The sequence below is a fragment of the Oxyura jamaicensis genome, chromosome 9 (assembly GCF_011077185.1).
Source record: "Oxyura jamaicensis isolate SHBP4307 breed ruddy duck chromosome 9, BPBGC_Ojam_1.0, whole genome shotgun sequence".
Lineage (NCBI taxonomy): Eukaryota > Metazoa > Chordata > Aves > Anseriformes > Anatidae > Oxyura > Oxyura jamaicensis.
This window is the reverse complement of record NC_048901.1, coordinates 22,424,275-22,496,363: the sequence shown is the minus strand read 5'-3', so window position 1 is coordinate 22,496,363 and position 72,089 is coordinate 22,424,275. Positions and strand designations below refer to the sequence as shown.

Genomic DNA, 72,089 nt, shown 5'->3' with positions numbered 1-72,089 from the left:
CCGATCGTTATTACATGCGTCTTTCCAAACATTTTTTTTTTAATTTATTTTTTTATTATCCTTTCCCTTGAGCACCTCCTGGCAGTGCAACGCCGAGGCAGTGCCACATATGCAGCAAGGCAAGGGTGATGCAAACAACATAAACTGACGAGAAGGGGCATGATAATTAATTCTTACTTCTTTACAGCCACTTGTACCTTACAGAGGGCTCCAATTTGTCCTCGCAATTACTGGCCTTCGCTGATGAACACAACCGTATGAGTAGTCCTTCACAGACGCATTTCTTCCGTCCTGCGTGCGACATGAAGGTCAGCTAAACACCGCTCTGATTACGTCCGTGCTCCCCTCACCTGGCACATGCCCCCGTTTGTTCCCGCAGAACCAAGGCTCAGGCAAGCCTTCAGCACCAAGCGGATTTCCCAGGTACACAGGTGACTGCTAAATTGCCCTAATGTTAGGATAGAAAGGGAGAGTGGAGTGAGGAGAGCAGCCAGTTCTCCAGGTTAGGATGACAGACAGGTTAAGATGACAGACATTGTTCCCACTCCTACTTAGTCAGCCATATTTATTTTTTCAGTGGATTTTCTCCTTTTCAGAGTCTCGCTGTAACCTGTGATGTCAGGGAAATGTGTTAAGCTCTGCTATACAGGGAAGGTCACAGTCCTTGTGCACAAGGAGGAAGACAGATAAGAATATTTGGAGTTTATAGACAGCTGGATACTAACATAGATGGATTTGAAGGAGGGTTAGAGAGAGAAACTCGACTGTCTGACAGCTGTATGTCATGCCAGGATGGAGAATGGTCCCACTTCACATTTGCAGCACCGGTGTTCCTGGCAGCAAGAGCAACACATCCTGACACTTTGGGGGTAGTAATGGTTTCAGGTTGCTCATATGTTCCCAGGAAAGCCTGTTTGTGGCTATTTTAGTCCGACACAGCTTCATAACTTCATCTTGTGTTATCGCATTTTGTAGAAGCGCCAAGACATCACATTGCAAAAAAATTGCCTTGCAACCAACAGTGTCAAAATGATTGTCCTGATGATGGAAGGAAGGCATGAGATATGTGTATTTCCATCCTGTCGAAGGCATTAGATATGTATATTTTCATCCTGTCTTCAGCAAATTATAGCAGGATTTAAAGTTACTGTGATACATGCAGGAATAGAAAATAAAAGATTTCCGGCCTCCCCAGCTCCTCTTGTGTAACCCTAGGGACAGAATCAGAGCACTTGCTGCTTGTGGTTTAAGGGTTGTTTTAGTGGAAGGCTTCTCCTAGAAGTCCTTTTGCTAAAACATTCATTTATTCTTTCTTTTCTTCTTCCACTAAGGTAACCTGGCTCTAAGAGAAAGCTGTCTCCCGAAGAATCCTTGGATAATTTTAGAAATTCAGGGCTAATTTGCCCCACTTATTCTGGGTGTAAGGAGTGAAAGAGCCTTTCTGCACCAAAGACTTTTTTCTGTATTTGTACCAGTACAAGGAAGGAACAGGTATGATTTTAACAGAAGAGACAAAAATAAAACCAGCAATGGAGAAAGCCAATTATGTTCCCCACTGCCTAGGGATGGGCAGCCTAATTTGTAGCTGACAGTGACTTGATGGACTGAGCCATACTTTTTCTGATCCAGCATTTGGAGTAATTTTTATTGTAAACCAATCATTACAATGTAGGACTCTCAGTACCATCAGTGTCACCATGACAAATTCCCACGGCAGAGTTAGTGTTGCTGCTGGGGTTTTTCCTCCCATGCTTCACAGCCTGACACTTTCTGGGAGGTGCTGGACATGGTGCACCGTGCCCTGTCCTCAGCACGCGCCCTGGCAGAACAACTAGTGGGTTGTGTGAGTGTGACGGTACCAAAAGCGATGGTACCATCACTGGGGGGACATATTCCCAGTCTCTTTGCTATAATTTTGGCAGGAATGCTAAAATCAGTCCTCTAGTTCTGAATATGCAGACAACACACTGAGCTGGGGGTTTAGCAGTGCATATTTTCTCCAGCATCTTCATCTAAGTGTCTAATTTTGCTCCTTTGTGTGGTTTATAGGTCATAAAATGATTTTTTCCCCCTAAGGATATTGCACTAGTTTGTGTCTGACGTCTGTGCACCCTCGTAATTGCTAAGACTTAGTGTGGTATCCTTATCTTCCCTGAACTAGAACAGAAGCGAGGCTTCTGCCCAGCCCATTTTGGACGGAACCCTACTTCATTAGAACCAGCTAGAATTTATTTTCAACAGAACTTGAGCAATTTCTTTTCTTAAGACGCCAAATCCCTCATTTTTCAGAGGTGTGGGACTTCACTAGTCTGCACTGGAAAAACCTCACGCTGGGTTATGTAAGCTGTGGTTTGCAGAGATAAGAAGAAATTTGGAGAAAGTGACCTGAGAGGCTACATGCAGGTCTAAGATCCGTGGCTCTTGCAGACGATGTGCCCTACATTCCCCTCCCAGGTCTGTGAGAGCACACTGTGTTCCCAGGAGGCTTCATCTACACTTGCTTCCCCACATTTCTGCTTAGCTGTGAAATCTGTGATTTCTTTCCTTCCACTCTAGTATCCAGCAAAGACTGATTAACGAATGATAGACAGACACCTACTATTGCTAACAGGACAGATAAAAGCCTATAATTTTCATAAGTCAGATCACTGAGACTGTTCTAATATTGCATAGTCTTATCAATACCTCTACTCTGCCAAAGTAGTGCCTTAAAAGAATGTGTTTAAGGCTGTAATGTCAAGCACATGGATGGTAAGACAGGCCGGGGTTGTGTTAACTGCTGCAGCTTTGCTTCTGTTTCTTTCACGCATCATCCTCAGCCACACAGTCACACATGTGTAAAAGTGGCCACACATTGAAGTGTTATAAGGTGCAAACCATGCATTTTCTGTGCTCAAATATTATTATTTATGATAACCTAACACATATATTGAATTTATCAGGGCAAAAATCAAAGCGAAATTGGAGGTACATTTATTCATTGTGGTAGAATTGGAAAGTACCTAGAGGGATGTTTCAGGAGAAAATCTAAGCATCAGTTAAATGAAATTGTCTTAAATGAGTTTGTCCCAAGGAAATGAATGCAATTTTTTGCAGGTGGGCTCCCAGGAACCTCCTGAGCAGGATGGGCGTGTGGCTGCAGGTTCCCATGTGTGCAGGAGGAGAGGCTGGGCAGCTTGCTGGGATGTGCAGGAGTGTGTCTGGGATGGGGCCGTGGTGGCTGTCAGCATTTCTGAGATCTCTGCATGGATCTGGGGTGAGAACTGTGCCTCTGTCACTGCGGTGCCAATGGGAAGTGTTGAGGAACGGTCCTTGTGGGCCTGCTTCAAGAGCAGTCCTGTGAATGGAAACAGATTGCCTAAGGCTAGACATTTAGATGACCTTACACTTCTCTTTACACTTCTAAAGTGTATGTTCTTGCTCTCAGGGAAATATCCCCTTCCAAAATGGACTTGGACAGGGAGATGGCACGTGGACTGAGCTGTAAATGTGTGTTTAGGTCATCCTCGTGCAGAGAAATACATACCAATGGTAAGGTCACCATACATTCCCCAATTCCTTTCTGGGTCAGATTAAAGATTCTCTGTACTCAACAGCTGCATTTCTCAAGGTTGGATGATGCCTCTTTTTGATCGGTGCTGCCTACTCAGACATGCCTGAGGAACTCGCAGAGAACCAGCGTGGAGCTGCAAATCCAAGCCCTAGGTGTGAGTTAGCCCAGCTGGCCATGTCTGGAATTTGGCTTTACCATGGGGTTGATGTGGGGGCCCTCTGCCTTGCTTTGGTTTGAATTTCCTCCAAAATTAAAATGGAAGAGCATGGTACTGCATTAAGTTAATGCCAAGTTCACCAAAATTTTCTTTAGGAAATAAAAAAAAAAAAAAAAAAAAAAGGGAAAAAGGAAAAGGAAAAAAGGGTCTCAGAATATGAAAATTTTTTTGTTTCTTTTTTTTTTTTTTATCATTTAAGTTTTTAAACAACTTTCAGTTTGACCTGCTAACATTTTGGGGTTGTGTTATCCATGTTAGGATGACATTAAAAATGAAAGAAGGACTAATGAAAACATTTTAAGCCATGGAAAATGGCTTTTCCAACTTTATCCATATGTGCTTATGAGGGAAGTTGAAATTTTATTGCAGTTTAAAATGGAACTTTTTTAAAATTATGTTCATTTTCAATGAATTTAGATTCTGGTCAAAAATTACAAAAATTGAGGATATAAGATTTTTAAATGCTTGAAGGCTTAGGGTACTGAGCAGTCACATTTCTCATTGATTTCAATAGGCCTGTCCCTCACATCCATTAAAAATAAGCTTCAGGACTATTCAGCTTCTGGCAGTCTATGTATAGACAGTTACTTTTGAAGATTTTGATTTTATTTTTAATGTAATCCTTCTTTTTGAAAACTACAAGGATGTTTTCTAGAAAAATCTTTTTTCTCTCTCTCTTTCTTTCTCTCTCTCTCTCTTTCTTTCTTTCTTTCTTTCTCTTTCTTTCTTTCTTCCTTTCTTTTGTTTGTTCGTTCATTCGTTTGTTCATTCGTTCATTCGTTCATTCATTCGTTATAAATTATTGTCTATTAACTGTTCATACATATTTCTCATTCTTTTGTACATTCTCTGAGTCATAGATCACAGTGCAATGACCACAGTGGTGATCAGCCTTCCCACACAGCAAGGGGCATAGAGCAAGACAAAGTAATTTTTCAATTAGATTATGTTTTCAATTTCAATTTCCAGTTTAAACCCTAAATTCTCTTTCAGTAAGATATTCGGTTGTGATAACTGGCAGAAGTCTAGTGGCAGCAAATAGGTTCCTCCAAATAGTTAGCCTCTCTAGATCACTCCTGTCATGAGGATAATTTCTTCAGAGTAATCTTCAGTGAGTTAGATCTGATTGTGATTAGTGCAAAAATTGGTGAGTAAATTTTACTACGTGATCAATTTTCCTCAAAGCCAATCTTCTGGACAGACTTTAATATATCTGTGTACATTAATATTGTTTTCTTAAAGGGGAAAAACATTGTAACTCATCCTGGGGATTATAAAAGGAGTAATTTTCTTGAAACTGGCCCTTAATATAGCTAATAGCTCTTGGCTTCACCTCAGGATGGTTAACAAGCCCATCATTAACTGTGGTTAATGAAAAATTAATTAAACTTTTTAAAATCTAATCCTAGATGACAAATCATTATAAATCATGCCCTGGGTTATTCATGTCACTAAAGTGAATAAATGGGTTTTAAAGTCCATATATGTATAAAACAGAATTGTAAGAAAACATAGCTTGAATCTTGCTTGTTGCCAAGAGCCATTTTTGTTTGTTTGTTTGTTTTTCAACAGCTTTTAAAGTTTCTTAAAATTTCCAGAGTTCTCACTACTATATGACCCTGGTTATATATATATATTTAAGATTTAATAAGAAACCTTAACATTTTATATGATCAGAGAATCCCAGCATCTGCAGTAGGATTATCCACACCGACCTGGGAGGTAATAGCTAAACTGTGGAGATTTGAAAGAGGGAGGGCAGGCTTATTACAAAGTCTAGCAGGACACAATTCAGCAAAGCTACCTAACTGGATTTTGAACTCTTATAAGCTGTCAATAGAAAGAGGAGATTTTTTCCCCTGTTTTGAATGTACCTAAGATAACTCAATGAAGAAATAGAAGTAGGATCAATAAATTTTGTCTGAAAACAAGTTTTAAAAGAGCCACAGGTCTTAGATGTGAAGCAATAACAGGAGAAAATACTAAGTAGTCAAACAGCCTTTCGCAAAACAGGTTAGAAACCATTTGGTAAATCCTATGGTTATTTCAGAGATATTGGGATTAGCTCATAAATCCCCAAATATTTCCCATATGCAACCAATATTATTTATGGCTTTTAGATCAATGTAGTGTCAGGCCAACAACTGTTGGGCCTGTTATTACTGGAGAAATATTTCCAATGCTGAATTAGAGCATCACCCTTAGGAAGCTTGGTGAGGTGTGGGCACAGGGCACAGACCTTTCTCCTGTGCCCACAGAGGAGCATGGCAGGAGAGGCAGGGCCAGAGCAGAGGCATGCCGTGGGAGCTGTGCCATGGGATCTGTGCCCTGGGCAGCTCACCCAGTGCTGGAGGCTGCTCCTGGAAGCCACCTCCTGTTCCCGTTCATCAGCTCCCATAGCTTCCCTGTGGATATCTGGGCTGGCTGCACACACAAAACCTTTTAATTGACGAGAAGAGAGGATTTCCTTTTAAAGTTACTCCTGTTCTGTGCACAACAAGTTCCCTTTCCTTTCTTTAGGTGTTCTTTCAGTACTGCCCAGCCTATAGCTAGTCCTCCTCTGGGACCAGAGAACTTGACCTCTGTTTCTGCTTTCTCCTTTCTTATCTTTTCTTCCATTCCTGTAAGACTGCAATGTGCTCACTCAATGTGCTCACAAGTTGCCTTCAAGGCTGAGCATCCCATTCCCTGGCTCACTTTGTGATACCTCAGACAACATCCCTTAGAAAAGCTCCAGCTATATTTCAGAGATATATATCTCCATCGCCCTGCAGGATTGCCCTCTTTGTGTGTTACATTTGTCCCCTTGCAGGGGGTGCAACTGAGCTTTAAGATAAAAGCCATTCCCAGTTAACTTTTTAAAGATGTAGAAGTTACTTATGTACAAAAGTTTTTACTGTTATCAAATGCAAACATGTTTTCTGTCTATCACTATTACTCAAAGAAGCCCATTTATTTTATTTTATTTTATTTTATTTTTATTTTCAGGTTCAGGAATCAGTTTGCCAAGTTTAAGAATACGTAATACAGTAATTATGGGCATTCCCCAAAAGCTGTATTTAGATATTTATGAAAAAGCTCCCATGGGTCCTATATTTATGAAAAAGCTCCCATCATATAAAATATTTGACTTCAAAATGTTTTTATTTTCATAAATTCTTTACAGTTTTCTATTTTGAGAACTGATGCAATATTTTTCATAACATGTAATATTTCTTTAAAAGGTCATGTTATGTAGCCAGCCACTGCTGCAGCTTGTAATGCAAGACATTTAAGCAGTGAACAAACGCTCTTGATGACAAGCACAGCTTTGTAAAAAAAAAATAATAATAAACCCATTTTGCAAATAAGAGCACAGCATCACATCTATTCTTTCTCTCAAAAACACATTTAAACTGGTTTTTGTTTTTGTTTGTTTTGTTTAGTTGTAATTCAGACATCCCCTAAATTGTAATTAATTTTGATCACCACATTTGTGTGGTTCAAATGATGGATAACAAATAGGTTATGCTTATCTCTAATGCAACCGTATTATATCAAACACTCAGTTTATTGCATTACAGATGATATCAAATAATGGTAGTCATTCACGTGAATAGTTCTGACGTCTGATTGAATTTGATTCCTTATTAGAGAGAGTTCCACACTGCAGAATATTGTACCAATAATATAATACTGAAATTGCTTCTAGCAAGTGAAATGTGCAATTAAAATAAGCAAATATTTAACTCATACTGAGCTCTTGGGATCACAATGTCAATAAGAGACTTAAAAAAAAATTAATTGTTTCATCAGCCTGGAGCGTATAAGGGTCTGTAGCCAAGGTGGGCTGCCAGGGATGCCCAGTGTGTGGAGCTGGGTTTACGAGAAGGTGATGATTAGAGCTATTACAAATGGAGGCTGGGATTCATTTTATGATCAAAGTATTGAACATAAAATTAATAAGCATCCAGTTATGACAGTAATAAATGACGATGGCACACCGTTGATGGGAATGTCAGAAGAAGAAAATATGACTGTCAGGTGTGTGCATGGTGTTGCTGCTTACACACTGACATTTGTATGCACACACACACGCATACACACAGAGACACACATAAACACATGTATACACACAGCTTCCTCACCCCAGCCCAGCCCTTGCAGGCAGGTTTGAATTTCACCAGGGGCTCTCACCTTTGGAGCTTTGCTTTGGGGATATAAAAGAGGGGCTGTCCCTGCACTTAACCAGCCACAAAAGATATCGTTGTTGTCTGGCTGTTGCTCTGGGGATGAAAAAAAAAAAAAAAAAAAAAAAAAAAGATTTCTTAGATTTCTTTGTGACTTCCCCCTTAATATTCCTTCAAGGGCTTGGGACAATCTAGACCTTAGGAAGCCCCTGACACAAAATTAAAATAAGAATTGAATTTCTGTTCCTTCAGAGCCTTCTGCCTTTCAGAGCGAGTTGGAATTGCTCTTTGCTTCTTACTGACTAGTGCTGCGACATGCCATTATTCATGAGCATTTTCAGCAGGAGACAGATGTATGAACTCTCATTTTCTATGGAAGATTTCTTATGGAGCCGGTATTGCCAAGCGGTGATTAGATAAGATGACACCATGGGAAATTCAAGATGGAAAAAAAGCCAGAACGGGTACGCTGCAAAACTGCAATGCTATCAGTCCTTATTGAAGGGGCCTTCATCTAGGACATTCAGATGGACTCTTTTAAAGGCACCAGCTCTCTAATGAAGAGATAATAATTTTGTATTGACAATACCTAGCAGCAGAAACTGCATAGATACTTAATAAATAATAGTGTAATCATTTTCTGTCAGCCATTTGGTATGAAGCAGAATACAGATGCCTGCATTATTCCATTAAGGCAGATGTATTTACATTTATTGAAATTACATACTTTTACATTATATATCTCTACATTTATCATAATATTCCTTGTTTAGAAGGCAAGTTTGCATGGATTTAGATTGACTAACACAATGGGAAATTTCAGATGAAGCAGAGCCAATGTGCCAGTTCAAAGTAGAGCTGAGAATTCATCTGCTTCGGTTCCAATGCTCTTTTATGAAAACCAGCTATCTCATCAGGAATCATTTATAGGCACTTTGTAAGAGTTTGTGTGTCAGGATAAATTGTGTCATTAATTGCAAATACACCAGTGGGATCCTGGAATATGTATGTGATGCATATGTATGCAAGTGAAAAATACTGACGGAAGAAGAAAAGATCATGTGAGGGCCTGTAGCTATGATGAAACATTGAATATGAAAAGCAAGCACAGAGGAAGCGAAATAATAAATAAATCAATAAATCAATAACTTGTGATTTTAAAGAAAATCACAACTCCAACCACAGTGCTGTGGTGGTGGAATTGCAGGATAAGGGCTATTAAGAAGAGGTGCTTCAGAAGGGGGTTCAGGTGCTGCTTCAGACCTCCAGATTGTACTTATCCATTTGGATTTATTTCATGTTTTTGACTGGATTGTTTGAAAGTAATATAAATAAAAGGAATATATGAAAATATGTTGCATAAATAATGAGATATTCAGCAGAGTGCTAAGGAAAAATAACTGTTGGATCTTGTGCTACTCTACCAGCAAGTTTGACGGTGATGTAATCTTACAGAAAGCACTGAATCATGCTGTCAATTAACCTGAGTAGCAATGTATATATATAGGAAGTGTTGCATAAAAAGGGAATTTAAATATGTTATAAAAAATTGGTAAAGTGATTGCAAGAAATCTGGTAATTAGCTTGTCTGCCATATATCTTTTTGAACATTCACCTAAAGAGAGCTGAGGACGGTGTTAGCAACAATGTGATACAAAATAATTAGCTTGTTTTCAGGGCTTAAATAGTCATTACTTTCTTGTGAAGTCCCTAATTAAGCTAATCCTAGTTTATAATACATTAGCAACCACTCTTTATGTGGAAGCTCCTTCTCAGAGGATAAAAATAACTTCAAATTTTCAAATGCTCAAAATTATATGCAAAAATTGTAGAGCTTGGGACAGGAACAATACAGAAGAAAAAATTTATGTAAGTACTTGATTTATTCCTTGCTGCCCACATGCAATTTGTTCACCTGAAGTCTGCAGATACAACAGTTTAAAGACACTAGTGAAACAATTTTCCCTTTCTGCTTTGAAAGACTATGACAGCCTGTTACCATGATTTTCTTAGGAGGTCCTGCTATAGCATTACCCAATTATTTCCTAAGAACTGTAAAGTGTAGTGATGTGTTGTTTTTTTTTTCCTTTTTTTTTTTTTTTTACTGACTCACGCTATGATAGATGAAGTAGTGATTTTCAGTTTGATATTTGACTTCAGTCAAAGGAAAAGAGCCGATAACATGAAGTTGACAAAAAACAAAGCACAAAGCCTGGGCTGCAGGGTACAGTAGGCTCTGTCCCTTGTCCATAAAATAAGAAACACCAAAGAGGTAGTAAAAAGCTAAATTTTGGAAGTGGGAGGCCTGTATGTAACTGTTGCTGGTTTTTCATGGTGGGCAGAATTAGTACCTTCTCCAGCTTTGGGCTTTGCTTGGTAATTTACTGATGGTCAGATGGAGGCAATGTTGAGTTACAAAGCCCTGAAAAAAAATCAGGAATAAGTTAATTTTATGCAAGACAATGAGATTAGCTGATGTCACAAAATTCAGAGTGATGTGGAAAAAAAAGGCACCCCTCCTGGTGAAAGGGATGATCGATTGAAAACAACAACAAAAAAAAAAATGCTGAAAACTCAGCCAGTGCATCCTGCAAAGAGAGATCAAAGTGAAGCAGGGCAGGATGGCTCTCCCTGTCCCTTGGATTTACAACAGGCAAGGAATTACATTTCCTATTTAAAGACAGAGCTGAACTTCTCACTTAAATAATTTGTAGAAGCTTTGCTATCAGCTTATGCTCAAAAACTAAAAACTGGAAAAGATAACCACAGTGAGCAAGAAGGCACCTGAGACTGACTTAATATGCAGCAAGCAGCAAACCACAGGATTTCTTACAGAGCTATTTATCCATGCATCTAACTGAACTGTGTGGTTGCTTTACCATGTCATGCAATATTCTGTCTGTTCCCCCTACACTTTCATTCCTGGTACAGTATCAATATTTCATGTACTTTTCTTACATGGGCTATTTAATATGTTGTAAGAGGCAAAATATACACAGTATATATAAGGGAAAGAGATTTCCTGCCAAAGCTATTTAACAGACCTATGAAACCTAGCCAGAAGCATAAGGCAAAACACAAGGACATGTACTATACAGGCATGGTAGGCAATTCCCTTTCTTGTCTGTATTTATATTTTTTTACATGAGAGGTGAAAAAACTGCTGCTACAAACAATCTACTGAGAGAAATATCAGAGTCTTCCCAAATTTAACCTATACAAAATAGAGAAGAAATAAATGCAACATAACATTGGAATAATGTGAGACTGTGTTCAAAGGTGTGGGTGCAAGTATGCAGAGTACCTCTCTTTTATTTTATTTTTTAATATCTATTTTGATTTGGCCTCTGTTCTGTGATTCAAAGTCAGAGACTCACTCTTGAAGTAGGATGTGGCTAGCACCACACCAGCCCCATCGTCTCCCCACTTAAACTGCCCTTAGTACACACGTGGATGTGTTCACGGGCTCGCACTTATTTTTCAAAGAGTAGAGCACATTTAAGTTAGAAGAGATTAAGCAGAATTAAACATGGATGCCTTTTTACAGAGCCATTCCTCAGAAGGCACATTTTTTTTTTCCAGAATTGACTCCCGAAGTCTCCTCTAGCATTGTTAGATTTGACTGCAAATGACAAGCTGTACACAGGAACCAGGCATTTATATCCCTATCATCACTTATTAACTGTTGTTGTTGTCGCTGACAATGTAGTGATAATAATAGGGATTCTTTCAACACCTGGCTTAAAGATGTAGGAGCTTATGACATTCAAAATATTGCAACAGAACTGACAGGTGAAGGCATGTTCAGAGACAATTTATACCAGGAACAGTATATAAATACCATGCAGTAGCTGACTGGGACATTGAAGAGTCTTTGCTAGCCCTTAGGAGCTGACTTCGGCATTCTAAAGCAAGGTCATTTTCTCTTAATAAGGTATCACTGTCTCCATCCGTAAATCACTCTAAAGTGTCAGCATGTTGCAGTTTATATAGTAAAATGACTAATAGGGAATAATAGTGTTGCAATAAGCAGTGTAAGGAGAGCTGTGAGTGAGTGGAAAAAAAAAAAAACACTGGAAAAACAGATGTTGCCACTTTCTTGATTAATTCAAGGCATGGAGTGAATGCACTGACATGTTGATTTCCTTCAACTTTTGTAAGATATGTGAGTCTTCTAGAGGTGATTGGTCTCTGAAAGGTTCAGGCCTGAAGAATGGAAAATACCTTCAGCTTCCGAGATCGTTGTTTTTATGGATAACTGGATGCGTGCATTTCAGCCAGTACATCATCCACAATGCAAAGAATTGGATCCTGTCTCTGCATCTGCATGCTCTTCTGGTGTGCAGTGGCCATATCCATGCACTGATCCACCACAGCCATCTACAGGTCAATGCATAGAGGATCCCTCAGCAGATACTGAAAGTTCTTGATGTAGTCTAAAGCCATCCTGATCTTTCCAGTAAATTCCCATCCACAGGACTTGAATAGAAGGATTTACAACAACAGCTCCACGCTCTGACGGAAGACCATCCTTGTCCCCAGGGTCTTGGGAAGGTAGTGTAGAACTGAGCAGCCCAGATTTGTGCCCTTGTCCTGGTGGGCCGGGAAAGACCTGGGCAAGACACACAACACCAAGATGTGGCCAAAGGAGAAACCGTGTCAGGGTGCTTTGCAACTATTTATGTGTCCTTTGTTAAGACTGGAGAAAGCAGGCTGTGAAGTTGAGGCACTGAATGCCTACAACAGGTACGAAAGTGGCCTCCAAGATCACCCAGCCTTGCAGCACCAAAGGGGACCACTGCCCACAGCAGATGGCTCTGCTCTGCCTCGCCAGGTCCTGCACACCTTGAAGGATGGAGGTTTCCCTGCTCCACTGAGTCCTGCACGCTGCACTATGCTGTTGCTGAGAAAATTGTACCTAATGCCCAAGGAAATAAATCTTTACACCTTTGCCAGGAATAAACTAATGATTCAGAGTGATGGCAGTAAGATTATTTAACCAACATGTTGTTTGAAGTAGAATGAGGCACATTTCAGTTGCAGTAGAACAAACTAGACAAAGGCAGAGGGGATATTATTAGCTAGGCACCATCCCACAGGATTAGAGGTATGAAATATAATATATATAGGGACCCAAGGGTGAGATTATGTCAGGATAATACACCCTTTAGGTTTTTAAATCAACTCCAAAGCAATCAAACCTGTTACCATAGCATTCATTTTAATGCACAGATAAATTTGTAGCTCTTGTTTATATAGCTTATCCTCTGGAGGCACTAATATGATTCCCTTTAAAACTCAAGTTAATGAGAAAATAATGGAGCATTGTAGATATAAGCAAAATTTTTTTTTCACTGTCACTGTCATCATCTTTTATACAGCCAGAGGGCTCTTTGAAAGTATAAGTTGGATTTATTTTACGTTCCACAAAACCTTTAAAAATCTTTCTTTACACCAAGCTTTCTGATTCCAGCCTAAAGCCAAAAATACTTACTGTCTAAACATATCTATAAATCAGTATATCATCCATAAATCTTACCTTATCCCTAATAGGAAATTTAAAGTTGTAACTCTTAAAACTTCACTTTGGCAACATACATTCTTATTTTATTGGCATTTCTGGACAGAACTCACTGATGAGATACAGTATGTGGCCAGGGAATAGGGACTGCATATCAGTTGCTGAGTGTACTGAGCTGTGTAATGAAGCCATGTTTGTTTACTTTCCTTTGTATACAGCATGGCAGTAAATCTCTGGACATTTTCAGCTTTTGGGAAATTTCTTATTACTCCATCAGCTCCCTTAATCCTTTTGGAGCAGCTCAGGAGCTCTGTTCTCTTGGAACGTCCTCCAGTACAAGGACAGAACCCTGCCAAGGTTGATGTAAGCAAGTCTGATACTTGCTAGTACCAAGTTGCAATAATTCATTTTGTCTGGGAAAGATTTATGATATACATATCATTTATATTTATTATTCAAAAATATAAACACATGTCTATGTAGATTGGGTCTTCAGGCATTCCAAACTTCGAGAGTTAATATTAATAGGAGTAACGTAATTTACCAGGACTGAAGGATTGCCCCTGGCCTCACTTGAAGACTGTGGGAGTTTTGATTTGAAAAGGAAAAGCTTAAAGGTTTCTGCACCTCCTTTTCAGGAATAATACTGTTGCTTAGTATTTTGTTGTGCATTTCTCTACTGCCTTTAATTTCTCTTAACCTTAGCTGAATTTTGAACTATTCACAATGAGTCTGCCTATAGGTCAAAGCACTGCCCTCTTCCCTCCAGCGGTGTGTTCTTATCCCTGGGGATCCTATGTACTTGGTTTGTCTGGAGAGTTAGGCATCTTCTCTGGCAGATGACCAAGTTAAACTTTCATCTCCTCAGGGCACCAGATGCTGTTGAGGCAACCAGGCTGTTATAGGGGTTGGTGCATGGTTCACGAAGAAGTATTGGAGGTATTTTCCTCCTGCCTTCTGGACAAAGAGCTTGGGGTGCTGAGACTGCCACCCTCATTGCCCCAAGAAAACTTTGCCTGGCCACAGCACCATATAGAGACTTGCAAGCTAGCTATTAGAGTGGAAATATAATCATTGACTTCACTAAGAAAGATGCTGCAGTGGAAAGTCACTAATTAAGTCAGCCTTAAATGAATGAATGAGAGAATTCTCTTTCATTGTTAGAACCACTAAGAAACATTTTCTAAGTGGTTTGCAGTGACAGGAGGAACAAGACTGCACAGCTTCAGCTGTGTTGCAATTTTTGTATTAGCACAGAAATACAATGCGACTAGACTAACCAAGATTTAGATAATTGAGGAAACAGGTTGATCACATTCAAAGGCCAGTACTGGGGATTTAATAAAGGCCAGACTTAATTCCAGTATTCTTTAGTCTCTGAATATCTTGGAAGAGCCTGAGACACTTCCCCCAGGCTGCTGACCCCCGCAATGCTACACCGCCTGTTTTGCAGCCCCTTTTTACCAATACAGAGCTGGCACCGCTGGAGCTGGTTTCCAGAGCTGGCACCACTGGAGCTGACCCAGTCTGTCCTGCTGGGCTCCGATCGGGAACACCATTCCTCCTGACAGACTCGCTTTGAATGAGTTTATATTTCAGATTGCCTTGGGATGGGAAATATGTATGAAAATCTCTCAAGGGATCAGATTAAGTAGTTTTAATTATAATGCTGGCCTCTGTGGAAAAGCATTTCTTTGAGAAATTTTAAACAAATATACTTTTATTTATTTATTTATGTATTTATTTTAACATCACTTGGTATGGAGGAATTTTCCCCATTTAAAAGAAGAGAGAATATAAATTTAATTATAATGTTTCATTAAATCTATGTACCCATTATGATCTACTGTGTGTATGTGTAGAGAATGCAATGCTATATCGTGGGGACCTTGACTGCACTACCTGCAAATGCACACATGCAGTTATAGAAAAGTTAGGAATTGCATACAGTTTTTTTAGGATGTCCTCTCCACCTCTCAACAGACATAAAATTGTTCTCCATGGTATGTTTCTAATGGTTTGCCAAATCTAGCATCAAATATGTTAAATAGCACCACTTCTATTACTTCTGTTGGGAGACTATTTCAGCCTAGCCCATCTTGCTGCTGGGAATAATTTATTCTTAATATTCATCTCCATTTCCCCTCCAAGCCCGTTCACCCTGGTTGGAGCCCTGCATACCTGCCCAAGTGGTCCTTCCCCTCCTCAGGGCATTTGCCTCAAGTACTCTTGATGTCATCTTATTATTTTAGCTCAGCTGAGTTACATGTATTCTACATGTATGAGCAAACAAGGAAAGCACCATGAATGATTCCATTCATTTTTGGGCCATTTTACAGAGCTTTCACCAGCTCATCACCATTTTGCTCTATTCGGTGTATTTGGTTTGCAAAACAGACCCCCTTCCCTTTACAGTCAAATTAAAACCCTCCAATCTGTGACTGTAATTCTAAAGTCTATAATGCAGTTGTGTGTGTTTCAGAAGGTTGCGGGTGTGACCTTGGGGGATTATAGTATAAGTGGAATGAGGGAGCAGGATTTAGACTTTTATTTTAGGCCGTAATAAGTTTTTAAGTGCCTTGTGTCTTCTAGTTACTTTTCATGAGTGTTTTGCAAGGAATTTGCAAGGACTCGCCATTCTTTTCAATCAACAAGTCTCTTAAAGCAATCTCAAAAAAAAAAAAAAAAAATATCTAATGCCATTGCTATAATGCCAAATTCAAATACATTTAGGGATGAAATAAATGTTGTGTTTGTTTGTTTGTTTGTTTGTTTGTTTCCCTTTTCTTTCCTTTTCGACTATGTTTAATGAGCTTTAGTTTTTTATTTTTTATTTCCCCCCCATCCCCCTAATTTCTCCCCCATCCCACTGGGAGGGAATGAATGAATGGCTGTGCGGTGGTTACCTGCCTGCCAGGTTAAACCACAACACACACCAGAACGTACCTTTCACAACCAACCAGACACACGTTATATATACCCACAGTTTCCGTGAAGGAGACACAGAAAGCAAAGTTTTTCAGAGGAAGAATTGCAAATAATGAGGAAGTATACAGCTGACTTATATAAATACACAAGCAAATACATGTTGATTGCTACTCCATGCTGATAAATGCATTCTATTGAAAGCCGGGAGAAGGAAAAATGTCTGCTAAATGTTATAGTGCTGCTGAATACTAACCAGGAAAGAGATTTTAACTTTATTGTTGGGAAATCCCCAAAGCCTTTGCTGTGCTGCTTCAATATGCAGCTGTGGAACACATAGGACAAACAGAATGCTGTGTAAAAACCCAGATCTCTAGGAAAGGAGCTGGTGATGCAGACCAACATCTCACTGAGCCAACGGTAGTCCCGGTGTAAACATAATGATACGACTGGTTCTGCACTGATGATGAAATTGCTGACTTAATCATTAAAAAAAAAAAAAAAAAAAAAAAAAAAAGCAAATAAGAGATTGTAGGGAAGTTGTTAATCTTTTGGAAACAAATCTCATGCTTTAAACATGTATTTGAAAACATCTAGCAAAAGCCTGAATGAACAGCTAGCGACCTCTGAGCTTATATTAGATAACTAGCAGTCAAGCGTGGAATAGATGCGTTCAAGTCAGATGATTTTATTTTTGGTCAAAGTGATAATATCTGGAAAAGATATCTCTGGATATCACAACCGGATACCAGAGTTGTCACTGCCCGAGTGAAAATATTGAACAGTAGGGTACCAAATGCTAATTACGCTTATTGTGAAAATGGCTGACGTTCTAAAAGGATTTCATAAGTACCCCCACAAGCTTTCCAATATTCAGTGACAGTTCATATTATGATCCCAGAAGTATGTCCAGAAGAAATATGTTCTGCCAATGTTAATTCAAACATTTGAAAAGCGTATTTTTTAGCTCTTCAGTCTTCTGCTGTGTTTAGGGAGAGGTAGAAAAGCTCCTATAAGAGTTTTGGTGTGCGATAAAAGGTGAATCGAACAAATCTTTTCCTCAAAGAGGAAATCCAGCATTTCAAAATGTAATACCACGGGTGAGGAAATGCTAGGACTAGACACACCAGCCCTCCTGTTTTCCTGGTAAATGTTTTAATATGACAGATAGTTTAAAAGTTTAAACCATTTAAAAGTTTCAGCTGTTGCCTGGCTTAAAAACTGGCATTAAGAGGGATTGAATTGAAGGCAATTGCGTCTGGGAGGAGAAGCACACAAAGGATGTGGCTGAGGCTGCTGGGGCTTCCCAGGCTTTGAAGATGCTGGTCCATCTCCCTGTTGTGCCACGCGTTTCCAGAACGACCCTGAGCACACTCAGCCCCTCTGAGCTTCAGTTATTTGTCCAGTAGAGATGAAAGCTCTTTCCTATCTTGAAGATTTGTTCTAAGGCAAAATGCAGTCCAGACTGTGAAGCACATCTAGGATGGCCAGGTTTAACAAGTACCTATGATAAATCGGGATTTGGTTTTGGTATATGCACTGCAAGTTCTCAAGTGTATAATAATGTCATTTTAGCAGCATGGTTTTACCATTTTTTTTGAAAATTTAAAAAATAAGCTTAAGGCAAAACAAAAATAAGTTAGGAAATCTTTTTTTAAAAAAAAAAAAAAAAAAAAAAAAAAAAAAAAAAGAGTTTTCAAGTTTTCTGGGTTGCTGGATCCCAATATGAGAATAATACCTACAAACACACTGAAAATAAGGGAGCAGCAGTGTGGAGCAGCAGTATATTCTAATGAGAAAATTATAAGAAATGCAGCTGTGCTTGCTTTCCCTGCTGATCCTCAGCCTTCAAATTCCTCTAAATTAAATTGTAAAATAATGATTTCCTATTCTGGTTTCTACTAAGCAACGTGGTTAATCCCTGATACAGAAATATATAAAGAACATATACATTTAGGAAAACAATTATTATTAAAATAAAGAGGGCCTCAGACCAAAGAGTTTCCACAATTTCCCATGCACGTTTGAACCCAGCTCTAAATTCTCTCTGGGTTTGTCTCCGCCTAATCCTTTTGTTTATAACCTGATTTTCGGGAGGAAAATCAGCCTGTGATTTTAACAGGAAAATTCAGTTGTTGTAGCAAACACACATACTGAAATAATCTGAAACAGCCTGTCTGCCTTAGCTTTTTTAAGCTCATGATTATTTTTTCCTGATGATTTCAAATGACAGCACAGTAAGAACAGCAGACAGGCCGGGAAGAGGAGCATCTCTCTTACCAACAGCCGTCTATGCCAGACTGTTGAAAGTAACAGAGCTTCTGAGCGTGTAAGGACTAAACCATAGAAGAAATTTTAATAACTTTAATTAAAGTTATTCAGTTATCCAGGATTTCTGTGACTTTTATAAGGTCATTGATGTCAGAAGAATGCATGTATTTTAAATTTCTCATTTTTCTCAGCCAAAGTGAAGATGTCATTTAAACACGCTGCCAGCCTATACGGCATTGTAATTCTTTTTGAATAGGAGGTGCTTATTTACGAAGAAGTAATTGCAACTACAGGCAAGCCTCACATGGCTCTGCACCACTTGAATGGCAGTGTTGTTGCTTTTGTTTACCAGGGGCCGGTTCTGATCTGAGTGCAAATGGCACAACGTGCCACCAAGTGGCTCCAACCTCCAGTGCTTCTGAGGCATGGAAATGGTGAGAAATACACACCCTTGGTGGAAAAAGGGACACCTCCTTTTTATAAGAAATACTAAGTGTTATATAACTACCTTTTTTTCTTTTTTTCCCAAAGGGCTTTTATTATTACTAATATTTTTTAACATGTCCTCTTTCTCTTCTGCATCCCCTGTCACCAGGTCAAAAATTAAGGGGAAAAAAAAAAAAAAAAAAAAAGACTGACAACAAAGAATTAATTTGGGACTTTTGAGAGAAGCTAGGATATTTATGGATTTATTATATTCCCTGGGATAACAAGTTTCTGAGATGTTAGTACACTGTCAAATATTTTTCAAGGTTAACAGTTTAGGGACACAATTATGTTGCAAGTTGTCTGAAAGATTAATTAAGGGTATTTCAGAGATATGGGAGAAAAATTGTTCCAGCAGCTATTAGAGTGTGAGTAATCCCAACTGAAAGAGTAGTTCCCCTTCATTTCTGTCCCTTTCAGAGAAAATCTTCCTGTGTTTAAGACATACGCAGGAGCAGTTAAATGTACGTGCTCAGGCTGAGAGAGGTGCACAGCGGTGGCGAGGCAATCCTGGGTATAGCCAAGCAGCAGCTGCCTACTGGTAGCCAGCAAACAGGCATCCCCTCTGGAAAGGTGATTGTTAAATAAATATTTCTCAGGGCCAGAAAACAGCAAAAGGCCAGAAAGCAGAGACAGTGAAGGCAAATGTGAGCACCAGGCTCGCTAGAGCTCCCCTTTGCACCCACCTGGCTGCTGGACAGGTACCAGGAACCTCATCATTCAGTTACAAGAGTGAAATCTTTGGGCTAGTCAATGACAAGTCAGGGACTGTGTGTGAAAGTAACAGCAAGATCTAGAGATTCACAAATATGAAAGGTTTTAAATAAAAAATCATTAAAAAAAAAAAAAAAATCCAGCAATCCAGCACTTTAATCACAGCACTGCAACCAATACGCGTATCTATCTATCTATAATCTGATATAATTTTTAATCCTTTTTTTAAATCCCTGTCATTAATGAGGGATAACGTTGGATTGAAGAGGGCCAAAGAGATTTATTGATACAAACTCAGAGACATGGCTGTAAATCAGGACAGTGAAGAAGTATGCCACTGCTGGCTTATGTTCTCTTCCTGCAAAAGGACAGGGATGAATGAACAAGTGTCTGAATGAATGACTGAATAGATGAATGAATGAAAGAATGAATGCATAATCAAATAAATACATTAAAATACATTGCCAGCTTGCTGGGATCACATAGTAAAGGAGCTCTTCAGGGCCTTTGTAAAAATATAGGCAAAAGTGTCAGTCTTTTTATTATAAATTAAAATCTGATTTCCTCTATTCCTCTGAACGTTTAATTTTTATTGAAGGTCAAGAGGTGCTTTGCATGTGGGGAAGTTGCAGGATTTGGCTTTCCAAACATGTATCCCTATATAACTGCAAATCCTGACCAGACCACCGTGCTCTTGCTGTTCAGTCAGGGCTGGCTGAGGACCCATGGGTGTCCCCGGGGCCACTGCAGTGATGTGGCCTGCGGCACAATCTGGATGGGAGGACAGATTTGGGGAAATCAGCCTGTTTTCCCCATCCTTGCAATGCCAAAGACCCTTTCCTCTTCTCAAGCCACAAACAGAGCCCTGCATTGGTGATATCTCTGGGATATTTAACAATAGAGCTGCAATCAATATATCAAGGTGGTGTCTTTTTCTGAGCAAGGGAAAAGGACAGCTGGTAGCAACCTTCCAGGTATGCAGTGGTGGTTGTAGGCTTTCCTTCTAAAGGTGCCAGGTATACAAAGAACACGGCAAATGCATCTGTGAGCTCCAGCCTACAGAAACCACTTCTCTGACTTCATGGGAAAGCTTTTATTCCTTTTGAATGGTGATCCAGTTTGTTGTTGTTGCTTTGAAAAGTGCCTGTTTTGAACTTTGTCATCTAATGAGCTGAAAGTCACTGGAATTTCCTTCTGCTTCCCTCTGTACTGAGACCTTGGAGGATAAAGCTCTTCTAGCTTAAGACAAAGGTCCTCCAAATGAGAATTACAGAGCTACGGCTTGCAATTTAATTATCTTTCATGCATTCACACCCAGATGGATAGATTTTTGGAAAGAAAGAATATTAATCAATGTGAATAAACTCCTTTATTTTTTAAATAACTACACCAGCAGTTTCATTTCCCACTGTTAATATTTCTGTCAGTCAGGTCAAGGATAATGAACCAAAATTCAAGGAAAGCTCACCCAAACCTTGACTTTTCTTATTAAAAATGTTCCCATTCATAAAACCTACATTTGCAAATGCAAAATCAACAGTTAAATGTTTGCCTTATCTATGTCTGTATCTCTCCAAGGAGAGAGAAATGATCTTTATCTAGTTTTCACTTATAATATCTGCGGAAGTTTTGGAAGGAAAAACAAGTTTCTAAACTTTGTTACTTGTATTATTATTACCTGTGGGTAAATATATTATTTGCTGTTAATAGAACCAGTGTTTTCATTTTGTAGTAAGAACCCTTTCCATATAACTCTACATTCATGGTTTAGATTAGTTTATGTTCCCACAATTTTTGCAAGACTCTTTTTTTTTTATTTATTTCTAATTAAAAAATAATAATAATAATAAAGCAAAGCCATAAATGTACCCTATATGGGAACATGGCCTCTGGAATAAAAGAAAATGAAGAAAGTATATATTATGGAAAGAGTTATATGACCAGAAAAGGGCAATGTGCTTTAGTAGGGCCCAGGTTACATATTTTAAGAAACTGCTTCCAGCAGACAAAATAACTGCTAAAAGCAGGTGTTTATTCCAAAAGCTGCAGTAATGTTTTTCTGTCATGTCGCATTAAGTCACTCAGACTGCATCATGTTATGTTACACCACATCATGTTAGTACATACAGGGGAGAAGCCAAAGTGGAGTAACATGATGTGACAGACAACATTTAGCAAAAATATTCACTTATTTGACTCAGATACTTGCTATCAGTTTGAATCAGGGAGCATGGTCCCAAACAAAACTGACAGCTGGAGGTGAACTCACCAAGGAACTCATCTGGTGTAAAGTTTCTTGCCGTGTACCTGGTGCTCATCCTGCTTATGGTTACTGCTATCCTCAGATCCTCTTTCTCAGCATTTCCTTCCCTGCTCTAAGTGGTTTGAGTGGCTGGTTGTCGTTTATTTCGACATAACTCAGGACTTCCCCATGAGGGACTAGTCACATCCTGGTATACTTAACAAGCCCTGTTAAATGACAGTTGATGGAATTGCCGTAAATAGTAGTTTTTATATGAGTGAAATTTTGAACTACCCAAAAAAATAGAGTGCCTGGGCACTGCGTATTTATGTATACTGAGGGACTATTTCAGGTAACAAGAAGCTTATTCTTGAAGGCACCTGTATTTTATAGTGTGGCAAAGTCTATTTGACAGACTTAAAAATATTGAGACTCCTTTATTACTCTTGGAGGAACTATTTCGTGGCAATACTTCTAAAAAAGATTTAACAAAGAAGTGCATGTTCATGTAAGTACATCAAATAATCGAGTATAATCCAGGGAGCAGTGGTGCAGGCTGTGCCATAAGCATTGATCCTGACCTAAATGACGACTTCCAACCCACAGGACACCTCTTGGACAGCTACAGAACCATGATGTGTTCTGGTACAATCTGTCCTAGCAGGAATTAGAATGAGAGAACCTTGTGCCAAGTATCAAAGAGGGCTTCAGCAGTGCTAGTGAAGGTGGCTCTATGGCATAGGGCCAGACAGCTGAAGTGTGAAAAAAATTGCATGTGGACTTGAAGACTTCCCTTTTCCTAGAGGTGGAGCCAAGGAGATAGGACAAGCTGCCGAGTGTTTTCTGCATCTCACCAATATGGACCTGCAGTGGTAAGTGCACAGATGCAACTTGAAAAGAACAAGATACCAATGCTTTGCAGTATCTTGGAAAGAAAGCAATATATGTCAAAATCTAAGTTTGTATCGTGGCAGTAATGCGCAGGATCCATGCTTCTGTGCTTTCCCCACCCTTTGCAGACAGAATTAATAACTCTAGCAATAGTGCTGGTGATAAGATGATGCACCAAAGACATATGTTGCCCATTCATGGCTGAAGTGTGATTACCCCCTGCATGTTCACCCAGCTACCAGTAGAGCTCAATAGAAGCAGAGAAAAAAAAATGCAAAAGAAGAAGCAAAAAGGAATAACAGTGACTGATAGTAGGTTTACTCTGGTCTGTGCCACCTTAGCTAATACTGTCAGGATGTGTTGTATTTGAGGGATTTGTTTGGTGTGGCTCACAGGAAATCTGGGAAGCAGGGCTGTTTTGCACGAGCCCCCACACCGCTCGGTGCCTGCCCTGCCAATGCTGGCTGTGTGAGCAGCCGGTCCTGCTGTACCATTTGCTGACATTGTTCCCTCTCCTCAGGAAACCTCGGGAGCCTTTCTGCCTCAGGCGGTCTCCTGAAGACGTGTGATGGGCTCAGACTGTGCATCAAAGACCAGCAGTTCGTGTTGCCTCGGCCCCACTCTGAGCACAAGCTGGTGTCTGCACCGGGAGCAGCACAGGAGCACTGGGGGCAAAGTGCCAGCACCTCTGGGCTCCCCAAAATGCAAGGGCAGGAGGCTTCTCCCGGCAGCAAAAGAGGACTGAGATGAATGATGCCTCATCCGAAGGGTAGGTAACTGCTCTGGGTAAAACAAAACAGAAGCTTGTACTGGGACATGAGAAGATCCCAGGAGGTTACCTGAGCCTCCGTGTCCCCCATCCAGAACACAACCCTACAGAACATGCATTAAGGCTGTGCTCTGCAGCATTTGCACGTCCCTCTTGTACTCAGCCTGGGTTTGATCCTTTACCAGCCTTTTACTGATGTGCCATAACACGTGGCAGAGCCAAAGGAAAAGGTTTCTGCCTATCTGCATCTGCAGAGGCACCATACCTTGTGCTCGCTTTGAGAGCATGGTCCTGTGTGTGAAGATGTTTTGTGAAAATGCATACATACATGGAGCAGGTGTGCTGTTCTCTTCTTACCTAGTGACAAAAAAAGAAATAAGAAAAGATTAAATAATTAATACTAGATATTGCTTAACAGTTGTTGAGAGGTTTACTTAATAATTTTTTGAAGCTTTTTTTTTTTTTTTTTTTTTTTCCTAATTTAGGAATAAGACATAAGTGAGCATGTCATTCTGAAGCAGCAAATAACACTTTGGAGAGAATTGAAGGAAACACGTTTCTTTGATTAAAATATTTTTCTCATTAACAGGATGTTCAAAATAAAGCAAAAATATTTGATGCGGAGCCTGTGGCAGTATCGAGTTAACGCTGGCGTGCTCCCGCATTTTACCTCATGTTTACTAATCAATCAGAAAAGACTCTTGCCGGCAAGAAAGGTCACGTCTTCCATCACAAAACAGAAACTTTTTGACAAGAAACAATTGGAATTTCACCATTCTGTTTAATGTGGATTCTAGCGCAGAGAGTTAAAGCCCCAGGCGGTGGGAAGGGGGGTGTGGGATTCAGTGAACATGCAGAGCTGTGCTCTCCAAATGTTCACTGCTTCATACTGTGCATACAGAGACTGCCTCACTAGCATCATGATATGATGCTGTTCTTCGAGTCCCAGAATCATTTAGGTTAGAAAAGATCCCTAAGATCAAGTCTGACCATCAACCTAGCACCGCCAAGTTGTCAAATGATTTGGAGGATTTGGAGGAGAGGCCAATCCAGGTGGTGTTTGGGTAGGTACAGGTGTGCATTTCTGACTCAGATGCTAATGGTCTGGGCTGTGATGCTGCAAGAAGAGCTGCCCTATGGACTATGAGAGCAACAGACACTCAGAGAGTGTTGGGCAGTGCTCCTCCTTCGAGTACTCTTAGTTTTATCTCAGGATAGAAACAAAAACTCTGGGTCTCTACAATGACCTTCAAGTTTCCTTGTTTTTGTTGTCGTTGTTCTTAATTTTTTTTTTTTACTGACCTATATCTTGATAAAGTGCATTTTCTTAGCCATTGGAAAAAAAAAAAGAAAAAAAAAAAGGAAAAAAAAAAAAAAAAGCTTTTTTCCCAGATAGAAGGTACGGCCTGATTGTTTCACAAGCAAAACAATGCACATATTAAAAGCTCTTGAAAGAGCTGGGGTGGAATCAGAGAGGTGATTATGAAATGTCACTGATTCTGCCATTTTCCCTTCCCCTCCGCTTGCTGCCCAGGCATCAGCCACCTCCAACGAGTCTGCTGGGTGGTGACAATAGCAGGATGCAGTCCCACACCCAGCCGGGATTTACACCCTTGGTCTCCTGGAGAAATCATCGGTATGAAAAGATGCACATGTTGCCGGCAGCTATAGCACATATTGCATGGCATGACACACACATAAGTGAGATTAATATGAGTTCTGGGCATCATTAGCTCAATTAAAATTGTGATTTTTTAGTTCAGACCTACAGGCCATTGTAGAGAAGAGTAATCATAAGGTAGAAATGAGTTCCCTAGTTAAAAATTAATTCCCTAGACCAAAAATATAATCAAACGATGTCTACAGTATTTTATGAAGAGCTGAGAGGATAATAAAATTTAAAGCAGTGCAACATTTGCATTTTGTTCATTTCTATCCATATTTTTCCATAGACTGCCTTTCTCTGTGCTTGTTAATCATATGCACTGCTACAGCCCTGGCATTTTAAGATCACTCTTCACATCAAGATTGAAAGGAAACTAATTACAATCACATTTCAGGGTGGTTGTTTAAAGCTGGTACAGCACTGACTACAGCACAGGAGCCTTGACCTTTATTTGTAAGCATGGAAATAAGGTAAAGATGAAAGATTGCTTTTCCTCCAACTCATATGCAGGGATCAGGAGGCCCTGTGGAGAATCAGAGAGGTGGGAAGTCCCCATACAATTTCTCTCCTCGCCTCCTCTCCTGTGCTGGCAGCAGAGGCCAGTAGTGCTATGCAGAAGCTGTGCTCCACTGCAGAGAGAGGTGAAGGAAAGCACCACGTATTTTGCAGCTCCCTTGGGCTGCCAAAGGAACAAGCAGAGAATTGGCAGACCTCTTCAAACGCCCCTCTCTTTCAGACCCCAGCCCTACTCTTTTTAGTCTATCGGTCAATGACAAATCCTTCCCTGGGGCTGGGCACAAGCACAAGACCATCAGCTCGGTGCTGTATGCCGTGCTTATGCGATTATCAAGGTACCAATGTGCACAGACTACCTGTGAGCAAGAGATGCAGACAGTAGTGCTATCTTTTCTGCTGCTCATGTTATGGCTTAGTAGCAATAACAGGATCTGCGTGGATGCATCAGGGGAAGAATAAGGACCCCTAACCTGAGGAAATACAGGTAATCCTAGTGTTGTCTCTAATTTCATTAAAAGCGATTGCATCTAGAGCATGCTGAATGGCAAATGCACCCAGTAGGTTTAACCTTTCTCTGTGTCTTCACATTTTCAAAACTTTAATTTTAATATATTTATATAATACTCAGAATAAACCAAGAGGTAGTTCCAAAAACAGATTCAAGCCTAGGACCTGCTGACATGGTGCTTGCTCTAAATGCTCTTTTCAGTATCATTATCCAGTGATCGAACGCTTGCCATGGTATGCAACTACCCCCAAGGGATCTTCTGGGCTCACGTCCTCCCCATGTTATCACAGCTCTTCACCACAATGTGGTCATTGAGGATAGACCAGCACTAAGCTGAAGTGATGCCATGTGTCAGCCCCTTGCTCTGCGGGCACTGATCGTACTCACGTCTTGCATGAGGTGCTGCCCTCACCCTGCACAGTCACTTCATTTTCCAGTCTCCACTGGCTGGCAGAAATCACTGCGGGAGCCCCAAGGTCCAGTGGGTTTGATGGTAACATCTGCCAGGTCATTAGCATTTGCTGGTTGGAAAAGCTCTGGCTGGGGTTTTTAGCAATGAAAGGAGGGAAACCCATTTCACACCAGCCCACTACCTCACATCCTCCACCAGGCACAGGGTGGCGGAGGACCATGCTGGCCCAGTCTGTACTGGGGATGAAGACCTGGGCGATGGAACTGCTGGGGACCTGCCTGCAGCTTCAGCCAAGAGGCGAAGATGGTTTCACAGCTCTTCTGTGGTGTGTTCTGCACCAGTCAGCGTTCTCTAAGCAGAAATATAACCATGCAAATATTTACAGAAACTGGATCAAAAAAAATAAAAACTAGTGAAAGCTGCTGCAGTGAACTTCTAATTACAAATCCACAAAGTGTTTATGAATAAATTTATCTATTATTTGTCTAGTTCTAGCACTGCATATACTTTGCCTTGTACCATTACAGGCTGAAGGAAACAATATGCAGCATGAAAATGAAAACAATTTGACTTAATTATTTACACCATTACCACCCTTTTGAATTAGACCCTCCATTTCTTTGGTATTTTGTAAAACTTAACTGGTAATTATGCTTGTTTAATTCATTTTATTTATCTACTACTACAATAAGATCAAAACAAAACAAAACCAACCAAACAAAAAACCTACCAGAATGCAAAGTGCCAGCTACGTTCCCAAACTGTAAATGATGCTTTTAAGCTATTATAACAAAAATGTAGTATTTTCTACCATTTCATTTAAAGTGTGTCTGGATATGCTCCAACACTATTTAAGTGTAAACAGGAAAAGCCTTGGAGGACAAGTAATCATACTTAAATGACACAAAGATCATTAAAATAATGTTCCAAAAACATGGCAAAATTAGACATTGCAAGACAGTTTTCTTCTTTGAAGTGTTTCACCAGATGGTGAAGAGTGCTGAAATAGTAGATCTGAGAGAGAAGAAAAAACATTTCAACAGCTTTCTCATGCTAGCACCGCGCAGCGTGCACAGCTCTCAGCTGAGCTTGTCTGAAGTGCATCTCATACCTTGGCCGAATCAAACGTTGGGGCTGGAGATAACGTCAAGGTGTTGGAGTGAAGCTTGTGCTGAATCACGGTCTGGGAAATCCCTGCTTTATTCTGTTAATGCTGTCAAGCAGATTTATTCAGAGATGAGAAAAACTGAGTATGTCAGCATAAGTCATTGTCATAATTTGTGAAACTCTTAATGAGATATTTTTGGAGCTCATAAAGAGGAAGAACTATGTCATTAAATTGCTGCAAAATAATTCTATTTCGATACAGAAAAGAGTTTTTTTGTTTGTTTGTTTGTTTGTTTTTAATCAAAAATGACACCCTACCTCAGTGGTGATGCATCAGTGAGCTATTAGTATTTAAGTACAAGGATCTAACAACTGTCTTAGAAGTCAATGTTTACTCATGTAAATGAAAAGATGTTTGTATAGGTAAAATGACCGTGAGATGACTTTGCACCTTTCTCACTATATATTTTCTCATCTGAAGAACTTTACAAAGTTGTATAGGGTTTGTAAGTCTTCTGATGTCATTAGCTTTTAGTTTGCTTTATCAATAGAAATATCAATATAATTTCTAATTACTCAAAAAAAGAAAGCATTTAATTTTGTGGCTTAAATATTTATATCTTTCTCACTTGGTGAGGAGTTTTTACTTTTAGGAATTTTGGTGATCTAACTGAACACACACACCTCCATCCATCCATGACCTCCTGAACCTTTAATCTCTGATAATATATATTCTGGAAAATCCATAAATGAACAAGATGAAGTATCTGGAGGTCCTGGAATCACCAGTGGTTTCTGCTGGCCCATTACCAACCTGGCTTTTCCTAGCTCCCAATGAAAGGCCTGTCATGTACTAGGAGATAGCCGTAACACTACTGGAGCTGCAAAGCTACAGTGGGCACAAGGCTTATTTTCTGGAGGAGAGGATTTCTCATCAGCTAAATATGACTGGCTGGGCTAAACAATTGGCAAAAGGGTGTAAATGTACTTCCAAGCTCCCCACCTTCCAGAAATGTTGGGTTTCTCAACCGTTTCCTAGCCAACACGCGTGGTAAATCCAAATCCACAGGAAAATTCATCTTTTTTAGATAAATGAGCCTGAAATGGAAGGTGACTTCATTCCCATTTGGCAGTCATTCTAGTTCCATGCTGTGCAAGGAAACAGTCTCTTACTCGCTACAGCACAAGTGTCTTTGCATTGAGTAATCATAAAGTCCTAATAACATTCTGTCAGCACATTTCCATTATATAGAGCTAGCATCAAAAAAAATAAAGTAAAATCCCACACTTTCAGTATATCCCCATTCAACGAGTGCTCAGAAGAGGGGCTTGCACGTGACTATAACTTTAGCAATCCAGTTTACTAGTTCACATACAGCTTATGTGCTTAACTAAAAAGCTTGTGCATGGATAATTTTCAATAGCCTATGTTAAATGAACTGAAAATTTTAAGCCTCTTCCTTGGGGACAGATGACCATTAGATATGCAGATACTGTAGGTGACATTAACTGTCATCCCTGTCGTCATTGTCAGGTTGTTGTACTGGCACAGGATGGAAAGTGACCCCAAATCTTAAAAATGGGTGGTGACTCCAAATGGCTGTGAGCTTGCCCTGATATTCAAAGTTATTTCCAAGCCAAATAATCTGGGCGAGCTGGGTCTCAGGGACGCTCTGTGCCTCAGTTTCCCATCTGTAAAATTGTAATAGAAGGACATTTATAAAACATTATTAGTTTTTGCCCTAAAATGGATTGTTTTCTTTTTAGAAGGGCTGTTTGAGGAAGACCAGATCTTTCTGAAAGATAATTTCCAAAGAAAACTAAACGATAGTTGGTAGCCTCTGTCTTCAGCCAGGCAAAGGCTTTGTTCTTTGAACTTAATTATATTGCCAGAACTGTGTCGTGGAGGCCATGATGAAGATACTTGCTTTGTTTTCAAAGAAGTCTCTCTGTGTTTGCATCACTTTGCCAGAAGCTGCTGCTGTCAGCACTGCAGCGCCAATATGGAGTTCTTAAAACTTGGCAAAACTCCCATAGTACATTTATTTTATATTCTACCTAAGTTCTAGGCAAAATATCATTTCTTGCACTTAAATACTAATGGTTTTGAGGGAGAATAAAAGCCTAGATTGAGCAGCAGACATATCAAAATCAAATCTTCTTTTAATGTGCTATGCTGCTAAGAGAAGAGCTCTGTCTCCACCAGCCGGCAGAGGTTGCTCTGATATTAACGCTTAATCACATAACTTATTTTCAGTGATAAAGCACATGAAGGAAATCAAACCCAAATATTTAAATGATTAAATGATCTGTGAGCCAGAACTGCAAGAGATGTGTTATGTGTGAGTAGCCTGGGAAGCAGCAGTCTCTAGTCCAAGGCCTGAGGACAACCTGCTACCCAGGGGGCTTCCAGTGCCGTATCACGTCCACGGCAGCCAGTCAGGCTCCAGGGGCAGCTGAGCGTTGCCAGCACATCCCTTGGCCAGCACAGCTCCCATGTGATGGTGGAGACCGGGATTCCTCCTCCAGCATATAAATTCTGTCACACTGGCCCTTAAAAATCGGGGGTTGTTCAATGAGGAGTCCAGTTGATTTTAATTGGATACTTGAATTAAAAATAAGAGAAATAGGTTCTTTGCACTTATTTACCAAACAGGATTTTTTTTCTTTCCCAGTTATTAATTTCCTTAAATGTAAAGTGACATCTCTAAAATGAAAACAGTTTATTGCTTGCCAGGAGCAAAGCCTGCCTAATTTAAGAAATTCAGAATTAAAGCTTTTGAAGCATATCAGGGAATGTTTATACAACAATTATCCTTGCAAACGTTAGCTCTGCTCACCACAGCCTCTTCAGGCCACCACCATTAAAGCCTGTAATCTCATTGACAGTCTTCCCTACCCCAAAACATTTCAGCAGTTGCATAAAATCAGGTCATCCTTTGATTTCAACTTGCCTATCTCCACCCAAGCATTCAAAACCATCCCAACCTATCTGGAATGTATTTAGTGCTGAAAAAAACAAAACAAAACAAAACAAACAAACAAAAAACCTTAGTGTTTAAAATTAAGTAGTAGAGTCATTATTAATAGCTGATAGCAGACAAAGGAGTGCAGTGACCTCTCTAACAGAGCATTTAAATCTTTGCACAACATGCTCTGCTTGTGCTAGGCTGGTTTCACAAACAACAGCTGTGTAGTTCGTTAACATATGAATCCCCTTGAGGTAATTTGGAGGAACCAAATGTGCTAAAATAAACACCTCATTAAAACAGCACTTTAAAAAACAACACAAAAGAAACGTCCCACCCAAACCCCAAACTAATTCTACATCCCACTTTTGCTTGTGAGACTCTTGGTGGAGAATATTCTATTATACAGAACACATTCATCTGGGTTGTTGGAAAGAGGGGATTTTAAAATCAGTAATACGGGTTTTTCTTTGCTAAGATGCACTTGAGACTAAAGTGTCTTTGAAGAGTATTCTGGCACAAAGAAGCAATTAACTGAGGACAATAATGTTTTCTTTTCCTCCCAGTTGCTAAGCTGAAGGCCGGGAGCACAGGGCTGTGCTGGCAGTTGTGCCATGCAGGCCCCTCAGGCCCCTGTGGGCCTGGGGCATGAAGAGCCGCAGCCAAAGGCCTGTGGTGGCCCCCAGGAGCATCTCTGCAGAGGGCTTTGGATGGGGCCTAGGCAGAAGAGCACACAAGCGTCTCTGGGGCCACCACATCCCCCAGGAGAGCCATGCAGATATTTTCAGGAAACTCCTCTGTAACAAACGCTACCGCCAGAGAAATCAGTTGGGAGTCTAGCCAAGTGCGCAGATGTACAGTGTGAGGGCACTGACAGAAATTTCTCCTCCCCTTGGCCCCACAGGCTACAAGGTGCTCAAACACCACCTTGGTCCCATCTTGGCACCAAGAGCAACTTTTTACTATAGTTTTTTATCCTTACTCTTCCTCAGTATTGCCAAAAAGCAATATAAACTGTGCAACATTGAGGTACATATGCATACTCCATAGTTTTTATTTTACAAATGTTTTATTCCTGAAGCTTGGGTAAAAAACCTGGTTTTAGGGAGGAGGGAAAAAAAATCCCACACCCACAAGCTTATTTTTGTCCATTTTAAAGCATAGCTTTGTAACCTGTTGGAATTTCCTCAAGGTTTTGTAAATATTCTTCTGAATTCCTCCCAGGTATTAGTATGTCATCCAAAAACCAGAAAATACTATTTATTCTCTGCAGGACTCAATCCATTCTCCTTTGAAATCCTGCAGGTAACTGGCTCTCCCCCAGGGTAATCTTTCATACTTCAATAGGCACGTACGTATGTATGTGTGAATTCAGTCAGAATTGGTATTATTATTATTATATTTTTACATTCTTATTTCTGTGTTGCTGCCAGGCTTTGGACAAGTGCAGGTTGGAAAACTCTATTTCCTCTGCCAGTTTTATAAGAAAATCCCATTCTTGGGGATTTTTACTGGCCACACTGAGTGCAGCTCACACATGAACTTCCATATGTAAAATCATACCCACTCTTCCAATCCCTGCTCTTGCTTTTCCATGGTTTATTTGCCCATGTTCAGTGCAGTTATACCTATAAGAAATGTAAATGTTCTGAGCACTTTTTCTTCAGCACAGTTTTTGGCTTGCTAAATTTGACTTTAACTCTTTATTTTCCCATTGGTGTTGCTTTCTAACCTTAGCTACAGGTTTTGTCTAATTTTTAGAGTTTAGCAGCTCTTATCTGAGGGTATCAACAGCTTCCTCTATATGTCCTACAGTAAATGCAGGCTGTGCTCCTTCCCTTAGCAAGCTTGGTATATCACAGTTTCTAAAAGAAACTGTGTGATAAGCTTTGAGGTTGTCCAAGCTGTACCATTAGCATCTTCACTCCTTCCCAGCCTCTGGGCATGGTGCAATCAAGCCCATTGATTTTTAAAAGCTGGTACATTTTGTGGGTTTAAATTGAGCTCAACAGCTTCTCTAGTGGCAATTCCTTCATCCACCCAACATTCAGCAGCTTCTCTCTCAGTTTGGGGAATTATATGCAAACAACAAATTGATTTCTGAGAGTCTTTTTCATAGAATTACCATAACAACAAGCACAGTCATTTAAAGTGTGCCAAAAATTCAGAGTTTCCAGTGGGTTTCTGAGATGTGACTTAAACTGTTCTATTCACGAATTTGTGGTAGACACACAATGTTTTGCAGCAGCTTTATAGGGACTTAAGAATCCATCTCAGTGCCTTGCAGAAAGCCTGAGCATTGCAACTACAATATAAATCATTAAACTGTAAGTTTATTGGTAGGCAAAAATTACTTTAATATTTGTATTTTCTACAGTATTTGCATAATATACTATTGAAGAACAAGAGGCATTCAAAATATTTCTCTGTTTTCATTTAACTGGAAATTCTGTGATATATAGTTATTTTATCTAAGAATGCTTTTTAAAGTCCTCCTTTCATTGCTATTTTTCTGATGAATAAAAACAGAAAATCCCCAGAAAAGAGAGAGAGAAGACAGCAGAAATCTTTGTGAAGAAGCAGCTCCAAAGTCCACTTTATTTACTGGAAAGCTATCATCTTGGATCCTGAGAAAGCCCAGAGATTCAACTGAGCCCATCATACTGCTGCAAGCTTAGATCATAACTGAATTGAAAACATGAGATTAGATTATGTGTTTCCCGAGAACTGTCCAACCTAAGAGAAGTGGATAAACATGAGAGAGAACACTTTTTCCCAACTTAGTATATCTCCAGGTTTTCTTCTTTACCACATACCAGATTAGGATAGAATCACTAAAAATTCCTATATATTCCTTGTGCTCTAATATAATCTGCACTGCCTTCTGTGCAGTGACTTCTGATTTAGGCTGAAAAGGAAGACTTGTTTCAAGGGATGCAGAAAGTTTGGTTATCGACACAAAAACCATAATGACTCATCATTTATTTTATATCTTGAGGACAGATTTTGCAGCCTGGTGGTCTAACAGAGAACCTTGTCCACCACAGTTGGACGGTGATGTTGCCTGATTGTTAGAAAAGTCCATCTGTAAAGTCTATGCTGACCAGCCGGAGATATACAAATCAGTTTTCTGTAATTCCATGGTGTCCATACAGCCTGGAAGTCTGAACAGTTCTTTCTTTTTTTATTTTTATTTTTTTTTTTATTTTTATTTTTTTAAACTAAGCCCTCTGCGTGTGTTCCTCATGCCCATTTCTGCCTGTAGTCAGCACCACCGAAGCTGTGCTTCTTGATGGATAAATCTGATTCTGAGCTACCCTGCCTCACCCTGGAAGCTGTAATTGCACTTCAAGAGTTTCTGCTCCTGTACTTAACTGTGATTCTCCCTTTGTGGCACAGGGAGCAGACAGCCACAGAGAGCAGACAGCCACAGAACTAAGTGTGCACTCACATGTCACACCAAAGTTAACCATCGACTGTAAGTAAAAGCCTTTTGAAAGCAATGAGATTCTCAAGGAAGAGCTCAAATTACTTTTGTATTGCCCAAAAGATATAGAGACTTTTTTTTTTCCTCTTGTGTGTTTTGAAAGGATCACCTAGATCACCTAGAAAGTTACTTACAGACACTCTCCCACTGATTTTAAAAACGAACAGGATAATTATTAGGAAATAACTATCAATTAATAAATGTATAATGTAATTAATAAATGTATTCTTAAAATATCTAACCTTTTACCTCATGGGGCCAAATTTAATTATAGGAATACTTCCACCTTAGGAAGATTAAAAATATCTTTTTTTTTTTTTTTGGTATTTATTGAAACCAGATGCATTGTTCATAAAGTCCAATTTTATATTTCTTTATAACTCTGAAATAAAAAGGCTAAAATATTTTTAATTAAATGAGAAACGTGTAAATTCAGACCATAAGAAAAGCAGGACATGTACGCATAAAAAATAAAAAATAAATAAAGAGAAGACTAAATACTTACAAGTTGTTCAATGATGAATTAAATAAAGGTTCAAATACAAGCTTTCCTTGCCCTCCCTGCTCAAGATTTACACCACTAATCAGCCAATTTCTAAATCCTTAATATACTAAAGCATTTGCCTTTAAGGCGGCAATAATTTAAGACTGCTATCAAAATGAATGTTTTTCCATTAGGCAGAATAATTATGTCATATATTCTAACAGTGGCTTTGGACTTAAATCTTTTTGGTAAAGGAAACTGTCAGTCAGTTACAATTTGATCAGGAATCTTGATCAGAAAGCACTCCACACAGGGCAAGGAGATAAAACGTGACTTCTCTGCGTCTCACATTAAATCAAGACCATTCATGAAAATTAATATTGACATGACAGGTCACATTTGGTGCTACATATCTGGTGCATTTTGAGGAAGATATTTGAACATTTATTTATGTTTGCTAAAGCCAGCATCAGTACCTGTGCAAATTTAAAGTCTTCAAATCTTGTACATCAGAACTAACTCATACATTTTACTGTGAATTTTCAGGGGGCTATGGGACTGTAATTGTGAACACAGTAAATCTTTACAATCCATGATTACTTGGTTGTTGATTTTGAAGTCTTTGGCATGCACGAGACATGCTTTACTGCCTCCAGTGCTTACAGAACAAACACTGAGCATTTCTGCTTGGGATGTGCTTCAACATTCACCCCAAGACAAGAACTTAGCACAAGTGGAAGGGATCAATTTATTGCCTGGCTGGTGTTATGGAGCATTTGAAAAGATAAGATTTGCCTCATTTAACCAAAACTTGCACTTAGCTATCATAAAGCCCCACCTCATGCAATTAGGTACAGCCATGCAGGGAGCCGGAACATCAGATCGCTTCCACAGTCTCCATCTTTGCAAGGTATTATCTTGAAAAAATAATTTGACCTTCCTGTGATTTAATATCTGTTTATCTTTTCTTTGTGTGTTGGGGGACACCATCCCAGGCAAACCCAGGCTGTCTCTGCAGCCTCTCTCTAAACCACTTTAAAATATATAGGTATTAATAAGCATATGCACAGCTCTCTTGGAGAGTGAGCTTTGACCCTTTGAGACTGGACACCTGGGCTTGTTCTGCCACATTTATAAACCATCTCATGGGATTTTTTTCAGTCATTATTAGGTAGTCTTGCGTCTCATCAGAGGCTGTGACTCACCTCCCTGTGACCCTTCGCCACTGCTCTGGGTACCAGCTATGTTGTTGGCATGAGAGATCTGGATTGCTTACATGCCAAAGGAAGAATCCCAGGTGTGAGGGAGAGCTGACACAAAGGCTCAGGAAAGAAATGGAGCCACTGACATTTGTACAGATCTCTGTGCACAGGATGGCCAATTAGCTAATAACAGTCTCGCCTTCCCATCGGAATGCGGTAAATGCAATCACTGCAAAGTGCTCATTGACAGCTGACCCAATGAGTGCAGCTGACCCACCGATAGACGGTGCACTCTCAAATGTCAGGGTCATAAAACATGGTTTACCTCACCTGAAAGCCTTAATGGCTGTTAGAGGTGCAAAGCCTCATTCAGAGATGGCAAATCCCTCACTTTTTTTCTATCACAGTTCTGTTCTTCTGGTCTTCAGATTGCAGCCTGCACTGTTTGGATCTGTGCATGTCCACAGACTATGACCGCAGCTGTGACTGCAGTCCTACCGTGGCTTTGCTATAGCTGCTTCACGTAGGAATACCATGGAAGATGGATCTAGCCATCATCACAGCTGTTATTGCCCATATAGGCTTGATTAAAGCTAATAACACTATGCCTACATCTGGTGAAAATGATATAATTTTCTGGGGAATATCAGTCATACTGCTGCACAGGCACACTTTTCCTTACTTGTGCGATGAACTCATGCATTGTGCAGTGCCTTGCAATATATGGCTGTACTAGGTGGAATAATCAATGAACAAAAGTTATACGTAAAGAACACTTTGATTTTTCCATCAGGATATCAGATTATTTTTTTTTTTTCAGAAAAGCTAACCTGTGATGTGGCATACTCATCTAGCTATATTCCATTTCCTCTGTTCCTGGGAAAGTGCTATTAAATATAGAGCCTGAAATTCCATAATGAATAGGGATTGCAGTTATCTCTTTGAAGGCAAACTGTAGAAAAACACCACTAGAGGTCACTCAAAATTAATTGTTACCTAATTAGCACAATTTGACCCTAAATTTTAGGATATTCTACCACTTTGGTGTTTAAAGCATTTTCAACTTTGACTCTTCAGCTAACCGTGACAAAACTCAGAACAGCTGGAGACAGAAAATATTTTTCAGTTCTCCCCTCTTCTGACTCCTTGCAAGGTTCCTAAATCAGCTTTGCACTTGCCCCTGGCAGTGGGAAATTGTTCTTTCCTCAGCAATGAGCTTAGTGATGCTTGCAGTGATGAACCTCTAAAAGTGTCGTATTTAGAGACATTGAGCCCTAGCTGTGTTATCTTAAATATCTGGTCACCCATTTTGAAAATTGGACCAAAATGAATTGCACAAGTGAGGGAATATATAGGAAAAAAGTCTTTAAGGTTTCCATGATACTAGTTTTTTTGTTTTGTTTTTTAAATTTATAACCACTGCTGCGGAGAAGAAAAAGTACATCTTTTTAAACAATTGTTTGACTAACTAAAAGCAGTGAAAAGCAAAGTTTAAGCTTGATTAATGGGTATGTGTTGAAATATCTCTGCATGTATTTAATTAAAAGCAGATGTTCTATTTGCAGGGCTTTTTCCATAATCTGTGGTAATGATGATAGCAATTTATTTGCCAAACACAACAGGAAAAGGAATATCTAATTAGTGTGTTCTATAAGATTAAGACCACCAACTGCTGGTGCACATGCATACATCACCTGAAATATGTAATCAAGAACTCAGGGAACCGAGTCCTCCAATTGCTTAGTAGATAATTCATGGTCATTCATAGACCAGAGTGAGGAGACATTCACTTCAAAAGCAGCTCAGTGTAGGAAAACTCTTCTGCAGCTAAGCTCCCATGAACGATGCTCTATCAGAAATGACATGTTCTTATTTCCTTTCTCATTTCAGGTTACTGATGGTGCTCGTCTCATCCCCACCCCTTGCACTCAATTTAATTGACAAAGGGGGGATTAGCTAGTCAGCTTATCAATATGTATGAACATGACAACCATAAAGAATATGGCGTTTTCCTGAAAAATCATTTAATAGCCTCACAAGACCAGCCAGAAAGGGTGTGCAGCATGCATGCAGCTGAGGAAAAAAGCTTCAAAGCACTGTAACATTAGCAAGAAATTTATCAGAGGCTCCAGTATCCTAATTGCTTCATCAGGGTGATAAATAAATAAATAGATCATCAGCATCTGAAGAGTTATATGGCTTCTTTCTCCACTTTCATGAGAGATTAATCTTGCAGGGGTAGAAGACAGTTAGCCACAAAAGAGCATACACATAGTCTCAACTAATGGACTTTGGATACAATTAGCTTTTTTTTTTTTTTTTTAAATCATGAGCCATCCTCTAAATTTCTGCACAGGAAATTGGTGAATTGAAAGAAAATAATTCTGCATTTATTCTCCCCCTAAAAACTGTAGCTACTGAATAATAAGATATACTGTTTCAAAGTGTTCAATTTTCCCAGGCTTTCTTCATCTGCAGATGCTGTCCTAGAGACAACAACTTTCTGGCTGCTCCATCTGAGGTAGCACTTGTTGAATGTGGACCATATTAATTAGACATTCACTGCATCCACAGAGTTTTAAGCTATATTTAAAATAAGAAGTCTTCAAACAAGGCATATTGTTCATGCCTTCCTCTTTCTAAAAGGAGACAGATAGAGAAGAATAAGAGCTATTTAACAGAAATCTTACTTTTAAAAAAAAAAAAAAATCTTATTAGAGCTTATCAAAACCTCTGCTACTAGAATTCTTATTCTAGAATGAGAAAAAGTGTTACTGAGTACAATTACCTACTCCCCAATGTGCACAGTAATGCTTACTGGACTGTCATGCAACAAAACATGTCTTATAAGTCAAGGAGCAATATGATAGTGAGCAGCCAAAGTTTAAAGGGTGAAGTGAAGAAATGAAGGAAGGGACTTGCATTTATTCCATAAATAAATGAATAATAATGAAAAGAAATGGCTCTAACTGAGGGTAAAAAGGCCATATCAAAATAAAAATTGAGTTAATACTAGAGACCAATAGTTGAAGAATCTTACTAGAGAAAACAAAAATCAGAAATCAGGTGGGCTCAGCCAGAGAAATTTCCATTCATTTGCAAGGAAAATTACAGCTTTTGATATTCAAATAGTTACAGAACTCCAAAAGTCTTGAAGATCAGCTACCTAAAGCTAGCAGTTGCCCTAGCTGGTTTGCCAAAGAGCAATTTTTGAAAATTATATATCCCTCATTCCCTAATCTGTCTATGCTTCTGCTCACTGTTATACTAGCAACTATTGTGAAATATTCTCAGCTGAGGAAAAAAAAAAAAAAAGCATCCTATTTCCTTTAGTATCAAAAAAATAAATAAATAAACAAACAAACAAATAAAAGTGACCCACCAGTAGAGAAAAGTTCCTAGCAAGATTTCTACCCAGCTTACCCAGCTGCCACAGTTTTCAAGGGTTTCTTCTTCCCCCTAGAAACCTGCCTTTTATTTTGTATACCTCATCATCTTCTAAATCCCAACCACATGAGCTTCCTTCTCTCAATCCCCTGTACAGACTTAACCCAATAATTAGAAAGCAGGGGGAAAAAATAAACAGACAACATCTAAAATCTCTTTTCTTGCAGAAAAATATGCACAGATGTTTTTTTACCAGATATATGCATTGGATAATGAAGTCTTCAGTGGCACATTTTTTTATCAATCTTTTATTTTAAAAGCATTGAATGATAAAGAATAAATATAGGCTTTCTACAAAGGTTTAAAATCTTCATAGAGGCATAAAATTACTACATATACTGTGGGGCTTAGGTGTTCTGATTTTTGCAATAATCCCGTAAATGCTCAAGCTTTGCTTCAAAATTACTACTGATAGCTAGAGGATATAAAACAATTCTGATGTATTAGCAAAATTATAAAGCAGAAGTCACAGAAGGCATTATAATTGAATGTATGGAGATAATGAACATCTGAACTTATAAGACATAAGTCTTTTATTTTAAAATAATACATAAACTGGTAGAGCAATTCTCTAAAACATATAAAAATACGGACAGTTCATTTAAAATGGCACTGTTGATCCAGTCTAAAATCATAGACTGAACATGATAACAAATATATGTGATACTAAAAATATCCTTTGTTACTGAATTTAAACTCTTTTCACAAACTCTGCTATGGTAATTTCTGTTGCTTATTTTCTTGATTTTCTTGGGGAACATTGTAACCAGAACTGCTCTGAGCTTATTATATTTTAGTGCTCTTCATGGTGAAGAGGTTCAAATGTACAAAGGAATTTTTTCTTTTACAGGTTTATTTTTGACAGAAATCTATTAAATGAACCAATTAACAGAGCATGTTTCCTAGCTAAGCTGAAATACGATTTAAGAAGGCTCAGCTAGAAGTAACATAGCTGTAGGAAATCAGTGTAGCAAAACTCAATATCAAAATGCAAACCTTAAAAAAAAGGTCTCTCAAACAGCTGGTTGGACTTGCTTAGCCTTGCCCTCTGAAGCACTGAGAGGTGTGTGCCCAAGTGGCCTGGCCAAGATCACTTGTGTGTGGTAGAGGGCAAGGGATATTGCTGACATCCTTTTATCTTCTGGGTTCTTTTCAGTGAAGACAACAAACTAATTCTGGATGTGCCTTTTTTACCCTTTAGAAACTGATGTTGGCCAGGATCTTTTGTCTCATAATTTTATGGTTCCATTTCTGTTCTTTATCTTCCTATCTCCTTATTTTTGTATCAAGTTGGTCTCCACCTTCTGTAGCAATTAAAAGATGTAATTCCTTTAACCTTTTTTTTTTTTTTTCCTGGTGCATTGTCACACACACATTTCTGTTCCCCCACATTTATAGCCATAGCTTGCCTCTGCCTGAGCCCATAAAGTCATTAAATCCCAGCTCGCCTGACTCAGCAGTTTGTTTTAGTTACTTTTACCATGATGGGTTCATTAGCTGCAGGCACTTTTTTCAACATACACACCATCCCCACCCAGCATTACCTACTCTATGTCCTGGAGACCCACGAAGCCTTCAGGGAACTCAGAAAGGGATTGTTCTGAGAGGCTGCACTGTGATCACTATTTTTTCTAGCGTCACACCAAAAGGAATACAGGATTTTAGGCCAAGTTGTTCGTGCTGGTTGCTGTGGAGAGGTCCTGGAAGCGCCTGTTTTTTGCCTGCAGATTTCTTTTGCCATCACACATGGTAAATCCTGGAACTGCTGCTCCTTGGAAGCTGTCCCAGACAGCGCACACAAGGGAGACTGAGAGTCACACACTGGAATCAAACCCCTTACATTTAGCGACAAAGAGTAGCCTCAGAAGATGGTAAGAAAAGAGGTGCTTGGCTAATATTATCTGGTAATGTGAAGCTCACTACGGATTAGATGGCCTAAATGTGTCCAGAAAAGAAGCCATTAGATTGGATTATATTGGTCTGAGACATGAAGGATGAGTGAAGAGGCAGCCTGACAGTGCTGCTTTGTTGGTTACATACATCCAAAGATCTTGCCCAAGAACTGTGTGTTTGTAAATGAAAGGAGTAACTTGGAGCTAAGTGATTAAGAATGGCTTTGGGCATTTCTCAGTGCCTAGTGCTGGGGTTTCCACATCGTGAACACATTAGCAGGTATTCATCAGGTGTTGTGTAAGGGTTACAGGTTGCACTATTGTCTCAGAGAGGTAACCTGTAAAAATCATACCACAGGCCAAAACCTCCCCAGATCTGGGTAAGAGAGTTGGGTGTGTGCAAGGAGTGCAGGTATCAGAGTATCCTGACTTGCCTGATGCTGGTGCTCAGGCAGCTCACAGGGAGGTAGAGCCTGGGACCAAGAGACTGATCCAGAAATGTGGAGCCTAAACAAATACATCTGTTATCTCTGAATTAAAGTTTTTGTAGTCATTAAGAAGATGATATGCATCACCTGCAGGTGTGCCGTAAAGATCCTCTTTTTCTTTTTCACATTCTTTGTAACATATCTTCCTTAATCTTTTGCCCAATTCTTTCCCCAGACCTGGAAGCCTGAATGGGAATGGCAATTTGCTCCTCTCCCAGCTAATTGGAACAACAGCATAGAAATTTCACAAGAGAAAAATGATGAGCTGGCTGCTCCACATCTGCTCTGTTTATCTCCTTTTTTTTTTTTTTTTTTTTTTTTTTTCATTTATTCTGTCTAGTCTCCTCTGTTAAACTGCCACTCATATGCTGGGGACACTTTCTCTACTTGACAGCTAGTAGGACCATCTGACTTCCAGCCATCTCCAGTGTGTGCTTTCAGGTCCTGGGGCTGAGACACACCATCTGGAAGCTGGACCTGTGGACAAGGTGGCTGCTCAATAAGTGCTGTCGAGTTATGGGCCTCTTCATTACCATCGCGGCAGCTGTTTCTGTTCTTGGCGAGGTTCACAGCTAGCGAAGGAGTGATGCCCTCCTTTTACTGACCTATTTCCTCTCCTTGTTCTGGAAGAGCTGGTGGCTCAATTGCCTCTGTGTCACCTTAATCAACCCCATTTATTTAAGGATCTTAAGTCACTTCATATGAAAACCTTGGTGATGGAGGTATCACTTGGCTTATTAGCCTTCATGTCAGATTTTGAAACTTCCTTCTGTACAGGTGAGTATGGGCTCCTACAACTCCCAGAATGCAGAATATTTATAAGAAAAATACTGGACATAATAATTTCCTTTTACTTTCACTAATTCTGAAAATGGGCCAAAACTGTCAATTCTGAGGCAGAGAGATTTAAAGCACCTAATTTTTTTATTTTTTTATATTTTTTTTTTCCCAAAAATATCTTATAATGAAGCAGTGAACCCTACTTTTGTTGAAGGAAACATTATGAGAACATTAAAAAGGTTAGGAACTTAGCTAGACCTGAGGACACTTAGAAGCCCTGCTCTTTCGTACTGCTCTGTCATACCACATTTCTTTCTCATTTTTATTTGTCTCATTGAAATACTAACATATAATTGCTTAATTCCTATAAATTTGCAAGAAATAAATGGAATAAGAAAGCTTTTGCTCACATGCCTCAGAAACACTTAAATTATATAAAAGTATATGTAAATCCTCTCATGCACCTAAAGTGACATGTAGCCACATTCAATTCATGCACTGTAAGCTGCTAAAGCTCCAAAATGTATTAAAAATGCAGAGCACAAAGGAAAAACATACCAGCCTCTTTAGAAAGCTGTGCATATCATTGGCAAGGGCTGGTTTGCATTAGTGTCTTTCAGTTCTTTGACTGATTTGTTTCTTAGGTGTAACAGCTGCCTACAGGTTGTACCTACATAAGCGAATCCAATGTGACACGAAGCCAGAACAAGTATGTTGCTTCTTGTACTAATAAATATTTAAGTATACAGCCTAAGTACTTCTTCTTCAGCATCAGATCCATCTCTGTTGCAATTGGCATAAAACAACTTACAAATTTCTGTCCAAAAAGGAAAATAAAAAAAGGATGATGATAAGCTTGTGCTAATGGGTCATATCTTTTAATTGTCTTTTGTTTTTAGTAGAATCACAGAAACTTTTCATGTATTTAATTTCCTAATATTCAACCTTGTACCTGTACTTATAGGTCAACGATGAGGGAATGGAGAAAAAAAAAAATGGCCATAGGCCACAATTCAAGATTCTTTTTTTTTGACAAAGCACCCAAGTGTGTCAGCCGTTCAAGAATGGATTGTCCTTCTCCCCTCTTCCCCCATGTGGTGTCAAGAGAGAGACTTTCCCAGATCAGACCCCACTGATGCTCACTAGCAAAATGTCCTAGATCCAAATGGCAATGCCAAGTTATTTTATAAACTTTCCTTATCCAATCAGTTCAGTGACTCTGGAACAAGTAATCACAGCTTTACCAGAAACCCTGAAAATAATATTTGTATAGTTCACACGACAAACAAACATGGGCAGAATGCATTTAAAAAAACAGACAACGTTAATTGCTTTGGGAAGTGTCTAGAGATTACTTTACCTAAAAATATTTGAGTTTTTTGATGAAACCTCATATGTTGTGGCACACAGACAGAAAGGCAAACATTTCATTCATTTTCTCTCTGGATTTTGAAATTAATCACAAAGGGAAGTAAAATTCAGCCTGTATCAAAAAAAAAAAAAAAAAAAAAAAAAAAAAAAAAAGAAGAATTACATATGATTTCAGGAGTCCACCCCAGCTGTGTTGGTTTATCTGGATGGACATCCTTCAGATTCAGTAAAGTAGGTCACAGATTTGGGATTTCTTTCACCTAGAATCTCAGAAGCTTAGCAAACATCCTCCATCCTCAGTTCCAGAGTGAGACTTGTCTTTGGCTTCTGTGGACATTTTCTCTGAGTTAGGATAAAGTATGGGGTGTAAAAGTCATCATACGACTTGCTTTAAATATTCTTTTCTTCCTGTCAAGAAGCTCTTCAATCAGAGAAAAAAATCCTAAAGACAATTCTTGCATTACAAGGTCTTTACTGATAAGAAAGAAGAATAAAATAAAGCAAGGCCACAGGCCTTTATCCATCTTTATTTAATATGCCAGAAAATTTCCACTGCTTCAGTTGGAACAAGAGTTGTGTTAGGCCTCACTATGGGTTTTAATTTCCTTTTTCTGGAATACCCATTTATTTTTCTCAACTGGTAGAAGAAAAATAACAAATGAAAATATATTTTCCCATTTTAGAACTCCAGTGTGGAGTTAGCTTGGGGAAGGCTTTAAAACAGATGCTATCAAGAATCTGTGGAAAAACAAACAAACAAACAAGCATTTAAAATTCATAGTTCCTGTGTTTATGAAAAATGAGTCCATTCTATTTCATTATAAACTAGAAAGAATTTTTTCACTGCAATCCCAGAAGTAAACAGGAAACAAGAAGATGCAGCAGAGATCCAGAATGACTGCTTGGGAGCTGCAATTTTATGTAGTATAATTGATGCTGCAGACATAAAGTGGACAAGGAAATACAGGTAAGAAAAATTCTGCAGGAAATATATTCTACAGAAATATACCTGCACTTTAATAGAACCCATATTTGACTTTCTAAATATTTTTTCAGCTTTCCCACTAGGCTTACTTAGCTAATTAGTTTACCCTGAGAATTACCCTCACGTTTTAGGTGGGAACTATCTACACATCTAAAATCTTGTGAATACTACTTTTATTCCACATCACATTGCACGTGGGGCTACTCGGGGATATCATAGGTGGGGAAAGTCAGAAATAACACCAAACTTCAGCCTTGAGCAGTGCAGAAGTCTAGTGTTCTCTTCCATAATGCATGCAGAGTATGTCCCAGCACTTCAGAAATGGAAGTTTATAAGTAAATATGAGATTGGATTAAATTTGGTCAATCCATGAACTCGAGTTACTATACTGAAGGACTGTCATTTTGGAGGGTAATTTACGAGCTTTGAATATATTGCCCTCAATGTTTTGAAATGCATGCCTCTACCAATGCTGAGATCCCTCCCAGCTGTTTCAAAAGGGCAGCTATTATCATCTGCAGGCAAGATTGTTTTGCACCACAGCAAATATTAGAAGGACCCCTGTGTAATCATTTATAGCATGTGTGGATCTTAGAATTGTAGCTGATTTTTCAAAGTAGGCCGTAATATATTCTGGGCATCACACTTTTTTTTCATCATTACTTATGTTTCTCCATCTCAACAAATCAAAAGGGCTCCTAGTATGTTAGCAGTGAGCACTGTATCCGATATGTTTTGAATGTAGGTTAAGAAGACAAAAAAAGGCAAAATAATTGTTGTGCTACACAACACGAACTCACAGTCAATAGTCCATGAAGAAGTAATTTATGTAGACATATCGACATTGCAAATTTTCGATGTCCTCTTTAAAAAGACACTTTTCTGAATTGCCTTAATTTGTGAATGACAGAGGTCTCTGATTCCCAAGAAAATGCAAAAGGACCTTGAAATAAAATGATGCCATAATGGCTTGCAGTGATACACTCCTCCCAAGTTTTCAGGACAATTATATGCTTATTACTTTGGAAGAGTTAGAAAACAAGCAAGCTGCAGCTTTTAATGAAGCTTTCATAGCAGTGAGAAGAACTATGAAAAAAGCATTTAAAGCAGCTCATCTCCTTCTCTATTCAGGCTCTCTTTCATTTCCAGAGGCAGTTGCGATGAGAAATTGGATGCTATCCAGTTTGGATTTATAAGGAAGCAGAAAAGGAGATAATGGCGGAAGTATGTGCTTTTTTTCCCCCCATGTAAATTCAGATCATCTTTAACATTTGATCAGATTTTGAGGAACATGAGACAAAAAAGCAGCAGATATTTCCAATCATACACTTTAAGAATTCTAAAGAGCTTTGCAGTCTCCCTGCATCCAGAGTTGCTGCAGAGGTTCCTTTTATTATTTTCCTTTTATTATTTTGGGGGAAGATAGAGAACATAACCATCTACTTAGCTTGGCTATCTGATTATAAAAACCTGACTCAGAGCATCTAAAAGTTATGCTTACAATGCACAGACATACATCCCAATCCTTTGTACTGTCATGCTGCTATCCTAACAAGCTAGAAATATGTATGTGGCGGGGAAGACATTTCAGGATCAGAAGAACAGGCAGTTAACAGTAAATTACTGAGACTGATTTCTCTGTCACTCCACAAAAGCTAAACCTGACCCCAATTGAGATATATTTTACTATAAGGAAGTGATTTTCTTACCTTTTTATGACACTGTTTTTATTACCACTATTATTCACATTTCTCTAATTAAAGAGCACAACATTGTCACTCTAGTTTTCACTCCTTGATTCAGATGCAAACACATTACAGTCATCCTGCTCAGGTGTGTTAGTGTAACCCAGGCTGAGCAATGCTCCTTTCTTTTTCAGGTGTTCTGTACAGTGGCAAGTAGGCCACAGTATTTTTACACAATTTTCCCTTGCCTGCTCTAACCCTGTGACCTTATGTGCTCACTTGGAAATAAATGATCGGGCTGAACAATCTAATCATTTATTTTTCTCTTTGAATAAGCTTATCAGAAACTTGCATACAAAGCTTATTTCTAAAAATATACACCCATTGTGTGAAAAAAAAGTTACAAATATTGATGCATGTACAATTTTTCAGGCTCTAATACTTGAATCCAGGAACTTACCTTACCCTTTCCTGCCCTCCAATAAGTACCCTGCCTTTGTATAGTAATATGAAATTATTACTGATGGCTGAAAAATGCAGCCACAGCTATGTAAGTGCCTAAAACTTGAACAAAAGAAATTTAACTTTGAAAAGGGTATTGGTTGTAGTTTTGTCTCTCTATTTTCATAACAATTTATTTTCATAGCTGAATATAATGCCTGAACTTGAACAGAACCAAATATGAAACATTTCTGTCATCCTTTGTTTCTGGACATTTCTGTCATCCATGTTTCTGGACAGCTATGAAGAAGTCTCATCATGCAGCAAACTATTAATACCAGGGAGGGTACAAACTGTTCCAAATCTTCCTTTTCCAGACCTTGAAGAGTCATAATTCTTTGGTATTTTGAGGGATGTTGTGAATCAATTCCCTACTCAGGGTTTCATTTTAAAGACCCAATACAGCCCTAAATGTGGAAATGGTTCCTCTGTTTTTTTATTTTTTTATTTTTTTTCCATCTGAAGTCTGTATATATTTCACTGCTCAGAAGTCAATGAAGGGGTTTTATGGCAGGTCTAGTAAAGTGCAGTTCTCCAATTACAACCTAGCTGTAAAATATACAGTAGGGTTTTTTCTCTTTTACTTCCAGGCAATGAGTTTTGGTCATGTCAGTTAAACCCACCTAAAAGAAGGAGAAAGAAAGAGAAAAATGACTGTTCAGTGAACCTCAGGAGAGTTATGAAGTTATACAACCTCAGAAGGATTTTAGGCAGTTTTATACTGCCTGGCTCAGCTCATATTTATATCATCTGTCTCAGTGCCTGAAATGAGCTAAGCTATGTGGTTGATAGAGAAAAGTACCTGTACTGACTGATGTATCTAAGAAATCCACTTTGGACATGGCTGGATGAACCAGAAAAGAGGATGATAGCTGCACATACCTTGCAGTGATATATTTCAAGTAAGCAAGAACTAGATAATACTCCAAAAAAAAAAAAAAAATACATGAAGGAAAACAAAGAATCATTAAAGAGGTAAGATTAAAAAAAAAAAAAGTTAAACACTTCCTTGTAAACTTAGTTATGTCTAAATTACTCCTTGAACTTGGAGGAGGAAAACCTGCAGCAATCTGGAGAGTTGTGCTGCAAATGTAACTGCTATTCCAGATTAAACCATTAACATATCCTTATTCAGTGTAATTTTCTGGATTTTGACTACATGAGACACTCAAAAAGTCTTCCAAGAACCTGGTGATACTCTGCAGTGTAATATTCTGCCAGTGAAGGTAAAGCTACAGTTTCACTTGGTAAGATTTTTCATCTTGTTTTGAACAGCATAATTTACCATACTCAGCTTGCTGTATTGCATTCATATATGTACAGAAGAACTGGATTGATTATCTTCAGCTTTGTCGGGAAGCCAAGAACTTGTTTTGGATTGGAACTCCCAAGAAAGGAAAGAGATATGTGGCTGCTGTTATAATTAGTAAAGTAGTGCAGCAATATATGAGGCAGTTCTAATATTTCAGAGAAGCCAAAGAAATTGAATCATAGAATAATAGATTGATTTGGGTTGGAAGGAACTTTAAAGCCCACCCAGTGCCCCTCTTCCACCAGCCCAGGCTGCCCAAATCTCATCCGGCCTGGCCTTAGGTGTTGACAGGGATGGGGCAGCCACAGCTTCTTGGGGCACCCTGGCTTCAGGTTTAATAGGATAAGAAGGATCTTTACATTTAGGAGTTGAACTTTACTAAGCACCTTCTTTACTGCAGCACAGGCAGCTACTACATTTATTGATATTATTCATATTTCTTGAGCAACATCTTATCTGGAGATTCGTTTCGCATCATAACATCGGAGGACCTGACCTTACTATCATTGATTCTTTCCTCAGGTAAGAGATAGTGACAGAGGAAACAACAGGAGCATAGGCTGAAGAAGAGGAGAATTCACACACCAATTACTCTCTGTATTATCTTGTTGATGTAGCTCCTTGGTCATGGGTAAGGCACTCAATTAAAGTGCTTTACAAACACATGAAAAAGGTGGTCTCTGTCCAAAACAGCTTACATTAAAATTCCCCAAATAGATAACATGACTTATCTTTTCAAAATTAATGCAATAATCCACATCCCCCTAAGCCTGGATAAATCCCTTATGACCTTACAGTGTCAAAGAATTAGAAGAAATGAAAGTCTTCAGAAAGAAAATCACAGCTTTACTGGAATGAGGCACACTTTGCCTCTCTTCACAGCGAGTCTCTCAATTCCTCCTTGCAGTTCAGAGATAACAATTTGGGATGGTGTACCAGGGACCCATATTCAGGCTAGGAGCTAGTCCACATTTGATCCATTAACAGAAGACTGGCTACCTTTTCTTCTAGGCCAATTATATAAGATGCATCTTTTCTGCAAGCAAGGATAACCCATGCTCACTCAGTGTGTAATACGTGGTGCGGGAGTGAAGTTCATTTGATGTTAAAATTCTGGGACTGAAGTGGTTCCCAGTAGAGCCCAAAGTGTGCACGAGGATGGTTGAAAAGAAAATGTCTTTTCTTTGCAAAGATATTAGGTATGGATCACTGTTTAGTTACCGTGTTATTGAATTAGCGAGGTGCTTTTATAGTTAAATTGTTACCATTGTCTGTCCTAATCCTTAAATTATTTAAAATATAATATTTTCTTACTTTATTGTCCTTGATTTCAGCTTATCTTGTTATTCTACTGAAAAACTGTGGAGAAAGCACAAGTATTTTCAAATGTTTTTAAGAATTTTGCCTCTTTAAGTATAAATTCAGATGAAGTTATGAGCATGTCCTTAAGAATATAAAAAGTTTTAAGAAGTTGCTGATGGATTTGTGCTTATGGAGATGAAAACATTTAAATTTTTTATGGAAAATGTTTTAAGCTGATTTAGCTGTGGGAGAAAATGTGGCACAAGTTTTCTCAGTGTAAGTTTGGAGTAGCTTTATCAGCAGACTGTTGAATTAAAACAAATTGGAACAGAAAGTTTGGGTTGTGCCTTATTTTGGTTCACACTGGACAGGTTTTGAATTTAGCAGCTTTGGCAGAACCCTTTTAAAGAAGCAAAATAAGCAAATGTTATGGAGTCACTTATTTGGCTAATTACTGTATTTCATAAATCTTCTAGGATTGATTTTTTTCATATAATTAGAGAAATAATTTTAAATTGTCCGTGTCTATGAATTCCTGGAAATTATTTTCCCACTCCACAGTAGGAAATTGCTTGCACAAAATCTTTCTGCAGAAAAGTATCTGTAAGAGCAGAGTACAACACATTTATATCTTGCAGGTGTGGCTTCACCCATGCAGTGACATTTCATAGATCAAACACACTGAGGAGTGCTTTCTTTATGCACAGTACAGGTTATATATAGTCAGAGATAACATTTATAAAGGCTATAACATGACAGAGTATATAACAGACTACATTCTGGCCTTCTTAATCATTTGGTGATGTAATGAATGAAGACCACAGAACCTACCCTATAAATTTTGTATGCAAATCATCTCAGCTTGCTACTTGGGAGATAATGTGAAGAGACTTTTGAGGTCTGGAAAATCTTGTATACAGACATCCTTAAATGTGCATAAATCGGGAGCAAATGCAACTTCTGGGAACTAAAGCTGTTTCTGAGTCCATCTAACTTGCATCTCAGGAGTTTCCTCTTCTTGCACCTGGTGCCAGGTCTCTCCTGGGTGGTCAGTGCCTGTGTGTAAGCCTTAGCACAGCAGGCATCACATCTCCCATCTCAGCTTGGGTCTCCTGTGGCAGTGATACAGATACATGATCTTGGACAAAGCACTTGATTTTTCCTTGATTTCTTTTGCCCCTGATGATACACTTTCTGCCAGGCTGCATAGAAGAAACTGCCTATTTCTCCATTGAGCTTTGGCTGTAGATTTTGCAATGCAGGTAGGGACTTAGGATCATTTTCCAGGTGTAATACCTGTAATACCTGCTAAAAAACAACAACCAAAAAACAACAACCAACCAAAAACCAACAGAGAAACCAAAGCTAGTTCAAAGCTGGAAGAAGCTGTGATCTTTCAAGGAGTAAAGACGTCTCCCAGTCGGGAACATTGTGTGCAGCTGTGGCTACGTCACTTGACAGATGAACTACTGCAGCACATACAAGGTGGTGGGAACAAGACAGATACTGCCTGGCTCAGGGATGGGCACCTGAACTCCAAGTGTGGGAACACATTTGAGGGAGAAAGAAGAGCCATTTTAAAGAAAAAATGCATCTTGAAATGGTGCAGGGAGAAGCAGCAGAGCTAGGACAGGCAGTTTTCTGGACTTCAGCATGCTGCTCTGGGTGCTCACTTGATGTTTCTCTTGAAAGACAGTTTAGATAGATTCAGATACGATGTTTTTGTTTTTGTTTTTTTTTTGTTGTTGTTGATGTTTTGTTTTGTTTTGTTTTGTTTTGTTGTTGTTGTTTAGTTTTGTTTAGTTTAGTTTTGTTTTGTTTTCTCTGACCATTTATTTTTCCCAAGTCACTTCTCTGAACACCAGTTTGCCTGCCATCAGAGCAGAGTCCGATGAGCTTCCTACACACACCAAGGCCAGGCATTCTAAGCTAAGCTCTGGATAGAAACCCTGGGTACATAGGACACCTAAACGTGCACAGTGCATTTTGATCATTTTCCTCTCATTTGTGTTCAGTCTTATTAATTCTAAATCCCTCTTCCTTTGTCTTTTAAATGCTATTTGTACCATTTTATCATTGCTCTTCATTTTTCCCATCCATAAAAAACAATAAAATATTAATGTGGCATAAAAAATCTGTCTGTGCTGGTAGTCTCTTGAAACTATTGATGATTCCATGAATAAAACATGATTCTTTATTTTGCTTGTAGTATATCAGATTTCATGTGTTTATTATACTTTGTGTGAAGTAAGCTTGTCCAACAGAGCCTTTGTTTGTTTGCCTGCTTTTATTTTAGGTACCCTCGATTTATTAACCTTTAGAAAAGGTAATGTCTGATATGGCCTTACATGAAACATGTAACTTTCATTTGGCTCAATTTTCTAGTCTATCTCTTTTAGGAAAAAGAAAGGAAAACAAACAACAACAACAACAACAACAACAACAAAACACAAAACAAAAACAAACAAACAAACAAAACAAAACAAAACAAAACAAAACAAAACAAAACAAAACAAAACAAAAAAAAAAAAACAGCAAAACCCTTGTGATGTTGAGCTGCATCTTCCAGTATTACCTTGGTTTAAGAAAATCTTTTAAATATAATGAGTGATGTTCACTATAAAAAACAACCACCACACAATTCGCACCCCCCCCAACCCCCCCCCCCAAATGGGGTAATATAACAGGAATGCTATTTGATTTGGAAAATATTGCTTTCTTTACCAATCTTAATCCACATCTTTATTGTAATTGCACTCTAATTTGAAAGTTTCAGTGACTATTTGGTTGGTTGGTTGGTTGGTTGGTTGGTTTTGGGTGGGCTTTAATTATGCCTTAGTCTTGCACAGGACTGATGACAATATAAATCTGAAGCAGTTTCTCTGGAGATGTCTGCAATGCCTACAGTTATGCTGGTTCACTGACAAAGGATCTGCTCATTTGGGTGGCATGTTCTTGAGATAATCTTATCAGAGATGGATTTTTATATCATTGATTTTCTAACTATCCATTTAACTGAGGGAAAAGACAGTTTTGAGTTAAATCTGTGAAATAGAAAAAGAATTCATGATGAACAACTGTCACTGAAGGGGACAATAGCAAACATAGCTGCTGGCATAAACTAAGAAATCACTGCCCATTTGGGGTCTTGTGGCTGTCACCATGGGACACACCATGATTAAAATACAGATATTTCTGTTCCAGAAATGCAAACAAAAATTCTGAGCTGAACTCTACAGGTGAAATCCATACCAAGTTTTGGCTGAAGGTAGAAGGGTGAGGAGAAGCTGCCAGTTGGGTGGTGTCTCCTGATAGAAATCCCCTAAATTTGCTAGGCTAAGCAAAGCCTTAAGGGAGAATGTAATTTTTGGCTTGTAGCATTTTCTGTAGCCTGTTAATATCTATTGATAATGATTAATGACATACTGCACAAATTAAACTGTAGGATGGCAATGAACTGTGGAGGATTTTCTTCCTTTGTTTTTAATGAAGTTCACCTGCACAACACATCCAAAGCAGCATTTTTAACTACTATATTCCAGTATTTCAAAAGAAAGGTGCAGAGCTGGGGAAAGAGCCTTCTCCCATTGCCCTCAGCATTTCATGGGTTTGCTGCCCACCTTCTACCATCGTGTGGGTTCATAAAATGCTGACAACAACACAGAAGATGTCCAAACAGAGGAAAACAAGAAACTCTGAGATTAATTGGAATGGAAGTTGCTGCAAAGATTTGACTTGTGACATGGGTTTTCATCGAATAGACATGACAAATGGCAAATGCATATGCAAATCATAACCTATAAATGGACACTTTGCAAGGAACCATGAAAGGGAATGTTTTGAAGAGACTGATTAAACCATTCTGTTCATTAATGAAAATAAAAGACGATGAAAAATCTACCTAAACTACCTAAAAATCAGGTGAATTTGCTGAGCAGTGAGAAAATGTATTACACCCTCTTTTCAAGGAGGAATCATTGGTTTCCACTTACTTTTATTATTAGTTAGTTAATTAGTTATACTGAAATACTCCCTAGAGGAATGAGGGACATTGTCTCCATGTAGTTCAGACAAAAGAGACCACTTTATTGATTGCTAGTCCTTATTGCAAAGTTGTAATTAAAAATAATGTTAAAACTTGTTACAATGTAACATGGCACTCTACAGCTAGCTGTGCACAATAAAAATCACATCATGTTCTCATCAGAAAAGCCATCACCAGTTCAATTTCGGAGTTCTGCCGTGGTAATGGAAGGCTGCAGGAGGCTGTTCAGCAAAACTTAAGATTAGGGCTCAGCTGAAAACATGTCAGCATGCAGTGACATCTCAGCTGTGTCTTGCACAAATTCTGGGTAGGCAATGCTAAGAACATGCCTTAATATTACAGTGAGAGCCTATCAATCTGTATACTCAGGAGTTAAGAGTATTTAAAGTATATGCCAGGAATTGGATACAGCTAACTTTTAATTAGAAATTAGGTTTTAAAAAAGCTGTTGGTCTCTTGTAACTCTGCTTGTTTCTGTACTCAGAAAGCTGAGATGTGTGTTTTGGCCAGGAAGAAGAGCAGTATCACTGCCAGATGATCAGCCTGTGAGACTGGAAGATCTTTCTCTGAGTACGTAAACAGTCTGAATATATATGACAAATATATTTATATAAAGATGGTCAGGATAATATATGTTTAAACAGCAAATGTCAGAATTAAACCCTTAGGTATCTCATTTTGGAGAAGCCAAACCTTCACTTTTATAACTGTTTAAGCCTTCTCCTTCACATTTCACACTGGAAATTGCCTCTATTACTTTTTATTTTATTATTTTTTTTTCTGGGAACTGCAACTGGGCAATTTTACAAATATAAGTTGCCTCTATTGGCATTCTCGGATCCTAAGAGATCACTGTGCAAAGGAGTTGTACCTTTGAAAAACACCTCAGTCCCTGTGTAACTTCTCCTTTACCCCAGCATGATGTCAGAACCCAGAATTTGTCAACTTTTGTCTTTTTTTTTTTTTTTTTCCATTTTTTTTTTTTTTTTTAAATGAGCAAGTACTCTGTGATCTTATCTAGCTCCTGATTTGTGGTTGCTGCTGCTCTTCTATGCTTCGGTTGTAGATGGATGATATGAGTTATAAATTATTTAGGCAAAGAAAAGGGTAGCCTGAGAGATTACTAATCAATTCTCTAAAGAATTACCTAGCTGAAATGCTAGTTTTACATTGTTTCATACTTCTTTTTAATTTAAACAAAGCCATCTAAGGTGACTTGCCGGCATCTGTCTATGTTGATGTTCATGTATATTATTAGTCTTTTAGTGTTGTGTCCATTGCTCAACAGTGACTCCAAATGTCCCTGTAAAGTTTCCCAAGGAAAATAAAGATGTTTACTGTGGAAATGATTTCACTCATTTGTAGACACATTACATTTAATAATCTAATGCTGAATCTCTTTACATTACTGCTACTGAAACAATGAACTGCAATTTTGGCTCTCCTGTGCTAGGTGCTGTAATTCATAAAGGGACATATACTAACACTTGATCTCATGGACTGAATGAAAGAGATAAAACGTGGAAGAAAAATTATCACCATCCACTTCCACAGACACAGAGCAGAGGTGCAGGAAGAGTTGTTCAAGTTCATATAAAATATTCTGTGGCATGGTCAGGTGCTGAACTTCAGTGGTGGGTTCTTCATCTCAGCCCCATGCACACACATCCATCCTCAGACTTACAGTTTCAGAAGAACAAAGGTGAGTCTTTCTGGGAATGTTAGAATGAATCAAGGGAAGAAACCAATAATCTGTTAAACTGAAAGTTATTGTCAGTATGAGTGTTGTGAAAAAATGCTGTATATCACTTCTATTTTTTAAATATTTAATATGAAATCTTCTTTGATTTTAGAGTGTAGAGAATATCATCTGTCAGATTCTCTAATACTTGAGTTTAAAAAAAAAAAACAAAAAAAAACAATAATTAAAGTTTGTTAATTTGCAAGTCTTCACATTTGCTTTCAAACAATCCTAATATGGCAGCTAAATAAGGATGTGCATTAGTTCCTGTGATAATACCTCTTACAATAAAATGATTTGTCTTTGCTGTTAATACATCTGTAGAAGTCTTGGTAGAGCTTTCATAAAAGCTTATTGGACTTTTTCACTGAAATCTACAATTCAATATCTGCTTTTTCCCTCCATTATTTCCATCAGACAGTCAGAGTATTTCACGTTACTTAAAAATCAAGGACAAACTCCTCAGCTGCTTTGAACAGGAAAGCTGCCTGGGCTGGCAGTCCCTCAGTTATACCCTCAAGAATCTCTCTCATACTTTAAACAATATTGAAACCATTTATATCTGTAGGAACAAGATGCGACATTTGTTTAATCTGCTTCAGTAAAGGTAAAATACTCCTTAAAATATTTTAATTTTCTCCTTAGCTCCCATCAGTTTTTCTTTTTGATATTAATTGTTTCAATAAGAGGAAAGTCCTGGACAGGACAAATGGTTTAAATATTTAAATATAGAGATTAAACCATTTACTGTAATTTTACTTAATCTGGAAAAGCCAAGCAGTGAACTGATGAAGAGAATTAGCAAAAAGGCAGCAACCAGGAGCAGAGCTTGGAACACTCCTTGGCAGCAATACCAAGCTTGGTAACATGCCCCTGTTACCAATGCGTCTGAAAGGAACAGGAAGGTTGTTTCACTGGGCAGTGACACCAAAAGCTCAAGTGATTTATTCATAAGGGCTTTGCTTAGCTTTTAAGTCAGAGCGAATTTTCCCTTAGTAAGGACTTCAGGATGAGACCCTGGATGACAAAAGGCAATAGATCAAGAAGGATGTAATAAGTCTGCAAAATGTGGAATGTCACTTATGCACATTCAAAGTCATTTCCTAGTCCTTTTCCTAGGCTGTGTGCCAAGCAAAGCAGTACCTTCATTAAGAATGAATCACAAATTTTACAGAGTAAAGATAATCTTTTGCTCACTAGGTTTATGGGAAAAAAAAAAGAAAAAAAAAAAAAAAGCAATAAATATGTGGCTAGAGTTTAGCTAAATATTACAATATTTACAGAAAAGAATGTAAACCCTGATGGGGAGGTTATCCAACTGACACCAATGCTTTCTTTTCCTTACAAACTCCAACCCCATCAGCAAGTCTTCACTTTTATTAGACTTCAAGTATCACTTGCAAGTCCTTGAAGAAGAATAGACCCAAACGTTTATCACAACAGGATCATAATGAAACATGTATGCTTTCTTCTTCAAAGATCTTTTTAACGTGTCAAGAAGCACTTTCTTTTCTCTCTCTCTCTCTTTTTTTCTTTTTTTTTTTTTTTTTTTTTTCATTGTCCTGTTGCATTTTTTATTAAAAAAAAAATAAAAAACTTATTCAAAAAAAATTTATTTTTTTTTTTTTTTTTTTTTTTCCCTCTTTATTTTCCCAGTTGTTTTCAAGGACTATAGGTTATTAGTGGCATTTCATTCTCCAGCACAGGAACTTTTCAAGCTTCAGAAAGTTTATCCCATTGAGTGAACACAATCCATTGAATTTCTTTGTTACTTTCATGGTGTTAAGATCTGTTTCATTTTTTGATAAAATAATTAACTGCTACTCAAAACAGAAGAATGAAACTGGAAGCATAAGTGTAATAACAAAGAGCTCCTCCAATAACCTAGGAATAGTAAGAACTGATTTTTTGCTAGCTACCAGTTCTCAAAAATCAGGGGAAATCATTTTGGAGTGGCTTTCACAAAAGCATTTAAAACCTTTAGAATGAAAAAGTAAAATTAAAGGTTTCCCTATGAAATTAAAACCTGCACTTGCTTTGGACTTCTAAAAAGGTCGAAGCAGTTTTATAATAAATTTTAAAAGTAGACAAATGCATTTTGTTCTGTAAAATTTGAATTATTAACTTGGGACTTTTCCTAAAAAAATTAACAGTTTTTTTTGCTGATTAAAAATGTAGTAGAATTGGGAAAATATTATTATATCAGCAATATGAATTGACTTGTCTCTCTATTTCTGGTGGAAAAGCTACAGGCAAAACACTTTCCTGAACACAAGTCTGACTGACAGGCTAGAAAAGCAATGGCGCTGTGCACTAGGGAAAGATCACGTTGTTTTCTGTTATTAGCTATTAGGCCTCTTCCTTACCCAAAGATAACAATAAGCAACATGTTATGTTGTCCCTGAAAAGCATTTGTGTGACAGCTACTTTTGTGAAACAGAAGCAAAGCAATTTCTTCTTTGGTCAAAAAGGTTGGTAGAAGACTATATATATATATATATATATATATATCCTGTTATCCTCCTAGGAGTGCAGTATGGGGCAGAGAGCACAGTTCCTTCATATGAAGCCATTAATATAGGAATTAATTGCAATGAATTCATTTAGTTTTTTACTTGGAAGAAAACAGAATAATACTGAACAAGCGAAGAACATCAAATTCCCAGCACACCAGTAAGACTGGACACTGAAAGAAGGAAATCTTAAAGGCTCAGGAGCCGTCTGTCCCCACCTGCCCAAAGACAAGCCAGCACGGAAGAAGACTGGCTGAACAGAGAATTGTAGCTAGAGCTTAGGAAAAAAAAAAAAAAAAAAAAAAAAAAAAAAAAGGCCAATAGGCCCACCCTACTAGGCAGGAAATTGGGCTTAGGCCTAGGAATTGGGCCTAGGAATTTGGGCTTGCAGAAGGCAAAAAATAAGCTCAGTCATTCCAGGTTGCATCACGTCCAAATGGCAATGTTAAAGAAAATACCACCTGAGTTTGGATTGAGGAATTAGGGGTCTTGCAACAAGGGAAATAAAAAAGCCGGGGGAAAGGACTTGTGCAGTGACAGTAGGTCCGTTGGGCCTACAGGCTCACAGTGTTTGGTGGATGATGTTCTGTGCTCAGGAGTGCACGCATAAAACTTCTTTTGCCTTTGGATTTTCCTGGTATGTTTATAACTCAGAGGATAGTTTTATTGAAAAGATTCATTTATTGGAGTAAATTAAATCCAAGCATGTAGAAGATATTTAAACTTTGGAACAGCAGAGACCATTTGTAAATAGAAGCAATCAAAGCCGACAGTGTTTAGACTTTTGTGGAGACATCAAGGGACAGCTTTTAAGATAATGTATGAGAATTATACAATGGTCTTGTCATCAGTGACACATGAGTGTTTACAATAAAGTCCTCTCCTGAAACTTTTTGAACTGTTGGGCTGTTCAAAATAACCTTGCTCAATAAAAGAGAGGAATCAACTGTCATTAAGTATGAATATGAGCAAAGAACATAAAGCTTTGTGCAAAATCAACTTGTTTGTAAAACCTCAAAATAAATAATGTTGCTGTATCTGCTAAACTGTTCCTTTTAATAACTTTCTCTCCAGATTATCTAAGAGAATAAGAATGACCTTAATGAGGGTGAACAGAAAAGGCCAAGTCCTTGGTTGTGTAAATCAGTGTTCAAGTGTCATCATGTTTAACACCAGAACCACTATAGAGGACACTGTGCCGCAATCTGCCATAAATGTGACATGAACCACATAGGTAAAACCTCACTGATATCTACAGCTTGACATAACATGCCACATTATGACATAATGCAAGAACTGAACAGGAATAGCTGTTATCAATATCAGGGAATATCATTTCATAGTAATGCAGCTGTTTCTCTAATTAGTGCACTGAAATATTATATTTTTTCCTTGTTCAGAGTGTCATAATGCTGAACAACTTCATTACAACAGGCAGAAAATACCTTGATATTGAAAACTAGGTGTTTAAAAATGCTAAACTGCATATTTTTGTAAATTTAACTGCAAGAAATATTATCATGCTTTATAACAGAAAGGATGTTCTGTGTTGAACAGAAATAAATGATCTGAATATTTTTTTTCCTGAGAAAGGCCTTTGTATGCTTCACTCAAAAATGTTTTTTTCTTTCCTCTTTCTCTGAATTTCTGCTTCAGCACTTCTCTGTCCCACTTCATTGCTAATTACATCCAACATTTTCTTGGCTATTTCACTTTTTCCCATTTTGGACCTGTCCTGACCCCTCAAGCTGCTCGCCTGCTGCTGACTTTCCCACCTCTGCTCCTCCATGGTGATGCTCACTTGGCTTCCTCATCTAAATAACAGCTTTTACAGTTTGGAAAAAGTCTGAGGTGAGGTTTATGAGTCCTATCTGTAGCCATTTAAGGATATCATATTTAACAGATGTTTCTCTTTATGTGTAGCATACATCTTGTAACAGATTGTATTTACATTACATATGCTGGTCCGCAGTTTCTGCTCTTTGACAGAGGAGACAGAGGAGCTCCTTAAACCTCACTGCAATTACTTGAGGTTTTCAGTGGTGTGAGAGCAGTTGGGCTTAGAAACCATCAGTCAACCACATTTTTTCTGGCCTGAATGTTTATCATTAAATTGGTCTCAGAACTATTTTCATTGTCTGTCATCTGACAACGAAAACCTGATTTTAGTTTCACCAGAGCTTCTTTCATCAAGGCATCAGCTTTCATCCTCCTAATTATCCTGGACTGACTTGTACTTTGGATTTCTTGTACTTCAGCCCTCTTCCATTTAGTAACAATGTAATAATGGCATTTAGCTCCCAGCCATGTCAGGAGATTCAGCCAGCATTTTCTGTCATCGCTGCAGCTTTGCAGTCTGTTTTTAAATGGCTCACTCCATTTCAGAAATCAATAACGCAAGATATATATATGACTTTTCAATTTCTCACAAAGTGGCACTTTAATATGGCCCACAGGGCCATCAAACGACCTAGGAAAACCTACATGCATTCTCAGTCAGAGGCTTGTCTTGACCTGAAATTAGTAAATCCCTCTCCTTCTCTCTCTCTCAGAAATAATGAGCTCTTTCTTTGCCTGGGATGCATTTGCATACTTCCACTGACACCAAGCAAGGCAACAGAAAGAGCCTGGTTTATATTTTGCTAAGGATATTCCTCCTTATTCTTTGTGATTGCTGCACATTGCTTTAGATCAAACTCTCAGCGAACCTTTGTGAAAACGTTTCCTTGTGAAAGTATGTATATCCTCCTTACTTCTAACAGGAAAAATTTCATGCAGATTCTCTTATTTTGGATAGAAATAAATGTGTTCAGGTACAGATGGTGGTATTAAATGAATTAGTACTATAACAATAGCTGTTAATGAATTAACATCTCTTCAACTTCCTTAGTGATGTAAATAACAAAATATAATTACATAAATTGTGTTGCAAGTTTGCATCTAAATCAGATCATCAACATGCAAGCTGGGGATTAAACAAAAATTGAAGTATTTGTGAAAAATATCCAGGTGACCAGGAGAGTACTAGGCAGGAGAAGAGTAATTTCCATCCAAAGCAGACATTTCTCAAAACCAGAAACATTAATGATATACGGAGGTAAGTATCAGAGTAATTCAGAGTTTATTAGCTGCTGACAATGGAAAATGCATGGCTACTTCTGAAATTAGTAACACAAAAAATATCTACAAAGAGAGTTCAGAGAAAGATTTTTTTTTTGGTCAAAATTTCACCAGACAAAACTGAATAGGTCATTGTTTGCATAATTCTGAGCAGGTATTCTCAGGAATGATGGGAAAAAAATCAAACTTTTTCAGCCTGTTCATGAGCAACACATGCAAATGACCTTGTTCAGGAATCCTAGCAGTTTAAATACTTGCCTTAAAAAATAAATAATAATAAAAAATAGTAAATTGATCATACCTGTGTGAGCTTTTACCACAGTTACTGTGTAGATGTCAAACTCAGGCTGTTCCAGTGTAGAAAGCATTCTTCTAAATACATTCTCAAACTCAGGTTGTTCCAGTGTAGAAAGCATTCTTCTAAACACATTCTCAAGGTGCTACACGGCATGTGACATGTGGCATGTTCACAAAAAAGCATATTATGAGGGTAATGGAACAGATTATTTCAATGTTATATTGAGTCCATAGGAAGACTGTAAAGGAGTAAACACTTTCCACTAACACGTCTGTGAACTCACGAGTTCCTCAGAAGTGATGTGACATTGGAATAAGGATTTTTTGGAAATACTTTATTGATATAACTGATGCCACAGATGACAATTAACTATTATATTACAGCTTTCAGGTATAAATGGCAGAAGCTTTTCAGCTTAGAAGCCTCTAAGGATTTAAGAATTATAAAATTGTATTTTTTAAACAAAAGAAGCAAGTGCCATGAGTGTTTTTCTATTCATGGACTCATGACAGTCGAGACAGCAATGTCCAGTTGATGGCTCACAGGTTTTCTGGATTTTTTCTGTATTTTTCTATTTGTACCCAGGCAACTCTCCACCATCAAATTATATTAGAAAATTCATTGTAAATTCAACCTTTGAGTAAACTGTTATGTTATTGTAATCTTCCCCAGGGAATTGTTCTAGGACACTGGACACTTTGAGATGAACTCAAAGCCTTGCTATGCATATTTTGATTCCTATCTTTGCTGCTGTCATACTTTGTTGCATTAACTCTACAAAGTGTGGACTTTTATACATTCTCTCTTTCTCTCTCTCTCTTTTTTTGGTCTGGTTTCGATTTAGATATTAGCCCTATAGGGCTGTACACTTCTTTGTAAGAGCATATCTAGCATAATAGGGCTCTGATTTTCTTGGCACCCTGGTGTACTAATATGTACTGTTATGACTGCTATTCAGTATAATGCTGAAATCAGCTGAAAGCCTGTCTGAGCCCAGTCTAGCTCTGGGAAAGCGCAGAGCTAATAAAAACAGATAAAATATGGTTCTAGGGAAGTTCTATTAAACGTGCCAGCTATTGGTACCAGGCAGTAGATAAATATCAAATATTAATATATTTATTAACTGAGAATTCAGAAGGTAATCAAATTAAAGCCCTAATAAAGAAAAATGTTTGCCAAAGAATTAATCACACCTTGCTGTATTTCACTCCATTAGTTTTGAAGTCTTCATTTTAAAGAACTGCCTCCACATCCCATTCTGGGCCCTGTTAGATGCAACTAATTGGGAGGAAACAGCTGTTGTTGTATCATTTACTATAACCAAGATGGAGATGTGGTTACAAAGCTTTTTTTGGCAAGGTAGGATTTCTCTGCACACCACTCTCTGTTGGCTCTAAATCAGCCCTTGAGCTTGTTCATGTCTTAGGGTCTTCAAAATGGCTGTAAGAGGGTGAGAAGGGAACTGGAAATAATGGTTGCAATAAAAGAAATATATTTTCCATGTTGCTTTTTTATACCTCAGCTGCAAACAGAAAGAGCTTGTGTGGTTGTGTCTCTGAGAACAACACAACACACAACAGGGAAACAAAATGATTAAGTTTTTCCAGCCCATCCTGTGTGAGCTAGCCATGTTTTTTCCTAGAGTAGATGCCAAAGTCAATTTTCCAGACCTGTTTGAGAATCCCATGCAGTGAAATACCCTTGGGGATGGTACTTCTTTACCTGCTGTCCTGATATTCAAGCTTAATTTTTCTTTTTCTTACTTTTCATGAAATTACTCCAGGGTACAAAGTTAGGCATGTTATGTCATTTAATTGTTCTTTTTTTGGAATCCACATCATACAAAGTGGGGATAAAATATTAGCAAAGTGAAGTTAACAGATGCCATAGTTAAGATAAAACAATGCTAGTTATTTATGCTATGAAAAAAATCTTATTCGATATCTGTAAGGTTAATGTCACAACAGAATAATGATAATAATCATATATAGAGCTTTTATAGTTTGTGGGCATAATTGTTTTGCCGTTGCATACCTTATTTTACATAGGAGAAAAATAAGTTGTAGAGTTTGAATGAATTGTCTAAGGTTAGTGATTCTACCTCTCACAGAGTGAGGAATCAGAAGGTCCCTGCCTGTTGCCCATCTCTCTTTGCCCTAAGTCTTAACTTTTGTCTTTCCTATGTTATAAACTAATTCATATATGTTTGTGTCTGTGTCAAACATAACACATACCTTGATATAAGAAGTGGTTGTACTTTTTGATTAGAAAATAAGGACAATAAAAAATAAACACCTCCAAAACCTCCAAAACCCTAAGGCAAAAAGGAGAGTAAGTAGCATTATATGAGTATGGGTTTAAAAAAAGGTTATAAGAGATTGCAGAGAAGACGTAATGAAAGGTCTACCTTGCCAGGCTATAAAATGAAGTGGAAAGAAACATCCATAAACCACTAAATAAGAAATGTGCTTTAAATTCTACACTAGTTTGTAGAGCTTTTAAGTTGCATACCTTTGCTCCATCCCTACACAGCATGCATGCTACTAAAGACAGATTATTTAAATTTCCTCTAACCTCCCCATCCTTTAAGCATCACTGATAGTGTAACAGCAATCCTCATCTTCTGTCTCTTGCATTTTCTCTGAGTTTCTTTAGTAGCTCATATTCATGTGTTTCCAATAATGAAGGCTTTCTGCTGATAAAACTCTTGCATATTTAAACGGTGTTTTGAAGTGAATGTAGTCTGCTCTTCTAAACTTCCAGACAAGACAAGCAAAAAAGAAGCCAATTTAAAGGAAGGAGTTATCAACCAGATGGGTAAAAATACGGTCTCTCTGTGCCTGCTCTAAAATGAGAGAAGTTATAAAGTAAGATGAATTGGCCTTCTAAAACATGTTAATGTTGTCACTTTACTGTCCTTTCTTTCTTTCTTTTTTTTTTTTTTTTCCATGATACTTGAAAAATGTTTTTTCTTGGCTAAATAAAAGCAAGGCAGGAATGAAACTTCCTCCCTGTCTCACTCACTGGTAGGTCTTGGCAGTTGAGAGTTCTGTCTTCAAACTGACAGAACCAAACCATCCCCAGGAGCAAGGAAACCAGGGGTATGCAGAAATGATTGACTCAGTCAAAACTTTGTGTCTACATTCAAACGTCTCCATAAAAGGTCTAATTTGATGCCAGGCTGAGTAACCAATGTCCTCTTTTGTACTTGAGACCATTAAATGAGATGCCTCAGTGTAGTTTAAATCAAGGCAACCAGTTTTCAAAAAGTTTCTTCAAAAGCTTTGACTGCCTAGTGGAACCACACCAAACCTCTCTGTAAACCTCACACACTATCAGGGCATATTATTGAGTCAAAGTTAATAAGAGCATTTTCTTGGAGAACCAATATCACAATCCATACCTAGCAGGAGCTGGTCCTGAATGGATTACCCTAGGCATCCAACTGCTTCAGAGGTGTTTGGCTTTTTAGACGTATTCTTTTTTGAAAATGCTTTGGGGAAGGGGCCTGCCCTGGGGGAACCCTGGATACTTCAGTCCTTCAGGGTGTATTTGAAATGAGACCTTGGCTCAGCACAGAAAGAGCAGAATTTGTTATATGAAGCAAAATGAGAAAAGAGGGAATGAGCAATGTCTTCCCCAAAGCTCATTTTTTATAGAAATATCTAAAAGGAGTAGTGAAGACCTTTTTTTTAACTTTTTTTTTCTTTTTTTTTTTTTTTTCTGAAAGAAGTACAAGAGATGAATATCTTTTCTACAACAGAAAAATACGGACTTTCATCTATTGAAATCTAATTAAGCCCTGATTTGTAGTGTAGAGCTTTTCCCACACCCATTTATATGAGGTAAGTACCCTGAAATTAAAGTAAGCACACCAAAATCAGCCTGCTGGCACTGGTGTAAAACCATCAAAAACGGTAGGAGAGTCAGGCCAAGTGAGAAAGAATAGCAAGAGAGAAAGCAAAATACAGACTGGCTCCAGGGATCAGGGAGAGGAAAAGAAGCTACAAAATAACACTGAAAGATGTTTTTTTCCTTTCCTGTCCCTACTGCTGAACACACCAAGAAAAAGCCTCCCAAGAGACTGTCAGAGGAAGAACATATTGTGAAAACTTCACAACAGCACTTTAAAATGCATTTTATTTCATCCACATTCATCTGAGAGACTGGAAAAAAGAGATAAGAGGAGGAGAGAAAACGGTAAAAGGAATAAAATATTAACATATATACAAAATGTCAGAAGCACAAATAATTGAATATTTGATATTTTGACTCTTTTAAGCTTTGTGATTCCCCAAAAGCACTTCTAGATGCAAGTATTTTTGGATGAAAGAATTAAATTTGCATTAATATCTTTCCTTTCACTCACATAAGATCTTAAGGCATTTTACCAGCTGGAAAGAAGGGAATCATCTATAATTACAAGATAGCATGAAAAGGAGCTTCCCCATCTTTCAAATTTTTTCTATCCTCTCACTACTTCTCATGATCCCAGTTAGAAAACAGTCCACTACCAAAATCTCTAACTCATCTAAGAAAAATTCAGGTAAGATGAGAGTTTCTTTGCTAGATCTCTCCTTACCTGCAAGGATTAAGCTCTTCTTTTTGCTGTGGCAATGGATATGCCATCAATGCCTCCCCATCCTCATTGAATGTAACATTTTCTCTTGGCATTGAAAAACATGCCAACTGAAGTCCAGAACTGTCATCACAACCTAAGAAAATATTTTGTTTTCTTTTCATTCCCAAGTATTTTGAAAAATAATAATAATAATAATAATAATAATTAAATCAATAAGTAATAGTGGTTACAGAGGAAGATGACACAAGAAACTGTTTCCGGAGAACATATGTTAATCTAATTAAAATTTTTAATTTTGCATATACTGTTCATTTCTACATACTTTTTCATGTAGCAAGCTATGAAGCAATGAAATTCACTTTAATTTTCTACTTCTCTTGGATGCAATGACAAACTTAGGCTGATTCAGCAGAGTAGGAATAATTTTGACACTTGTAGTTACCAGATGAGGTTTAATATAGGGATTCAAGCTCTCATGGGAAATCTGCAAGTGCTTGCAGATTCATAAGTTTATTCATAAATGTTTAAGAATTTGCAAGTATTAGAGGCCCATTTTCAAAGGAAAAAAAAAAAAAAAGGATAAGAAAAAAAAAAAACTTTTAATAATTTTGGGAACTTAACATGTACAGTTAACAAAAATTCACCTCGTTGATAGTAGAACTGATCCACAGACACAAGAGGTTTGCTAGATATATTACCAGTTCTCCTGTTAAGAATAATGATTACGTCTCTCTGCACAGCCTGCGATATGTCTGTGTGCAGATATGCATCTCCCTCTCCCAATACAAAAGCAGCATCAGTTTGAAGGCTTAGTGATGAAATCCTCCCCCTGCAACGCTTCCCAGGGTGGATCTCTTCTGTTAAAGTCCTCAAGCATATCCAGATTATGGTCTTGGAGAAAATCTGCCAAGCGGTGCTCCATCTGGGGGAGCTCGTATTGAGCTAATGCCTTGTTTTCCCCCAAATTTAAGCTGCCATAGCCTGCAACCATGGGTACTTGTAGCTCCCCTGATATGGCCAGCATGCAGAACGTGAGTAAATAAAAATGAAGGGAAAAAGAAAAAAAAATAAAAAAATAATAATAAAAAAAAAAGAGAAACACCCATGTATGAATACACACAGGCAATTTCTTCACAGGCTGTGACTGCGAAATGTTTTGCATTCCCCCTTTTCCCTCTATTTTTATCCTGCCTGTGCCTGGCTGGACACTGTTGTTTTGACAAGGCTCAGGCGACTGCCAGGGCGCTGTGGGGCCATGGAACGGCACCCAACTGCTGCCTCTCCCTCCTCCCAGAGTGCCCTTACAAATGTTGCCCTGCTGTACTGGAGCTTCAGTCAGCTTTGGCCACTCTGCTGTGTCACCTGTATGATAGTCATCTGGAGCCAACAAATTAATTCAAAGCCACTCTTCCAAAAGTAGCCTGCTTGCAGCTGAGAGCAGCATGCTGCAGGAACATGGCTAGGAACACGGCAGCACCATGTATTGTTGGTTGGCTTGAAGAGGAATCCCAGCAGACATATTACTGTTCAGCTTCTGAAGATGCTGATGGGGGAAAAAAAATCTGGTATATTATTTCTGTTGTTGTGTAGACTACAGAAATTCTTGTCCAAACTGCAACCCCCTTGCTTTCAGCATTTAAAACCCTGCCAGATCCAAACGCTGCCCTGCTCCGAGTATCTGAAAATCCTCCACATGCTTCAGCCTCCAGGTGACCTTTTAGTCTCCTCGGACACCTAGGCTAATAACCTTAAATTACTTCATAAAAACATATTTGACCATCTTTCCCTCCCTTTTGTCATTTTAATCATTATTTAACTCTACTCATTTTTATCATAGAATGGTGTTAATGAGAATGGACCTCCACCTTGTTACTTTTTGTTTGAAAACAGTTATCCTGAGAAATTTCTGCAAGTTGCTGGTAGCAGCAACTAGAGATTAATATAAGGGGTGACACTATATGAACATATAGTAATAGAGAGCATCTTTAAAATGTTCAGGAACAGGGGCAGGGAGGGACAGAGAGTGTTTTGCTACTTTATGTTGCTACTATAAGCTATGCTTCAGGTGTGAAATTTATGCATAGAAAGATAAATGATTTACCTAAAACTATATTGCAAGTCTGTGGCATGGAGAACAAAATCCCAATCTCAAGATGTTAACCACAAACTCACCTCTCCCACCATGTAAATATTTGTAAGCAGAATTTTTCTATTTAACAACTTGATGTTTTGTATGCTAAAAGATTACATTTCCTATCTGTGAATTTCTGAGTCCTAGTCATAGAGTCACAGGGTAGAGCATCTTAATATGAGCATGAAGTAGCAGGCAATAGATTGGAAACTACTGCTACTTTTATCTTCTGCAAGATTTTTTCTAGGATCTGTCATCCATGCACCAGCCTATTCCCCAGTGGGAGCAGGTGGCTGTTCCTCACAAACATGCAATAAATGATATTACAAAAAACTACATAAATAAAAAATAAACAGCATGAGAAATTTCATGTCATCTTGAAATATACTGAGGCAGAGAGGAATATATGATGGAAGGGACGAGTCAGTTATACCTTAAGAGTGAATAAATTAAAGCATTAACCCTCAGCGTATTTTGACAAAGCCTAAAGTTTGACTGCAACAAGAAGAAATAGGCTGTGGGATCATTATATTTTACAAAGCACAATGGTAATTCTTTTTTAGTGAACAGTGTGGCATCCCTTTGCTGGCAGTGGCAAAGTCTCTGGAGGTATTTCTCACTCATATCATACCCCCATAAAATCTGGGTTAGATAACTTCATTGTGGCTGACACTTGGTAGGCAGCCTCTGTAGAAGAATCTGTCTGGCACCTCCATTTTGCTGAGTTTGCAGCGCATTTACATCCCTGTTTCAGATCTGAAGCCTAGTATGGGACAACAAGGTCAAGGTCAGTCGTTTGTTTAACTTTTAGGATGGGTGTTATAACTAAAAATAAATGTAACTTAAAGATCCTCAAAATTAGAACCTTATCAATGTGATATGAAGTATCAGGATTAACACTGAAAGTTTTTGTTTGTTTTTTTGTTTTGTTTTGTGTTTTTTTTTTTTTCCTAATTTAATTAATTCCTAATCTAGGGTTTGAAACAAAAGTAGTCTTAAGTAACAGGCACAGAAAACCTCTTTTCAATGTTTCCCAAGTAGTACAGAATATGGAGGATGGTTGACATAGTTTAATGCAGCAATACTGGCTTTTTGTCTTCCATATCCATTCAATTTTCATATGTTTATATGGTGCTGTGATTTGGATGTTTAAAACACTAAGTGTAAACCATGTTTCTACCGCTGACTTTCTATATCCATCACATACATTACCGGATTTAAAGAGGGCAAAAAATATGTATAAAAGTTATGGCACATGTAACTTTTTAAACATGGCACAGCCATGTTAAATTACTAGTTTTTAATGTTGTTGAAACGAAGAAGGGAAATCCTGTTTGCTGTGTCCATAGAGAGTAAGACAAAAAACAATCAATGGGCCTAAATCATAGAGAGGGTGATTCTGCTCAGGTATTATAGAATTCATTTGAAGTAGGAGGAGACTGTAGGGTCTTAAGTATTGTATGAAAAAGCTTGATAAACAAGCAGGGCTGTTTAGTTGGCCAGACCTTAGGGAAGGGAGATGAACTAGATAATTCTTGATTGCATGACATTTTCTTAAATGATGCCCTTGAACTCATTTTCTTTTTTCCATCTTCCAGCTCTAATATATGATGCCAAATTACCTCAAGGAAACTGAGAAGTTTGAAAGTCCAAAAAAGTCCACTCTCATCAGAAAGAGCTGGGAAAAAAAAAAAAAAAAAAAAAAAAAAAAAAAGGAGCCTTTTTTCCTTTTTTATTTTAAAGAGCTGGACCAGATACAAAATAATGATTTATTATTTTTTTTCCTTACCATTTTGCTAAGTGACCCTATGGCACTGTTTGTAAATCGTTGAAAGACTGGACTGATAACATCTGCTAAGGCTAAGATGTAGGACTTAAAATAAATATAATACGTCAGAAATGAAGATAAAATCCCAGGCACCCAATAAATAGCTGTCTATAAGCATGATTTTTTTATATACTTAAAAGGTCCTATGTGCTTTTACAATGTGTTTGAAATGCTTATTGTTTTAAAATATTTGATTTCATGTATTAGTTACAGAATTCTTGTCAATGAAGACAGTTTTGGAAATGAAATTTAAGTACAGTAGGATGCAGATTAGACATAAGACCCTTGCAATCGATAGGAGTCTTCACATTGATTTCAGGTAGTTCATGTATTATTTAAAGATAATGTTGCAAACACATCAGGAATCACTTGAGAAGGCACGGACTGAAAGCAAGGTGAAATTGCTCCTCTCTATGGGAAATGTTCTCTCCCCTTGAGTATTGGTCATCATTTCTGCAGATATTGCTCCTTCAAGGGATTACCAGAAAACCAGAGAAAACATGTATCCTTGCCCCTTAGTCTTTCCCAGACAGATATGGATCTGCATTTCAGAGCTCTCCCTGAAAATTAGGTTACATCTCACTTTTTTATTTTATTTTTTCTTCAATTGGGGCAGCAATTTGAAATACCTAGTGTATATTTGTATCTGCTAAGGTTTTGCCTTAAACATTGATTAATATACTTTTCCATATCCAGCCCTATTCCCATTTTCATTGTTCATGGAGAAGCAAAAATGAAAGAGAGAAAAGATGAATTAAATTAACATCCAAAGGAGAAACTGATCTGTTAAAAAACACTTATTGAGAAAAATGAGGTCTTTAATTTGTTGATGTTCTACTGAAGATGCAAAGAAATGCAATTCCATGAAAATTAAGAAAGAGGAAGAAAAAAAAAAAAAAAAAGAAAGAAAGATCAGAGATGCAGTATTCCAGATTTCATTCACTGAAAAATAAAATCAAGTAGATATATCAGTGGCTGGCTTCATATAGGAATATACAGCTTAATGGTGGATTAGGAATGCTGAGTATGGAAAATTAGTAGGTTCTTTCTGCTAAATTGTTTTAATTATTCTTGGCAAAGGCGGAATAATTCTACAAGAGTTTTTTATGAATTTTTTTTAAAAATTAATTGAAGAATTTAAATGGAGCACTTTAAACAATTGTGCACTTGATTAAGTATGCACAGTTAAATTGGCAGCTGAGCACTAGAGCTGAAAACTGTGGTATTCCAACCCAGACATCTTCCATACTTTCCTGGTCATGCAGGAATTTTAAACATTTGTGCACATAACTTTCACTTGAGTAACGGTTTGCTTTCACATTTTACAGCAAAGTCTCGGATCCACTGACATGTTCTTGAAAACCCCCATACACATTATGGATGAGATTTTTCTGGAGAATCCAGCATTTGCTTTGGTCTCCTCACATTCCAAATCAGTCACCTGTTGATTTTAAAGGGAGCAGAATTAGGGCAATGCAGTACCTTCGGAAAATGTCACCATCTTCAGAAAGGATGGATAGACAACAGAGCTTTATGGCCAGGAATGCTTTATGACTCAAAAAAAAAAAAAAAAAAAAAAAAAGAGTCTTAGAATATGAAGCCCTATTTTTGATGGTGTCTTGATGTTTTTCAAAATCATTCCTCGTCCAATGAACATAGTGGGATTTTACTCATCAGATAACTAATTGACCTTTTTACCCAAATGACTCCCCAGCTTGATGGTTCATCTGGAGGGAACATGTCTCCCATTCTGTATTTTTTTATTTTTATTTTTTACATAGGACATACAGCTTTATTTTTCTCAGTCACCATCATAAGCGTGTTTCTTTCCATTGACTTTATGTAAACATCCATGCACTTTTAGTAAGTTTTCTGTCTGTGCCCACTTGGAAATCAAGGAAAGATTATGCTCTTTCTCTGGAGTTATACTAGTTTTGCATTCTGCCAAAAGACAGTATT

General features: G+C 38.2%; 2 long non-coding RNA genes across 5 annotated transcripts in view; both read left to right on the top strand.

Moving 5' to 3' along the window:
* Positions 1-18,039: 18,039 nt before the first annotated feature.
* Positions 18,040-48,210, top strand: LOC118171707. Of its 3 annotated transcripts, XR_004753340.1 has the most exons (4): positions 18,040-22,970; positions 23,510-23,758; positions 24,244-26,424; positions 47,849-48,210. It is a non-coding gene; the product is annotated as an uncharacterized LOC118171707 (long non-coding RNA). The 3 variants fall into 3 exon arrangements; XR_004753339.1 differs by lacking the exon at positions 47,849-48,210 and having other exon boundaries at positions 25,293-28,217; XR_004753338.1 differs by lacking the exon at positions 47,849-48,210 and having other exon boundaries at positions 24,244-28,213.
* Positions 48,211-59,899: 11,689 nt separating this feature from the next.
* LOC118171708 overlaps positions 59,900-72,089 on the top strand; it is a 20,343-nt gene continuing 8,153 nt past the window's right edge. For both annotated transcript variants that reach the window (XR_004753342.1, XR_004753341.1), the window contains exon 1: positions 59,900-60,035. This is a non-coding gene — a long non-coding RNA (uncharacterized LOC118171708). The remainder of the gene's footprint in view (positions 60,036-72,089) is intronic.